Below are 72,089 nucleotides of genomic sequence, written 5' to 3' on the forward strand. Positions count from 1 at the left end.
TGTTGCTGCCATGCTGTGTTGTTGTCATTAGGTCTCTATTTATGTAGTGTTGTGTTGCTGCCATGCTGTGTTGTTGTCTTTAGGTCTCTCTTTATGTAGTGTTGTGTTGCTGCCATGCTGTGTTGTTGTCTTTAGGTCTCTCTTTATGTAGTGTTGTGTTGCTGCCATGCTGTGTTGTTGTCTTTAGGTCTCTCTTTATGTAGTGTTGTGTTGTCTCTCTTGTTGTGATGTGTGTTTTGTCTATATCTTTCCTCCCCGTTCCTGCAGGAGGCCTTTTGCCTTTAAAGGTTAAACTATATATACATGTGTATGTATATGTATATACTATATACAGTATATTATACTCTATTGGCAGATGTGCTTTGGAACTATCCAAATCAAGTGAAACACAAGTTGAGCTTCGTTGACAGTCTACAGACTATCGACCTCACATTCAACTATGTATCTTCTGATGAACACTTTAGTTTTCCCTCTGTAGATATGTTTTGGGACTGTTTATTGCAGATGGAGAAATGCACCAAGAGGGAAACAAACTGTCACTATATTTAAACTTGTCTTTCCTGTTGGGAAACAAACAGTCACTAACTTTAAACTTGTCTTTCCTGTTGGGAAACAAACTGTCACTAAATTTAAACTTGTCTTTCATGTTGGTGATGAAGAAACGCATCAGAGGCATAGTTTTAAAGTTAATATTTGAATGAACCCCTTAGAGTTGAACCCCTTAACATTGACCCAGTCCCCACACTCCTCCTCAGTCATCCTGGTAAAAAGGCTGGAGTGGGACCTCTAGAACATTGACCCAGTCCTCACACTCCTCATCAGTCATCTTGGTGTAGAGGCTGGAGTGGTACCTCTAGAACATTGACCCAGTCCTCACACTCCTCCTCAGTCATCCAGGTGTAGAGGCTGGAGTGGGACCTCTAGAACATTGACCCAGTCCTCACGCTCCTCCTCAGTCATCCAGGTGTAGAGGCTGGAGTGGGACCTCTAGAACATTGACCCAGTCCTCACACTCCTCCTCAGTCATCCAGGTGAAGAGGCTGGAATGGGACCTCTAGAACATTGACCCAGTCCTCACACTCCTCTTCAGTCATCCAGGTGAAGAGGCTGGAGTGGGACCCCTAGAACATTGACCCAGTCCTCACGATCCTCTTCAATCATCCAGGTGTAGAGGCTGGAGTGGGACCCCTAGAACATTGACTCAGTCCTCACACTCCTCCTCAGTCATCCAGGTGAAGAGGCTGGAGTGGGACCTCTAGAACATTGACTCAGTCCTCACGCTCCTCCTCAGTCATCCAGGTGAAGAGGCTGGAGTGGGACCTCTAGAACATTGACCCAGTCCTCCTCAGTCATCCAGGTGAAGAGAATGGAGTGGGACCTCTAGAACATTGACCCAGTCCTCACACTCCTCAGTCATCCAGGTGAAGAGGCTGGAGTGGGACCTCTAGAACATTGACCCAGTCCTCCTCAGTCATCCAGGTGAAGAGAATGGAGTGGGACCTCTAGAACATTGACCCAGTCCTCACACTCCTCAGTCATCCAGGTGTAGAGGCTGGAGTGGGACCTCTAGAACATTGACCCAGTCCTCACACTCCTCCTCAGTCATCCAGGTGAAGAGGCTGGAGTGGGACCTCTAGAACATTGACCCAGTCCTCCTCAGTCATCCAGGTGAAGAGAATGGAGTGGGACCTCTAGAACATTGATCCAGTCCTCACACTCCTCCTCAGTAATCCTGGTGAAGAGGCTGGAGTGGGATCTCTAGAACATTGACCCAGTCCTCACACTCCTCAGTCATCCAGGTGTAGAGGCTGGAGGGGGACCTCTAGAACATTGACTCAGTCCCCACGATCCTCTTCAGTCATCCAGGTGAAGAGGCTGCAGTTGGACCTCTAGAATATTGACTCAGTCCTCACGATCCTCTTCAGTCATCCAGGTGAAGAGGCAGGAGTTAGACCTCTAGAACATTGACCCAGTCCTCACGCTCCTCCTCAGTCATCCAGGTGAAGAGGCTGCAGTTGGACCTCTAGAACATTGACTCAGTCCTCACGATCCTCTTCAATCATCCAGGTGAAAAGGCTGAGTTGGACCTCTAGAACATTGACTCAGTCCTCACGATCCTCTTCAATCATCCAGGTGAAGAGGCTGCAGTTGGACCTCTAGAACATTGACCCAGTCCTCACACTCCTCCTCAGTCATCCAGGTGTAGAGGCTGGAGTGGGAACTCTAGAACATTGACTCAGTCCTCACGATCCTCTTCAATCATCCAGGTGAAGAGGCTGCAGTTGGACCTCTAGAACATTGACTCAGTCCTCACGATCCTCTTCAATCATCCAGGTGAAGAGGCTGCAGTTGGACCTCTAGAACATTGACTCAGTCCTCACGATCCTCTTCAATCATCCAGGTGTAGAGGCTGGAGTGGGACCTCTAGAACATTGACTCAGTCCTCACGATCCTCTTCAATCATCCAGGTGAAGAGGCTGGAGTGGGACCTCTAGAACATTGACCCAGTCCTCACACTCCTCCTCAGTCATCCAGGTGTAGAGGCTGGAGTGGGACCTCTAGAACATTGACCCAGTCCTCACGATCCTCTTCAATCATCCAGGTGAAGAGGCTGGAGTGGGACCTCTAGAACATTGACTCAGTCCTCACAATCCTCTTCAGTCATCCTGGTGAAGAGGCTGGAGTGGGACCTCTAGAACATTGACTCAGTCCTCACGATCCTCTTCAGTCATCCTGGTGAAGAGGCTGGAGTGGGACCTCTAGAACATTGACTCAGTCCTCACGATCCTCTTCAATCATCCAGGTGAAGAGAATGGAGTGGGACCTCTAGAACATTGACCCAGTCCTCACGCTCCGCCTCAGTCATCCAGGTGTAGAGCCTGGAGTGGGACCTCTAGAACATTGACTCAGTCCTCACGATCCTCCTCAGTCATCCAGGTGAAGAGGCTGCAGTTGGACCTCTAGAACATTGACCCAGTCCTCACGATCCTCTTCAATCATCCAGGTGGAGAGGCTGGAGTGGGACCTCTAGAACATTGACCCAGTCCTCACGATCCTCTTCAATCATCCAGGTGGAGAGGCTGGAGTTGGACCTCTAGAACATTGACCCAGTCCTCACGATCCTCTTCAATCATCCAGGTGGAGAGGCTGGAGTTGGACCTCTAGAACATTGACCCAGTCCTCACGATCCTCTTCAATCATCCAGGTGAAGAGGCTGCAGTTGGACCTCTAGAACATTGACCCAGTCCTCACGATCCTCTTCAATCATCCAGGTGAAGAGGCTGCAGTTGGACCTCTAGAACATTGACCCAGTCCTCACGATCCTCTTCAATCATCCAGGTGAAGAGGCTGCAGTTGGACCTCTAGAACATTGACCCAGTCCTCACGATCCTCTTCAATCATCCAGGTGAAGAGGCTGCAGTTGGACCTCTAGAACATTGACTCAGTCCTCACGATCCTCTTCAATCATCCAGGTGAAGAGGCTGCAGTTGGACCTCTAGAACATTGACCCAGTCCTCACACTCCTCCTCAGTCATCCAGGTGTAGAGGCTGGAGTGGGAACTCTAGAACATTGACTCAGTCCTCACGATCCTCTTCAATCATCCAGGTGTAGAGGCTGGAGTGGGACCTCTAGAACATTGACTCAGTCCTCACGATCCTCTTCAATCATCCAGGTGAAGAGAATGGAGTGGGACCTCTAGAACATTGACCCAGTCCTCACGCTCCTCCTCAGTCATCCAGGTGTAGAGGCTGCAGTTGGACCTCTAGAACATTGACTCAGTCCTCACACTCCTCCTCAGTCATCCAGGTGAAGAGGCTGCAGTTGGACCTCTAGAACATTGACTCAGTCCTCACACTCCTCCTCAGTCATCCAGGTGAAGAGGCTGCAGTTGGACCTCTAGAACATTGACCCAGTCCTCACGATCCTCTTCAGTCATCCAGGTGAAGAGGCTGCAGTTGGACCTCTAGAACATTGACTCAGTCCTCACGATCCTCTTCAATCATCCAGGTGGAGAGGCTGGAGTTGGACCTCTAGAACATTGACCCAGTCCTCACGATCCTCTTCAATCATCCAGGTGAAGAGGCTGCAGTTGGACCTCTAGAACATTGACCCAGTCCTCACGATCCACTTCAATCATCCAGGTGAAGAGGCTGCAGTTGGACCTCTAGAACATTGACCCAGTCCTCACGATCCTCTTCAATCATCCAGGTGAAGAGACTGCAGTTGGACCTCTAGAACATTGGCCCAGTCCTCACGATCCTCTTCAATCATCCAGGTGAAGAGGCTGCAGTTGGACCTCTAGAACATTGACCCAGTCCTCACGATCCTCTTCAATCATCCAGGTGAAGAGGCTGCAGTTGGACCTCTAGAACATTGACTCAGTCCTCACACTCCTCCTCAGTCATCCAGGTGAAGAGGCTGCAGTTGGACCTCTAGAACATTGACCCAGTCCTCACGATCCTCTTCAGTCATCCAGGTGAAGAGGCTGAAGTTGGACCTCAAGAACATTGACTCAGTCCTCATGATCCTCTTCAATCATCCAGGTGAAGAGGCTGCAGTTGGACCTCTAGAACATTGACTCAGTCCTCACGATCCTCCTCAGTCATCCTGTTGAAGAGGCTGCAGTTGGACCTCTAGAACATTGACCCAGTCCTCACGATCCTCTTCAATCATCCAGGTGGAGAGGCTGCAGTTGGACCTCTAGAACATTGACCCAGTCCTCACGATCCTCTTCAATCATCCAGGTGAAGAGGCTGCAGTTGGACCTCTAGAACATTGACCCAGTCCTCATGATCCTCTTCAATCATCCAGGTGAAGAGGCTGCAGTTGGACCTCTAGAACATTGACCCAGTCCTCACGATCCTCTTCAATCATCCAGGTGAAGAGGCTGCAGTTGGACCTCTAGAACATTGACCCAGTCCTCACGATCCTCTTCAATCATCCAGGTGAAGAGGCTGCAGTTGGACCTCTAGAACATTGACCCAGTCCTCACGATCCTCTTCAGTCATCCAGATGAAGAGGCTGCAGTTGGACTTCTAGAACATTGACCCAGTCCTCACGATCCTCTTCAATCATCCAGGTGAAGAGGCTGCAGTTGGACCTCTAGAACATTGACCCAGTCCTCACGATCCTCTTCAATCATCCAGGTGAAGAGGCTGCAGTTGGACCTCTAGAACATTGACTCCGTCCTCACGATCCTCTTCAATCATCCAGGTGAAGAGGATGCAGTTGGACCTCTAGAACATTGACTCAGTCCTCACACTCCTCCTCAGTCATCCAGGTGAAGAGGCTGGAGTGGGACCTCTAGAACATTGACCCAGTCCTCACACTCCTCCTCAGTCATCCAGGTGAAGAGGCTGCAGTTGGACATCTAGAACATTGACCCAGTCCTCACACTCCTCTTCAGTCATCCAGGTGAAGAGGCTGCAGTTGGACCTCTAGAACATTGACTCAGTCCTCACACTCCTCTGGAATGGAGAATGATCCAGGGACTATAGAGATCGAATGGTACAGGGACTATAGAGACATAATGGTCCAGGGACTATAGAGGCAGAATGGTCCAGGGACTATAGAGACAGAATGGTCCAGGAACTATAGAGACAGAATGGTCCAGGGACTATAGAGACAGAATGGTACAGGGACTATAGAGACAGAATGGTCCAGGGACTGTAGAGACCGAATGGTACAGGGACTATAGAGACAGAATGGGCCAGGGACTATAGAGACAGAATGGTACAGGGACTATAGAGACAGAATGGACCAGGGACTACAGAGAGAGAATGGACCAGGGACTATAGAGACAGAATGGTCCAGGGACTATAGAGAGAGAATGGTCCAGGGGCTATAGAGACAGAATGGTCCAGGGACTGTAGAGACCGAATGGTACAGGGACTGTAGAGGCAGAATGGTCCAGGGACTAAAGAGACAGAATGGACCAGGGACTATAGAGACAGAATGGACCAGGGACTATAGAGACAGAATGGTTCAGGTCCAGGGACTGTAGAGACAGAATGGACCAGGGACTACAGAGAGAGAATGGACCAGGGACTATAGAGACAGAATGGTCCAGGGACTATAGAGAGAGAATGGTCCAGGGGCTATAGAGACAGAATGGTCCAGGGACTGTAGAGACCGAATGGTACAGGGACTGTAGAGGCAGAATGGTCCAGGGACTAAAGAGACAGAATGGACCAGGGACTATAGAGACAGAATGGACCAGGGACTATAGAGACAGAATGGTTCAGGTCCAGGGACTGTAGAGACAGAATGGTACAGGGACTATAGAGACAGAATGGTCCAGGGACTATAGAGACAGAATGGTACAGGGACTATAGAGACAGAATGGTCCAGGGGCTATAGAGACAGAATGGACCAGGGACTATAGAGACAGAATGGTCCAGGGGCTATAGAGACAGAATGGTACAGGGACTATAGAGACAGAATGGTACAGGGACTATAGAGACAGAATGGTACAGGGACTATAGAGACAGAATGGTACAGGGACTACAGAGACAGAATGGTACAGGGGTTATAGAGACAGAATGGTCCAGGGACTATAGAGACAGAATGGTACAGGGACTATAGAGACAGAATGGTCCAGGGACTATAGAGACAGAACGGTACAGGGACTATAGAGACAGAATGGTCCAGGGGCTATAGGGACAGAATGGTCAAGTGGCTATAGAGACAGAATGGTCCAGGGGCTATAGAGACAGAATGGGCCAGGGGCTATAGAGACAGAATGGTCCAGGGGCTATAGAGACAGAATGGTCCAGGGGCTATAGAGACAGAATGGTCCAGGGGCTATAGAGACAGAATGGTCCAGGGGCTATAGAGACAGAATGGTCCAGGGGCTATAGAGACAGAATGGTCCAGGGACTATAGAGACAGAACGGTACAGGGACTATAGAGACAGAATGGTCCAGGGGCTATAGGGACAGAATGGTCAAGTGGCTATAGAGACAGAATGGTCCAGGGGCTATAGAGACAGAATGGGCCAGGGGCTATAGAGACAGAATGGTCCAGGGGCTATAGAGACAGAATGGTCCAGGGGCTATAGAGACAGAATGGTCCAGGGGCTATAGAGACAGAATGGTCCAGGGGCTATAGAGACAGAATGGTCCAGGGGCTATAGAGACAGAATGGTCCAGGGGCTATAGAGACAGAATGGTCCAGGGGCTATAGAGACAGAATGGGCCAGGGGCTATAGAGACAGAATGGTCCAGGGGCTATAGAGACAGAATGGTCCAGAGGCTATAGAGACAGAATGGTCCAGGGGCTATAGAGACAGAATGGTCCAGGGGCTATAGAGACAGAATGGTCCAGGGGCTACAGAGACAGAATGGTCCAGGGGCTATAGAGACAGAATGGTCCAGGGGCTATAGAGACAGAATGGTACAGGGACTATAGAGACAGAATGGGCCAGGGACTATAGAGACAGAATGGTACAGGGACTATAGAGACAGAATGGACCAGGGACTATAGAGACAGAATGGTACAGGGACTATAGAGACAGAATGGTCCAGGGGCTATAGAGACAGAATGGTCCAGGGACTATAGAGACTATCTTGGCCAGGTCGCAATTGTAAATGAGAACTTGTTCTCAGCTTGCCTACCTGGTTAAATTAAGGTGAAATAAAAATAAAATAAAAATTGGTGGAGTCCTCTCTCTCATTGTTGGAGAGGAGTTAGAAATAGAATGTTTCCTCTCTCATTGGTGGAGAGGAGTTAGAAACAGAATGTTTCCTCTCTCATTGGTGGAGAGGAGGTATAAACAGAATGTTTCCTCTCTCATTGGTGGAGAGGAGTTAGAACAGAATGTTCCCTCTCTCATTGGTGGAGAGGAGTTAGAAACAGAATGTTTCCTCTCTCATTGGTGGAGAGGAGGTAGAACAGAATGTTTCCTCTGTCATTGGTGGAGAGGAGGTAGAAACAGAATGTTTCCTCTCTCATTGGTGGAGAGGAGTTAGAACAGAATGTTTCCTCTCATTGGTGGAGAGGAGGTAGAAACAGAATGTTTCCTCTCTCATTGGTGGAGAGGAGGTAGAACAGAATGTTTCCTCTCTCATTGGTGGAGAGGAGGTATAAACCGAATGTTTCCTCTCTCATTGGTGGAGAGGAGGTAGAACAGAATGTTTCCTCTCTCATTGGTGGAGAGGAGGTAGAACATAATGTTTCCTCTCTCATTGGTGGAGAGGAGGTAGAAACAGAATGTTTCCTCTCTCATTGGTGGAGAGGAGGTAGAACAGAATGTTTCCTCTCTCATTGGTGGAGAGGAGTTAGAAACAGAATGTTTCCTCTCTCATTGGTGTAGAGGAGGTAGAACAGAATGTTTCCTCTCTCATTGGTGGAGAGGAGGTAGAACAGAATGTTTCCTCTCTCATTGGTGGAGAGGAGGTAGAACAGAATGTTTCCTCTCTCATTGGTGGAGAGGAGGTAGAACAGAATGTTTCCTCTCTCATTGGTGGAGAGGAGTTAGAAACAGAATGTTTCCTCTCTCATTGGTGTAGAGGAGGTAGAAACAGAATGTTTCCTCTCTCATTGGTGGAGAGGAGGTAGTCACAGAATGTTTCCTCATTGGTGGGTTACAGTATATATTAATAGCTTTTTTAATTTTTCATCTTTCCCTCCATATCCATTGACATATTCACATATTCCTTCACTTTCTCTCTTCCTCTCCCTCTTCTCTCCTCCTCCCTCCATCAATCTTCTTCTCTCCTTCTCTCCCTCTTCTCTTCTCCTCCCTCCATCAATCTTCTTCACTCCTCCTCTCTTCCTCTCCCTCTTCTCTCCTCCTCCCTCCATCAATCTTCTTCTCTCCTCCTCCCTCCATCAATCTTCTTCTCTCCTTCTCTCCTCCTCCCTCCATCAATCTTATTCTCTCCTTCTTGCTTCCACTCCCTCATCTCTCCTTCTCTCCTCCCTCCACCTTCTCTCCTCCCTCCCTCTTCATCTCTCCTCCTCCTCCCTCCATCTTCTTCTCTCCACCTTCTCTCCTCCTCCCTCCATCTTCTTCTCTCCACCTTCTCTCCTCCTCCCTCCATCTTCTTCTCTCCACCTTCTCTCCTCCTCCATCCACCTTCTCTCCTCCCTCTTCTTCTCTCCTCCTCCCTCCATCTTCTTCTCTCCACCTTCTCTCCTCCTCCATCCACCTTCTCTCCTCCCTCTTCTTCTCTCCTCCTCCTCTGTTTAAAGAGCAACACTGCCACCTACTGTGCATCAACTTTTTTCTCCTTCCTCCTCTTAATCTACATCCACATATGTTTACTTCTTCTACTTCCTCCTCTTCCCCTATATCCACACATGTTTACTTATTCTTCACCTTCCTCCTCTTCCTCTATATCCACACATGTTTACTTCTACTTCCTCCTCTTCCTCTACATCCACATATGTTTACTTCTCCTTCCTCCTCTTCCTCTACATCCACATATGTTTACTTCTCCTTCCTCCTCTTCCTCTACATCCACATATGTTTACTTCTCCTTCCTCCTCTTCCTCTACATCCACATATGTTTACTTCTCCTTCCTCCTCTCCCTACATCCACATATGTTTACTTCTTCTCCCTCATCTTCCTCTCCCTTCATCCATCCATCCTTCTCCTACCTCATTCCTCCCTCATCTTGTTCTCTTCTTACCATGTCCTCCAGTTCTTTCTCTCTCATTCTCTTCCTCCTCCACTACCTGTAGAGGTGGTGTCTACTCCCCCAGGAACGTACTAGTATTTCCTTCTCAACACACACACACACACACACACACACACACACACACACACACACACACACACCCACCTCTGGACCAGAAGGTTGATCCCATTGGTAGAGACAGAGGGTGGTGATGGGGGGTAACCCCATGACTCTGGACCAGAAGGTTGATACCAGTGGTAGAGACAGAGGGTGGTGATGGGGGGTAACCACATGACTCTGGACCAGTAGGTTGATCCCATTGGTAGAGACAGAGGGTGGTGCTGGGGGGTAACCCCGTGACTCTGGACCAGTAGGTTGATCCCATTGGTAGAGACAGAGGGTGGTGGTTGGGGGGTAACCTCATGACTCTGGACCAGTAGGTTGATCCCAGTGGTAGAGACAGAGGGTGGTGGTTGGGGGGTAACCCCGTGACTCTGGACCAGTAGGTTGATCCCAGTGGTAGAGACAGAGGGTGGTGGTTGGGGGGTAACCTCATGACTCTGGACCAGTAGGTTGATCCCATTGGTAGAGACAGAGGGTGGTGATGGGGGGTAACCCCATGACTCTGGACCAGAAGGTTGATACCAGTGGTAGAGACAGAGGGTGGTGATGGGGGGTAACCACATGACTCTGGACCAGTAGGTTGATCCCATTGGTAGAGACAGAGGGTGGTGATGGGGGGTAACCCCGTGACTCTGGACCAGAAGGTTGATCCCAGTGGTAGAGACAGAGGGTGGTGATGGGGGGTAACCCCATGACTCTGGACCAGTAGGTTGATCCCAGTGGTAGAGACAGAGGGTGGTGATGGGGGGTAACCCCATGACTCTGGACCAGAAGGTTGATCCCAGTGACTCTGTAATGTTATAACTCTATCCCAACCCTTAACCATTCATAATGAGGCCCTAATCTTAATGTTTAAACTCTATCCCAAACCTTAACCATTCATAATGAGGCCCTAAACTTATCGAAAGTCCTGTTAACTCTCTCACAAAAACACACATGTAAAAACGCTTGCACACACACACACACACACACACACACACACACACACACACACACACACACACACACACACACACACACACACACACACACACACACACACACACACCCCTCCAGCTCAATCTAGCCATCTCTGGTCACTGTCAGCATCTAGTTAATGAGAAGGGGACTAAAATCAATATACACCTTGGGAGGAATTCCTGATTACCTAGCCCTCCTGTCTGTCTGTCTGTCTGTCTGTCTGTCTGTCTGTCTGTCATTGTGTGTGTCTGTCTGTCTGTCTGTCTGTCTGTCTGTCTGTCTGTCTGTCTGTCTGCCTGTCTGCCTGTCTGTCTGCCTGTCTGCCTGTCTGTCTGTCTGTCTGTCTGTCTGTCTGTCTGTCTGCCATTGTGTGTGTCTGTCTGTCTGTCTGTCTGTCTGTCTGTCTGTCTGTCTGTCTGTCTGTCTGTCTGTCTGTCTGTCTGTCTGTCTGTCATTGTGTGTGTGTGTGTGTGTGTGTCCTTTATCTTCCTCAGTGGGGAAAGAGAGAAATGAAGAAGTACATTTAAAGACGAACGTCGTCCTGAATCATTTCTGCTGACTAATCTCTCCCTCCTCTCTCTCTCCTCTCCTCTCCCTCCACAGCAACAGTAATCTCTCAGAGTCACTGATGTCACCCAGCCCATCAGGGCTCAAAGGCCCCCGATTACCAAACATAAAGCAACTTCCACACATCCTCTATCTCTTTCCCTCTGTTCTGAGTCTCTCCACTCCCTCTCTCCCTCTGTTCTGACTCTCTCCCCTCCCTCTCTCTCTCTTTCCCTATGTTCTGACTCTCTACCCCCTCTCTCTCTTTCTCTCTGTTCTGACTCTCGACCCTCCCTCTCTCTCTTTCCCTCTGTTCTGACTCTCCCCTCCCTCTCTTGCTATTCCCTCTGTTCTGACTCTCTACCCTCCCTCTCTCTCTCTTTCCCTCTGCTCTGACTCTCTACCCTCCCTCTCTCTCTCTTTCCCTCTGCTCTGACTCTCGACCCTCCCTCTCTCTCTTTCCCTCTGTTCTGACTCTCCCCTCCCTCTCTCTCCACTCCCTCTCTTCTGACTCTCTACCCTCCCTCTCTCTCTCTTTCCCTCTGTTCTGACTCTCTACCCTCCCTCTCTCTCTCTTTCCCTCTGTTCTGACTCTCTACCCGCCCTCTCTCTCTCTTTCCCTCTGTTCTAACTATCTCCCCTCCCTCTCTCTCTCTCTCTTTCCCTCTGTTCTGACTCTCTCCCCTCCCTCTCTCTCTCTTTCCCTCTGTTCTGACTCTCTACCCTCCCTCTCTCTCTCTTTCCCTCTGTTCTGACTCTCTACCCTCCCTCTCTCTCTCTTTCCCTCTGTTCTGACTCTCTACCCTCCCTCTCTCTCTCTTTCCCTCTGTTCTGACTCTCTACCCTCCCTCTCTCTCTCTTTCCCTCTGTTCTGACTCTCTACCCTCCCTCTCTCTCTCTTTCCCTCTGTTCTGACTCTCTTCCCTCCTCTACCCTCCCTCTCTCTCTTTCCCTCTGTTCTGACTCTCTTCCCTCCTCTACCCTCCCTCTCTCTCTTTCCCTCTGTTCTGACTCTCTACCCTCCCTCTCTCTTGCCCTCTGTTCTGACTCTCTACCCTCCCTCTCTCTCTTTCCCTCTGTTCTGACTCTCTACCCTCCCTCTCTCTTTCCCTCTGTTCTGACTCTCTACCCTCCCTCTCTCTCTCTTGCCCTCTGTTCTGACTCTCTACTCTCCCTCTGTGATATCTACGTTGTTTTTTAAATAAAAATGTTCACACATAAAGTGAACTGTTTTTGCTTTGTAATTGTGGGTTATTGTGTGTAGATTGATGAGGGGAAAAACACGTTTAATCCATTTTAGAATAAGGCTGTAACGTGACAAAATGTGTAAAAAGTCAAGTGGTCTGAATACTTTCTTAATGTTGCTGCATATCAGTATATTAGAGAGAGAGAAGAGAGGGCAGAGAGCATTAGAGAGAGAGAGAGAGAGAGAGAGAGAGAGAGAGAGGAGAGAGAGCGGAGAGCAGGCTGAGAGAGCAGTGAGAACAGAGAGAAGAGAGAGAGCAGAGAACAGAGAGAAGAGAGCAGAGAAAGCAGAGGGAGAGAGAGAGCAGAGAGAACAGAGAGAAGAGAGAGAGCAGAGAACAGAGAGCAGAGAACAGAGAGAGAGCAGACAGAGCAGAGGGAGAGAGAGAGCAGAGGGAGAGAGAGCAGAGGGAGAGAGAGCAGAGGAAGAGAGAGCAGAGAGAAGAGAGAGCAGAGAGAAGAGAGAGCAGAGAGAAGAGAGAGACAGCAGATAATGAGAGCAGAAAGAGAGAGAGCAGAGAGAGAGAGCAGGGAAAAGCGAGAGAGCAAATAGAGAGGGCAGAGGGAGAGAGAAGAGAGCAGAGGGAGAGAGAAGAGACCAGATAGGGAGAGAGAAAAGAGAGAGAGCAGAGGGAGAGAGAGAGAGAGCAGAGAGCAGAGAGAGCAGAGTGAGCAGAGAGAGGAGAGAACAGAGAGCAGGCTGAGAGAGCAGCGAGAGAAGAGAGAGAGCAGAGACAGCAGAGAGAGAGAGCAGAGGGCAGAGAGAGGGCAGAGAAAGTGAGAGAGCAGAGAGAGCAGATAAAATAGAGAGCAGCAGAGCAGAGAGTCAAGAGAGCAGAGGGAGCAGAGGGAAGGAGAGAGAGCAGAGAACAGAGAGATAGCAGAGAGCAGAGAGAGCAAAGGGAGAAAGAGAGAGAGGGAGCAGAGAACAGAGAGAGAGCAGAGAGCAGAAGGAGTGATAGAGCAGAGAACAGGGAGAGCAGAGGGAGAGAGAGAGCAGAAAACAGAGAGACAAGAGAGCAGAGAGAGAGCAGGGGGCAGAGAGAGAGCAGCAGAGCAGAGAGAGCAGAGAGAGAGCAGAGAACAGAGAGAGAGCGCAGAGAGAGAGCGCAGAGAGAGAGCACAGAGAGCAGAGGGAGAAAGAGAGAGAGAGCATAGAGAGCAGAGGGAGAGAGCAGAGAGAAGAGAGAGAGAGCAGACAGAGCAGAGGGAGACAGCAGACAATGAGAGCAGAGAGAGCAGAGAAAAGCTAGAGATCAGAGAGAAAATAGAGAGGGCAGAGGGAGAGAAGAGAGCAGATAGGGAGAGAGAAAAGAGATAGAGCAGAGAGAGAGAGCAGAGAGAGAGCAGAGAGAGAAGAGTGAGAGGAGAGAACAGAGAGAGAGAGAGCAGAGGGAGAGAGATAGCAGAGAGAGAGCGAGCAGAGAGCAGGCTGAGAGAGCAGAGAGCGAGCAGAGAGAGTGAGAAGAGAGAGGGCAGAGAGGGCAGAGAGAGCAGAGAACAGAGAGAGCAGAGGCAGAGAGAGAGCAGAAAACAGAGAGACGAGAGAGCAGCAGAGCAGAGAGAGCAGAGAGAGCAGAGAACAGAGAGAGCACAGAGAGCAGAGGGAGAAAGAGAGAGAGCATATAGCAGAGAGAGCAGAGGGAGAGAGAGAGCAGAGAATAGATGGAAGAGAGAGCAGAGAGAGAGCAGAGAGCAAAGAGAGAGAGCAGAGAGGGCAGAGAGAAAGACCAGAGAGAGAGAGAGCAGAGAGAGCACAGAGAGCAGAAAGAGAGCAGAGAGCAAGCTGAGAGAGAACAGAGAGTGCAGAGAGTGAGCAGAAAGAGAGAGCAGAGAAAAGAGAGAGCAGAACAGAGAGAGCAGAGAGAGAGCAGAGAACAGAGAGAAAAGAGTGAGAGAACAGAGAGGGAGGGAGAGAGAGAGAGAGCAGAGAGAGAGAACAGAGAAGGCAGAGAGATAGGGCAGAGAGCTGAGAGCAGAGAGACAGATCGGGGAGAGCAGAGGGAGAGAGAGAAAGCATAGAGAGAGAGCAGAGAGATCAGAGTAAGTGAGAAGGCAGAGAGGGAGAGAGCAGAGAGGGCAGAGAGAGAGAACAGAGAGGGCAGAGAGAGAGAGGGCAGAGAGAGAGAACAGAGAGAGCTGAGAGCAGAGAGACAGATCAGGGAAAGCAGAGGGCAGAGAGAGCAGAGAGAGCAGAGAGATCAGAGGAAGTGAGAGAGCAGAGAACATAGAGAAGAGAGAGCAGAGAGAGAGGGAGCAGAGAGCAGGCTGAGAAAGCAAAGAGAGAGTGAGATAGCGGAGAGTGAGAGGACAGAGACAGAGCAGAGAAAAGAGAGCAGAGAGAGCAGAGGGAGAGAGAGCAGAGAAAAGAGAGAGCAGAGAACAGAGAGAAGAGAGAGCAGAGAGAGAGCGAGCAGAGAGAGAGAACAGAGAAAGAGCAGAGAGAGCAGAGAACAGAGAGAGAGAGCGAGCAGAGAGCAGGCTGAGAAAGCAAAGAGAGTGAGAGAGCAGAGAGAGAAAGAGCAGAGAGAGCAGAGAGCAAAGAGAGAGAACAGAGAGAGAAAGAGCAGAGAGAGCAGAGAACAGAGAGAACTCTGTTGCTATAGTGACCCTGCATCACAACACTGTTGCTATAGTGACCCTGCATCACAACACTGTTGCTATAGTGACCCTGCATCACAACACTATGTTGCTATAGTAACCATGCATCACAACACTCTGTTGTACTAATTGTACAATTTGTTTAATTATATTCCACATATTTAATTGTTTTGTATTTCATTTCATATTTGTTTCATGTTTCAACCAGTCGCAGGTTAAACATCAACCTGACAGAGGAAACGTAAAATCAATAAACAAACTGTTTTCACAAGTAACAAGCCTTTTCTTGTTTCAAGTGTGTTTTATTATGAAAAGTACAATATATCCTTGTATACTTGTACAACTATGGAGCGTATGTCCATATATAATTGTATATAATTGTACAATTTGTTATTCAACATAAAATACATGTTATTGTAAGAGGTCCTGGGTCAAGGTCACAATTTTAGGAAGAAGAGTGTGTGTGTTTGTCCAGTGTGTGTGTGTGTGTGTTTTTGTCCAGTATGTGTGTGTGTGTTTGTGAGTCCAGTGTGTGTGTTTGTCCAGCATGTGTGTGTTTGTCCAGTGTGTGTGTGTGTGTGTGTGTGTGTGTTCAGTGTGTGTGTGTGTGTGTGTGTGTCTAGTGTGTGTGTGTCTAGTGTGTGTGTGTGTGTGTGTGTGTCTAGCGTGTGTGTGTCTAGCGTGTGTGTGTGTGTTCAGTGTGTCTAGTGTGTGTGTGTCTAGTGTGTGTGTGTGTGTTCAGTGTGTCTAGTGTGTGTGTGTTCAGTGTGTCTAGTGTGTGTGTGTGTGTGTGTGTGTCTAGTGTGTGTGTGTGTGTGTGTGTGTGTCTAGTGTGTGTGTGTGTGTGTGTGTCTAGTGTGTGTGTGTGTGTGTGTGTCCAGTGTCTGTGTGTGTCTAGTGTGTGTGTGTGTTCAGTGTGTGTGTGTGTCTAGTGTGTGTGTGTGTGTGTGTGTTCAGTGTGTGTGTGTGTGTTCAGTGTGTGTGGGTGTGTGTGTCCAGTGTGTGTGTGTGTGTTCAGTGTGTGTGTGTTTGTGTAAAGTGTGTGTGTGTGTGTGTCTAGTGTGTGTGTGTGTTCAGTGTGTGTGTGTCTGTGTTTGTGTGCTTGTCCAGTGTGTGTGTGTGTGTCCAGTGTGTGTGTGTTTGTGTCCAGTGTGTGTGTGTGTGTGTGTGTGGGTCTGTGTTTGTGTGTTTGTCCAGTGTGTGTGTGTGTCCAATTGTGCGTGTGTGTGTCTTTGCCCAGTGTGTGTGTGTTCAGTGTGTGTGTGTTCAGTGTGTATGTGTTTGTCCAGTGTGTGTGTGTCTGTCCACTGTGTGTGTGTCTCTATCCAGTGTGTGTGTGCGTGTCTGTCCAGTGTGTGTGTGTGTGTGTCTGTCCAGTGTGTGCGTGTGTCTGTCCAGTGTGTCTGTCCAGTGTGTGTGTGTGTGTGTGTCTAGCGTGTGTGTGTTTGTTTGTGTCTAGTTTGTGTGATTGTCCAGTTGGTGTGTGTGTGTCTAGCTTGTGTGTGTTTGTTTGTGTCCAGTGTGTGTGTTTGTCCAGTGTGTGTGTGTGTGTGTGTGTTTTTGTCCAGTGTGTGTGTGTGTGTTTGTGAGTCCAGTGTGTGTGTTTGTCCAGCATGTGTGTGTTTGTCCAGGGTGTGTGTGTGTGTGTGTTCAGTGTGTGTGTGTGTTCAGTGTGTGTGTGTGTGTGTGTGTGTTCAGTGTGTGTGTGTGTTCAGTGTGTGTGTGTGTGTGTGTGTGTCCAGTGTGTGTGTTTGTCCAGTATGTGTGTGTGTGTTTGTGAGACCAGTGTGTGTGTTTGTCCAGCATGTGTGTGTTTGTCCAGCGTGTGTGTGTGTGTGTGTGTGTGTTCAGTGTGTGTGTGTGTGTCAAGTGTGTGTGTGTGTGTGTTCAGTGTGTGTGTGTGTGTCAAGTGTGTGTGTGTGTTCAGTGTGTGTGTGTGTTCAGTGTGTGTGTGTTCAGTGTGTGTGTGTGTGTGTGTGTGTGTCCAATTGTGTGTGTGTGTGTCTCTGCCCAGTGTGTGTGTGTGTGTGTGTTCAGTGTGTGTGTGTGTGTGTGTGTGTGTGTGTGTTCAGTGTCTGTGTGTGTCTAGTGTGTGTGTGTGTGTGTGTGTGTGTTCAGTGTGTGTGTGTGTTCAGTATGTGTGTGTGTGTGTTCAGTGTGTGTGTGTGTGTCCAGTGTGTGTGTGTGTGTGTGTCCAATTGTGTGTGTGTGTGTCTCTGCCCAGTGTGTGTGTGTTCAGTGTGTGTGTGTTTGTGTCCAGTGTGTGTGTGTGTGTGTGTTCAGTGTGTGTGTGTGTCTAGTGTGTGTGTGTGTGTGTTCAGTGTGTGTGTGTGTGTGTGTGTCTAGTGTGTGTGTGTGTGTTCAGTGTGTGTGTGTGTGTCTAGTGTGTGTGTGTGTTCAGTGTGTGTGTGTGTGTGTGTGTTCAGTGTGTGTGTGTGTGTTCAGTGTGTGTGTGTCTAGTGTGTGTGTGTGTGTGTTCAGTGTGTGTGTGTCTAGTGTGTGTGTGTGTGTGTTCAGTGTGTGTGTGTGTCTAGTGTGTGTGTGTGTTCAGTGTGTGTGTGTGTGTGTGTTCAGTGTGTGTGTGTGTGTGTGTGTGTGTGTGTCCAGTGTGTGTGTGTGTGTCCAATTGTGTGTGTGTGGTGCCCAGTGTGTGTGTGTGTGTGTGTTCAGTGTGTGTGTGTGTGTGTGTGTTCAGTGTCTGTGTGTGTCTAGTGTGTGTGTGTGTGTGTGTGTGTGTCCAGTGTGTGTGTGTGTGTCCAATTGTGTGTGTGTGTGTCTCTGCCCAGTGTGTGTGTGTGTGTGTGTCCAGTGTGTGTGTGTGTGTGTGTGTCTCTGCCAAGTGTGTGTGTGTTCAGTGTGTGTGTGTTTGTGTCCAGTGTGTGTGTGTGTGTGTCCAGTGTGTGTGTGTGTGTGTGTCCAGTGTGTGTGTGTGTGTGTGTGTTTGTGTCCAGTGTGTGTGTGTGTGTGTCTAGCGTGTGTGTGTTTTCAGTGTGTGTGTGTCTGTGTTTGTGTGCTTGTCCAGTGTGTGTGTGTGTGTGTGTGTCTAGCATGTGTGTCTTTGCCCAGTGTGTGTGTGTTCAGTGTGTGTGTTTGTGTCCAGTGTGTGTGTGTGTGTGTGTGTCTTTGCCCAGTGTGTGTGTGTGTTCAGTGTGTGTGTGTTCAGTGTGTGTTTGTCCAGTGTGTGTGTTTGTCCAGTGTGTGTGTGTGTCCAATTGTGTGTGTGTGTGTGTGTCTTTGCCCAGTGTGTGTGTGTTCAGTGTGTGTGTGTTCAGTGTGTGTTTGTCCAGTGTGTGTGTTTGTCCAGTGTGTGTGTGTTCAGTGTGTGTGTGTTCAGTGTGTGTTTGTCCAGTGTGTGTGTTTGTCCAGTGTGTGTGTGTGTCCAATTGTGTGTGTGTGTGTCCAATTGTGTGTGTGTGTGTGTGTGTGTCTTTGCCCAGTGTGTGTGTGTGTTCAGTGTGTGTGTGTTCAGTGTGTGTTTGTCCAGTGTGTGTGTTTGTCCAGTGTGTGTGTGTGTCCAATTGTGTGTGTGTGTGTGTGTGTGTGTGTGTGTGTGTGTGTGTCTGTCCAGTGTGTGTGTGTGTGTCTGTCCAGTGTGTGTGTGTGTGTGTCTGTCCAGTGTGTGTGTGTGTGTGTGTGTCTAGCGTGTGTGTGTTTGTTTGTGTCTAGTGTGTGTGTTTGTGTGTTTGTCCAGTGTGTGTGTGTGTGTGTGTGTGTGTGTGTGTGTTTGTCCAGTGTGTGTGTGTGTGTGTGTCTGTCCAGTGTGTGTTCAGTGTGTGTGTTCAGTGTGTGTGTGTTTGTCCAGTGTGTGTGTGTTTGTCCAGTGTGTGTGTGTGTTCAGGGTGTGTGTGTCGGTCCAGTGTGTGTGTGTGTGTGTGTGTGTGTGAGTGAGTCCAGTGTGTGTTCAGGGTGTGTGTGTGTGTGAGTGAGTCCAGTGTGTGTGTGTGAGTGCAGTGTGTGTGTGAGTCCAGTGTTTGTGTGTGTGTGTGTGTGTGTCTTTGTGAGTCCAGTGTGTGTGTGTGAGTCCAGTGTGTGTTCAGTGTGTGTGTCCAGTGTGTGTGTTCAGTGTGTGTGTTTGTCCAGCCTGTGTGTGTCCAATTGTGTGTGTGTGTGTGTGTGTGTTTGTCCAGTGTGTGTGTGTGTGTCTTTGCCCAGTGTGTGTGTGTCTTTGCCCAGTGTGTGTGTTTGTCCAGTGTGTGTGTGCAATGTGAGTGTGCGTCCAGTGTGTGTGTGTTTCCAGTGTGTGTTTATGTGTGTGTGTTCAGGGTGTGTGTGTCGGTCCAGTGTGTGTGTGTGTGTGTGAGTCCAGTGTGTGTTCAGGGTGTGTGTGAGTCCAGTGTGTGTGAGTGAGTGTGTGTGTGTGTGTGTGTGTGAGTCCAGTGTGAGTCCAGTGTGTGTGGGTGTGTGTGTGTGTGTGTGAGTCCAGTGTGTGTGGGCGTGTGTGAGTCCAGTGTGTGTGTGTGTGTGTGTGAGTCCAGTGTGTGTGTGTGTGTTTTTGTCCAGTATGTGTGTGTGTGTTCGTGAGTCCAGTGTGTGTTTTTGTCCAGTATGTGTGTGTGTGTTCGTGAGTCCAGTGTGTGTGTGTGTGTTTTTGTCCAGTATGTGTGTGTGTGTTCGTGAGTCGAGTGTGTGTGTGTGTTTTTGTCCAGTATGTGTGTGTGTGTGTGTGTGTTTTTGTCCAGTATGTGTGTGTGTGTTCGTGAGTCCAGTATGTGTGTGTGTGTTCGTGAGTCCAGTGTGTGTATGTGTGTGTCAGGTTATTATTTCAGGGACACTGAGGAGTCACCTTCACCCCAAACCCTAAACCCTGGATAGAGGGGCTCAGTGAATGTGGAGGTGAATGTGATCAGGTGGGTCAGTGTGTCAGAGGAGGCTCTATAGAAGGACAGAGTGCCGGCTGGCCTGTCCAGATACACTCCTACTCTGTGGGAGCTGGAGGGGCGGACGTCTATGGTAGAGGGATAATGATTGTGACAGGCAGAGTAACTGTGGTCAGAGCAGAACAGAGTCCAGGACTTGTCATTGTATCCAAGCCAACAGTCATTAACCCTTCCTCTCCTGTTGATTCCTTTATATGTCACTCCTATATCAGCCCCTCCCCCACTCCACTCTACCTCCCAGTAGCAGCGCCCAGTCAGACCCTCTCTACACAGCACCTGTCCACAGACCTCAAATCTCTCTGGGTGATCAGGATACGGCTGCTCCTCTGTCCTCCATGTCACCTTTCTGTTCTCCTCAGACAGAGAGAGGAGTCTGTTTACTGTGTTTGGGTCCAGTGTGAGATCACAGACATCTGATGGATGAAACCAGACACAATATTAGAAATCATCATCATTCACATTAGAATGTTAACTCACTTTTCACTAATTCATTTAATGTAGATGTTTCTAGGTATCAAAAGGAGAAGTTAAGGTAACTTGAGACTTGTTGAATGATCATATGTTATACTGTATGGTAATATAAAACACACTTATTCCCATTAATTACACACACACACACACACACACACTCAAAGCAACTCTTTGTAAACGTTGGTGTCTCTGATTTCTGCTTCTGTAGAACTACAGCTGATATTTAATATGACCAAGTCAGTAATGATGATGGTCTTTGACTTAACTTGAATTAAGACTTATTCTTAGTCATATTCTTCACAGCGGTCAACACTCACATTTTCTAAGTCCAGGTTTCATTCTGTTCTCTCCACCATGTTCCACACTGTAGCGGTAAGCAGAAGAACAGACAGTCATTGAGGGATACACCTGAACTCACACACACACACACACACACACACACACACACACACACACACACACACACACACACACACACACACACACAGTCAGTAACTTTGTCCAATAACGTTATATAACGTTGTCCAAGTGGTGGTCAGAATGTTTGTCTCAACTAGCCTGATAAGTCAAACATGTCTGATATGAACATTGACATAAACCCTCTACATACTTGAGTTTCTCCAGTCTGCAGTGTGGATCCTCCAGTCCAGCAGAGAGCAGTCTGACTCCTGAGTCTCCTGGGTGATTGTAGCTCAGGTCCAGCTCTCTCAGGTGTGAGGGGTTTGACCTCAGAGCTGAGACCAGAGAAGCACAGCCTTCCTCTGTGACTAGACAGCCTGACAGCCTGCAAAGAGTCAAGTCAAATTAAAATCACACTGATATTCACTTTTTCCATATTCATGTCAAACCCTGATCTGTTTCACCTGTCCAGGGATATATACACCATCATTATTATTATTATATCCCTGGTGTATATATCCCTGGTGTATATATCCCTGTGTATATATCCCTGGTGTATATATCCCTGGTGTATATATCCCTGTGTTTCCCTGGTGTATATATCCCTGGTGTATATATCCCTGGTGTATATATCCCTGGTGTATATATATCCCTGGTGTATATATATCCCTGGTGTATATATCCCTGGTGTATTTATCCCTGGTGTATATATCCCTGGTGTATATATCCCTAGTGTATATATCCCTGGTGTATATATCCCTGGTGTATATATCCCTGGTGTATATGTCACTGGTGTATATGTCCCTGGTGTATATATCCCTGTGTTTCCCTGGTGTATATATCCCTGGTGTATATATCCCTGGTGTATATATCCCTGGTGTATATATCCCTGTGTTTCCCTGATGTATATATCCCTGGTGTATATATCCCTGGTGAATATATCCCTGGTGAATATATCCCTGGTGTATATATCCCTGGTGTATATATCCCTGTGTTTCCCTGGTGTATATATCCCTGGTGTATTTATCCCTGTGTTTCCCTGGTGTATATATCCCTGGTGTATATATCCCTGGTGTACATATCCCTGGTGTATATATCCCTGGTGTATATATCCCTGGTGTATATATCCCTGGTGTATATATCCCTGGTGTACATATCCCTGGTGTATATATCCCTGGTGTATATATCCCTGGTGTATATATCCCTGTGTTTCCCTGGTGTATATATCCCTGGTGTATATATCCCTGGTGTATATATCCCTGTGTTTCCCTGGTTTATATATCCCTGGTGTATATATCCCTGGTGTATATATCCCTGTGTTCCCTGCTGTATATATCCCTGTGTTTCCCTGGTGTATTTATCCCTGTGTTTCCCTGGTGTATATATCCCTGTGTTTCCCTGGTGTATATATTCCTGGTGTACATATCCCTGGTGTATATATCCCTGTGTTTCCCTGGTGTATATATCCCTGGTGTATATATCCCTGTGTTTCCCTGGTGTATATATCCCTGGTGTATATATCCCTGGTGTATATATCCCTGTGTTTCACTGGTGTATATGTCCCTGGTGTATATATCCCTGTGTTTCCCTGATGTATATATCCCTGTGTTTCCCTGATGTATATATCCCTGTGTTTCCCTGATGTATATATCCCTGTGTTTCACGGGTGTATATATTCCTGGTGTATATATCCCTGGTGTATTTATCCCTGGTGTATATATCCCTGGTGTATATATCCCTGGTGTACATATCCCTGGTGTATATATCCCTGGTGTATATATCCCTGGTGTACATATCCCCGTGTTTCCCTGGTGTATATATCCCTGTGTTTCCCTGATGTATATATCCCTGGTGTATATATCCCTGTGTTTCCCTGATGTATATATCCCTGGTGTATATATCCCTGGTGTATATATCCATGTGTTTCCCTGGTGTATATATCCCTGGTGTATATATCCCTGGTGTATATATCTCTGTGTTTCCCTGATGTATATATCCCTGGTGTATATATCCCTGATGTATATATCCCTGTGTTTCCCTGATGTATATATCCCTGGTGTATATATCCCTGTGTTTCCCTGATGTATATATCCCTGGTGTATATATCCCTGTGTTCCCCTGGTGTATATATCCCTGTGTTTCCCTGGTGTATATATCCCTGTGTTTCCCTGGTGTATATATCCCTGTGTTTCCTTGGTGTATATATCCCTGGTGTATATATCACTGTGTTTCCCTGGTGTATATATCCCTGTGTTTCCCTGATGTATATATCCCTGGTGTATATATCCCTGTGTTTCCCTGATGTATATATCCCTGGTGTATATATCCCTGTGTTCCCCTGGTGTATATATCCCTGTGTTTCCCTGGTGTATATATCCCTGGTGTATATATCCCTGGTGTATATGTCCCTGGTGTATATATCCCTGGTGTATATATCCCTGGTGTATATATCCCTGGTGTATATATCCCTGTGTTTCCCTGGTGGATATATCCCTGGTGTATATATCCCTGGTGTATATATCCCTGTGTTTCCCTGGTGTATATATCCCTGGTGTATATATCCCTGGTGTATATATCCCTGGTGTATATATCCCTGGTGTATATATCCCTGTGTTTCCCTGGTGTATATATCCCTGGTGTATATATCCCTGTGTTTCCCTGGTGTATATATCCCTGGTGTATATATCCCTGGTGTATGTATTCCTGGTGTATACATCCCTGGTGTATATATCCCTGTGTTTCCCTGGTGTATATATCCCTGGTGTATATATCCCTGGTGTATATATCCCTGTGTTTCCCTGGTGTATATATCCCTGTGTTCCCCTGGTGTATATATCCCTGTGTTTCCCTGGTGTATATATCCCTGGTGTATATATCCCTGGTGTATATGTCCCTGGTGTATATATCCCTGGTGTATATATCCCTGGTGTATATATCCCTGTGTTTCCCTGGTGTATATATCCCTGGTGTATATATCCCTGGTGTATATATCCCTGGTGTATATATCCCTGTGTTTCCCTGGTGTATATATCCCTGGTGTATATATCCCTGGTGTATATATTCCTGGTGTATACATCCCTGGTGTATATATCCCTGTGTTTCCCTGGTGTATATATCCCTGGTGTATATATCCCTGGTGTATATATCCCTGGTGTACATATCCCTGGTGTATATATCCCTGGTGTATATATCCCTGGTGTATATATCCCTGTGTTTCCCTGGTGTATATATCCCTGGTGTATATATCCCTGTTTCCCTGGTGTATATATCCCTGGTGTATATATTCCTGGTGTATACATCCCTGGTGTATATATTCCTGGTGTATATATCCCTGGTGTATATATCCCTGTTTCCCTGGTGTATATATTCCTGGTGTATATATCCCTGGTGTATATATCCCTGTTTCCCTGGTGTATATATCCCTGGTGTATATATTCCTGGTGTATATATCCCTGGTGTATATATCCCTGGTGTATATATTCCTGGTGTATACATCCCTGGTGTATATATCCCTGTGTTTCCCTGGTGTATATATCCCTGGTGTATATATCCCTGGTGTATATATCCCTGGTGTACATATCCCTGGTGTACATATCCCTGGTGTATATATCCCTGGTGTATATATCCCTGTGTTCCCCTGGTGTATATATCCCTGTGTTTCCCTGGTGTATATATCCCTGGTGTATATATCCCTGGTGTATATATCCCTGGTGTACATTTCCCTGGTGTACATATCCCTGGTGTATATATCCCTGGTGTACATATCCCTGGTGTATATATCCCTGGTGTATATATCCCTGGTGTATTTATCCCTGTGTTTCCTGGAGTATATATCCCTGTGTTTCCCTGGTGTATATATCCCTGTGTTTCCCTGGTGTATATATCCCTGTGTTCCCCTGGTGTATATATCCCTGTGTTTCCCTGGTGTATTTATCCCTGTGTTTCCTGTTTCTCTGTACCAGTTTGTCTTGTATGTTTATCAAGTCAACCAGTGTTTTTCTCTACTCCTGCTTCTATTTGTTCCTCCCGGTTTTTGTTCCTTGCCTGTTTTCTGGACTGTACCCGCCTGCCTGACCTCTAGCCTGCCTGACCATTCTGCCTGTCCTGACCTCTCGTCTGCCTGACCTCTCGTCTGCTTGACCATTCTGCCTGTCCTGACCTCTCGTCTGCTTGACCATTCTGCCTGTCCTGACCTCTAGTCTGCCTGACCATTCTGCCTGTCCTGACCTCTCTTCTGCCTGACCATTCTGCCTGTCCTGACCTCTCGTCTGCCTGACCATTCTGCCTGTCCTGACCTCTCGTCTGCCTGACCATTCTGCCTGTCCTGACCTCTCGTCTGCCTGACCTCTCGTCTGCTTGACCATTCTGCCTGTCCTGACCTCTCGTCTGCTTGACCATTCTGCCTGTCCTGACCTCTAGTCTGCCTGACCATTCTGCCTGTCCTGACCTCTCTTCTGCCTGACCATTCTGCCTGTCCTGACCTCTCGTCTGCCTGACCATTCTGCCTGTCCTGACCTCTCGTCTGCCTGACCATTCTGCCTGTCCTGACCTCTCTTCTGCCTGACCATTCTGCCTGTCCTGACCTCTCGTCTGCTTGACCATTCTGCCTGCCTGACCTCTAGTCTGCTTGACCATTCTGCCTGTCCTGACCTCTCGTCTGCCTGACCATTCTGCCTGCCTGACCTCTAGTCTGCTTGACCATTCTGCCTGTCCTGACCTCTCGTCTGCCTGACCATTCTGCCTGTCCTGACCTCTCGTCTGCCTGACCATTCTGCCTGCCTGACCTCTAGTCTGCTTGACCATTCTGCCTGTCCTGACCTCTAGCCTGCCTGACCATTCTGCCTGTCCTGACCTCTTCTGCCTGTCCTGACCTCTAGTCTGCCTGACCATTCTGCCTGTCCTGACCTCTTCTGCCTGTCCTGACCTCTAGTCTGCCTGACCATTCTGCCTGTCCTGACCTCTCGTCTGCCTGACCATTCTGCCTGTCCTGACCTCTAGTCTGCCTTACCATTCTGCCTGTCCTGACCTCTAGCCTGCCTGACCACTCTGCCCGTCCTGACCTCTCTTCTGCCTGACCATTCTGCCTGTCCTGACCTCTCCTGCCTGTCCTGACCATTCTGCCTGTCCTGACCTCTAGTCTGCCTGACCATTCTGCCTGTCTTGACTTCTAGCCTGCCTGACCATTCTGCCTTTCCTGACCTCTAGCCTGTCTGACCAGTCTGCCTGTCCTGACCTCTAGTCTGCCTGACCAGTCTGCTTGTCCTGACCTCTAGCCTGCCTGACCATTCTGCCTGTCCTGACCTCTTCTGCCTGTCCTGACCTCTAGTCTGTCTGACCAGTCTGCCTGTCCTGACCCCTAGCCTGCCTGACCAGTCTGCCTGTCCTGACCAGTCTGCCTGTCCTGACCTCTAGTCTGCCTGACCAGTCTGTCTGTCCTAACCTCTCGTCTGTCCTGACCTCTAGTCTGCCTGACCAGTCTGCCTGTCCTGTCCAGTCTACCTGTCCTGACCAGTCTGCCTGTCTTGACCTCTAGTCTGCCTGTCCTGTCCAGTCTACCTGTCCTGACCTCTACTCTGTCTGACCAGTCTGCCTGTCCTGTCCAGTCTGTCTGTCCTGACCTCTAGTCTATCTGACCTCTAGTCTACCTGTCCTGTCCAGTCTACCTGTCCTGACCTCTAGTCTGCCTGACCAGTCTGCCTGTCCTGTCCAGTCTGTCTGTCCTGACCTCTAGTCTGTCTGCCACTCTGTGCCTCCTGGACTCTGATCTGGTTATGACCTTTGGCCTGTCCACATCTGCCTCCCGTGCCATCTTCTACAGGAATACTGACCTCAGAGTCTCCAGTTTACAGTGGGGATTCCCCAGTCCAGCAGAGAGCAGCTTCACTCCTGAATCCTTCAGGTCATTGTTACTCAGGTCCAGCTCTCTCAGGTGTGAAGGGTTTGACCTCAGAGCTGAGACCAGAGAAGCACAGCCTTCCTCTGTAACTAGACAGCCTGACAGCCTGCAAAGAGTCAAATCATATTAAAATCACAATGATATTCTTTGGTGGTGAAAATCGTGGCAGTATATTTTTTCAACATATTCACATATATCAGTGTCCTGAAACCTGCCATATCTATTCATAAATGAATGTATCATTATTATAAATGACGAATGATCAAAGTATTTCCTGCAGATGTCACGCCCTGACCTTAGTTAACTTTGTTTTCTTTATTATTTTAGTTAGGTCAGGGTGTGACGAGGGCTTGTTTAGTTTTTGTACATCTATGGGTTTGTCTTGTCTAGGTGTTTATATGTCTATGGTTGCCTGGATTGGTTCTCAATCAGAGGCAGCTGTTTATCGTTGTCTCTGATTGGGAACCATATTTCTTGGTTTATTTGTGGGTTGTTATTCTATGTTTAGTTGCCTGTTCTGCCATATCATTTGTGATAGAAACATTCTTAGGTGGTGAAAATCGTGGCAGTATATGTTTTTTACATTTTCAAATATAAAAAATATTCAGATATATCTGTGTCCTGAAACCTGCCATATCTATTTATAAATGAATGTTTAATTATTAGAAATAACAAATGATCAAAGTATAGCCTGCAGATAGAAAAATGTATCGTACAAATATTTGAGTAGACTGACCAGACCAGTTTAAAAAGCAGTATCAGTCAAAAAACAGACAGTGAGGAATCAGATTTAGATTGTATTGAGTATACAGTCCACACCATATCTATTTAGACAGTGAGGTATCAGATTTAGATTGTATTGAGTATACAGTCCACACCATATCTATTTAGACAGTGAGGTATCAGATTTAGATTGTATTGAGTATACAGTCCACACCATATCTATTTAGACAGTGAGGAATCAGATTTAGATTGTATTGAGTATACAGTCCACACCATATATATTTAGACAGTGAAGCTAACATTTTAAATGTGTCTCTATACTCCAATATTTTGGATTTCAGATCAAATGTTTCATATAAGGTGACAGTATATAATGTCACCTTTTATTTGAGGATATTTTAATACATATCTGTTTCAACGTTTAGAAAAATTAAAGCATTTTATGTATCTAGTCCCCCCATTTGAAGAAGTCATAAGTATTCTGACACTTAAAGTGTATTAAATTAGTCAAAAGTATATCTGGTCCCATATTCCTCGAACACAATGACAACATCAAGCCTGTGACGCCTAGACTGAGAAAGATCATGAATGAATCATAAATAATAATGAGTGAGAAAGTTACAGAGACTACAACAAAACATACTAACCTCTCAACATTACCAATAACAGAGGCTACAACAAAACATGCTAACCTCTCACCATTACCAATAACAGAGGATACAGCAAAACATGTTAACCTCTCACCATTACCAATAACAGAGACGACAACAAAACATGCTAACCTCTCACCATTACCAATAACAGAGGCTACAACAAAACATGATAACCTCTCACCATCACCAATAACAGAGGCTACAACAAAACATGATAACCTCTCACCATTACCAATAACAGAGGCTACAACAAAACATGTTAACCTCTCACCACATTACCAATAACAGAGGCTACAACAAAACATGCTAACCTCTCACCATTACCAATAACAGAGGCTACAACAAAACATGCTAACCTCTCACCATTACCAATAACAGAGGCTACAACAAAACATGATAACCTCTCACCATCACCAATAACAGAGGCTACAACAAAACATGCTAACCTCTCACCATTACCAATAACAGAGGCTACAACAAAACATGCTAACCTCTCACCATTACCAATAACAGAGGCTACAACAAAACATGATAACCTCTCACCATTACCAATAACAGAGGCTACAACAAAACATGATAACCTCTCACCATCACCAATAACAGAGGCTACAACAAAACATGCTAACCTCTCACCATTACCAATAACAGAGGCTACAACAAAACATGCTAACCTCTCACCATTACCAATAACAGAGGCTCCAACAAAACATGATAACCTCTCACCATCACCAATAACAGAGGCTACAACAAAACATGCTAACCTCTCACCATTACCAATAACAGAGGCTACAACAAAACATGATAACCTCTCACCATCACCAATAACAGAGGCTACAACAAAACATGATAACCTCTCACCATTACCAATAACAGAGGCTACAACAAAACATGCTAACCTCTCACCATTACCAATATCAGAGGATACAACAAAACATGCTAACCTCTCACTATTACCAATAACAGAGGCTACAACAAAACATGATAATCTCTCACCATTACCAATAACAGAGGCCACAACAAAACATGCTAACCCTCTCACCTTTAACCTCAACTGTCACCTAATTAAACATTGTATCTCAAATCCAAAATGCTGGAGAATAGCGCCAAAAATTAAAACTGTAAGCTTCACTGTCCAAACACATATGGTGTGGACTATGTGTGACTGGTAAACACGTGGATCTGGTGAACAGTTATCACTTGTTGACCAACTACAGGAATACTGACCTCAGAGTCTCCAGTTTACAGTGGGGATTCCCCAGTCCAGCAGAGAGCAGCTTCACTCCTGAATCCTTCAGGTCGTTGATACTCAGGTCCAGCTCTCTCAGGTGTGAGGGGTTTGACTCCAGAGCTGAGACCAGAGAAGCACAGCCTTCCTCTGTGACTCCACAGCCTGACAGCCTGACAAAGAGATCATCATGACTTCACAAACACACTGTTCATTTAACACCAGTAGTGTAGAAGGACAGTGGCAGATGCATTTGGTTAATTATCCAAAACAACATATAGATTCATTTTCCATCTCCTAGAATTGTGTGGTCATTTTGTTATAATAATGTGAAAATCAATGCATTTATTCAATATGTTTTTCAATATAAAATTATAATCAAATTATAATACATATTTTTCTCTAAACTGAATATTTCTTCCTGATGATGAGTTCTTAAATGTCATTTTATTTACTCACAGAGCAGCTCTGGAGGCTTTGACCACTGGCAGCAGCCTCAGAAGACCTTCCTCTGATCTGGAGTATTTCTTCAGGTCAAACACATCCAGCTCCTTTTCTGAAGTCAGCAACACAAAGACCAGAGCTGACCACTGTCCAGGTGACAGGTCGTCTTCTGAGAGACTTCCTGATCTCAGGTAGCTTTGGATCTCCTCCACTAGAGAATGGTCATTCAGTTCATTCAGACAGTGGAACAGATTGATGCTCCTCTCTGGAGAGAGATCCTCCCCGATCTTCTCCTTGATGTACTTCACTGTTTCTTCATGGCTCTGTGAGCTGCTTCTTGTCTTTGTCAGTAGACCTCGTAAGTGCTTCTGATTGGACTCCAGTGAGAGGCCCAGAAGGAAGCGAAGGAAAAGGTCCAGGTTTCCTGTCTCACTTTGTAAGGCTTTATCCACAGCACTCTTGTAGAAAGTAACTACAGACTTGTCTTTTGTTTGCAGTTTGTCCATTAGATTCTCATTGTTGTTGATGAATGAGAGGAACACATATACAGCAGCCAGAAACTCCTGAATGCTCAGATGAACAAAGCAGTACACCTTGTACTGGTACAGCCCACGTTCCTCTTTAAAGAGCTGTGTGCACAATCCTGAGTACACTGAGGCTTCATTGACATCAATGCCAGCCTCTATCAGGTCTTCTTCATAGAAAATCAGATTGCCATTCACAAGCTGTTGAAAAGCCAGTTTTCCCAGTGACAGAATGCTCTCTTTATTCCAGTGTGGATCTGTCTCTTCTTTCCCAAGATACTTTTCATTCTTCTGTTTGGTATGAAACACCACAAGGTGTGTGTACATCTCAGTCAGAGTCTTGGGCATCTCTTCTCTCTTCTCTGTACTTAACATGTGTTCAAGGACTGTTGCAGAAATCCAACAGAAGACTGGAATGTGGCACATGATGTGGAGGCTCCTTGATGTCTTTATGTGTGAGATGATTCTGCTGGCCAGGTCCTCATCACTGAATCTCTTCATGAAGTACTCCTCCTTCTGTGGGTCATTGAACCCTCGTACCTCTGTCACCTGGTCAACACACACTGAAGGGATCTTATTGGCTGCTGCAGGTCGGGTAGTTATCCAGAGGAGAGCAGAGGGAAGCAGATTTCCCTTGATGAGATTTGTCAGCAGAACATCCACTGAGGTTGACTCTGTGACGTCCCAACAGATCTTGTTCTTCTGGAAGTCTAGGGGCAGTCGGCACTCATCCAGACCATCAAAGATGAACAGAACTTTGTAGTTGTCGTAGTTGGAGATTCTTGATTGTTTGGTTTCCATTGAGAAGTGATTGAGAAGTTCAATGAAAGTGCATTTGTCCTCTTTCATCAAATTCAGCTCCCTGAAAGGTAATGAAAATACAAATTGGACATCCTGATTTGCTTTTCCTTCAGCCCAGTCCAGAATGAACTTCTGCACAGAGACTGTTTTTCCAATGCCAGCGACTCCCTTTGTCAGCACAGTTCTGATAGGTTTGTCTTGTCCAGTTAAGGGTTTGAAGATGTCGTTACATTTGATTGCAGTCTCTGGTCTTGCTTGTTTCCTGGTTGTTGTCTCAATCTGTCTCAGCTCATGTTCATTATTGACCTCTCCTGTTCCACCCTCTGTGATGTAGAGCTCTGTGTAGATCTTATTGAGAAGTGTTGGGTTTCCTTGTTTAGCGATCCCCTCAAATACACATTGAAACTTCTTCTTTAGATTAGATTTGAGTTCACGTTGGCAAATCACAGCAGGATCATCTGAATCTAGAAATAACACAGAGGATATTAATATTACATCTGAGTTAATGCCTACAGTATTGTAGGACTTTTATGAAGTTTAAATTATAATAGTTTATTCCCTAAACTGACTGTATAAATGTGTAAATGTTTTCATAATGCAGTACAGACTGGTGTGACTGATTATATAATTATTGGTATTATTGATGGTATTATTAATGTTCTCTCTTTCTCTAAATTAATCAGCACAACACATCCCTGCTGCTACTTGATGAGGTCACTAGGTGTTGTGTTAAGGCTGCTACAATATCATTGAGTTACACAGCTACTTTAGCTGTACTTTAGCTACAGCTTTTAAATGTTATAAAACAGCATCAACATGAGTCAGACAGATCTTACATTTCTCTAGTGTGTCAGCAAGCTCCTTCTGGTTCATTTTCCTCAGGATGTGCAGTGTGATCTTCAGAGCCCCCTCTCTGGCACTGCTCTCCTGCTGCTCATCTTCAGCATCCACCACTTCCTTATCCTGCTTCTGACTCTCAAAGCCTTCTGGGAGTTCTGGACTAAGAATCCTCTTGAACATCTTCAGCTCGTTCTTCACAAATGTCATGATTTTCTCTTCAAGCAACTGAAATAAATAAAGTAAATAAGTTAAGCAAGATAAGAAATGCTTTCTCATTAACACATGAATGAATGATTGACCGATCAACTTAACTTGAGGTAAACAAAAACAAATGTACATAACAGGACAACATACACTGAATATGGAGGCCAGGTCTGTTTGATGACTCTGGGAAGACTGACCACTGAGAATCTCTGACTCTGATCTCTCCTGTTGGTATCTGTGGACAAAACATGAGATTACATCTCCTCATCCAGGGAGTACACACACACACACACACACACACACACACACACACACACACACACACACACACACACACACACACACACACACACACACACACACACACACACACACACACACACACTCACACACAGGGAGGGAACATTGTGTTTGTTTAATATTGTTTTAGGACTATGAAAATGGACAAAATGATTAGCCTATGGATTCTGAAAACAACAAAAATAAATTACAAAATGGGAGAGGAGAAATGACTAGAGACAGTGTTGTTTAACTCACTGACCAGGACCCATGAGTTCTTCTTACCTTTGTTCAGTAGAAAAGTCTCCCTCTCTAAACTTTAGAGGAAGTTCCATAGACCGGTCACTCTTCATGGACACACAGCTGGGAACAGGGGAGGCTGGTCTCTCCTGATTGATTGGTCTTCAACACAACAGAGACAAACATTACATCTCTCATCTACTCTGAGCTCAGATGGGGAAACATAAGAAGAGTTTCATTCCAAAACGATATATATCACTTTTCAGAAATGTTAGTAAATTAGCTTTTATTGTTTAAAGCATTTCTGAAAGAGTTTGGTGTGTTTTTTCACTATCTAATCATGGTATGGGATTGATATGTACAGATATGTATTTGTTTAAAATCACTTGATGTCTTCATTTCAGAGAGACAAATAATCATGTTTTTTTTCCGCTAAATGCTATATATTTGCCTCACTCTCAAATGTTACCGACCGGAATAATGAGGCTATAAGGAGTACCAGTACTGAGTCAATGTGCAGGGTACCAGGTAGTTGAGGTAATAATGAGACTATAAGGAGAACCAGTACTGAGTACTGAGTCAATATGCAGGGTACCGAGTAGTTGAGGTAATAATGAGGATATGAGGAGTACCAGTACTGAGTACTGAGTCAATGTGCAGGGTACCAGGTAGTTGGGGTAATAATGAGGCTATAAGAGTACCAGTACTGAGTCAATGTGCAGGGTACCAGGTAGTTGAGGTAATAATGAGACTATAAGGAGAACCAGTACTGAGTCAATGTGCAGGGTACCAGGTAGTTGAGGTAATAATGAGACGATAAGGAGAACCAGTACTGAGTCAATGTGCAGGGTACCAGGTAGTTGAGGTAATAATGAGACTATAAGGAGAACCAGTACTGAGTCAATGTGCAGGGTACCAGGTAGTTGAGGTAATAATGAGACTATAAGGAGTACCAGTACTGAGTCAATGTGCAGGGTACCAGGTAGTTGAGGTAATAATGAGACTGTAAGGAGTACCAGTACTGAGTCAATGTGCAGGGTACCAGGTAGTTGAGGTAATATGTACATGTAGGTAAAGGTAAAAGTGACTAGAAAATCAGGATAGAGATTACCACTCCTCATCCAGGGAGTGCACACACACACACACACACACACACACACACACACACACACACCACACACACGGAAGGAATGTTGTGTTTGTTTAATATTGTTTTAGGACTATGAAAATGGACAAAATTATTAGCCTATGGATTATGAAAACAACAACAATAAATGTGAAAATGGGAGAGGAGAAATGACTAGAGACAGTGTTGTTTAACTCACTGACCAGGACCCATGAGTTCTTCTTACCTTTGTTCAGTAGAAAAGTCTCCCTCTCTAAAGTTTATAGGAGGATCCATAGACCAGTCACTCTTCATGGACACACAGCTGGGAACAGGGGAGGCTGGTCTCTCCTGCTGGATTGGTCTTCAACACAACAGAGACAAACATTACATCTCTCATCTACTCTGAGCTCAGATGGGGAAACATAAGAAGAGTTTCACAAATAGAACTGACTTCCAGACGTTAGTTAATGGCGCGAGCAGTGTGTCATTATTAATGACGACATTCATTTAGCGTCGCGAGCGTTGTAGTCAGTCTGTCAGCCCCGCTAAAAGGCCGGTGTCGTTACTCTGCCTTCTCCGGGGGATGTTGAGGTAAATTTACTAACCGGGAGGGTTGAATGATGTAATTAATTGGAGGGCTGGAAGACGCATTCTCGAGGTTGTTTACTCACAATATCAGATATTAAGATGTTTTTTATAATGAATGTATACTGAGGTTGAGGTTCTGACTAGTTATTATTTACCCGCTGTTCAATACCTGCTATTGAGGCGCCCTGAAAATAATATTCAAAAGTTCGGTCCTTGGACACAGAGGGGTTAAACACTAAAGTTACCGTCCATCTAGTGAAGAGAGGAGAACCGGACAGAGGTAGACAGCATCCGTCAACAAGAGAGGGAGAAGCCTCACCGGGATTTAACAGGTGGAAGAAACAACCGGGGAGCTCCATCGGTCCACAAGAAATGCAGACAGCCGGTGATGATGTAGTGGTAGCTATGGTAACTAGGATGCTGCTGGTAGAATAGCTAGCTAGCTTACCGAGCTGTACCGACTAGCTAGGATAACTAGGATGCTGCTGGTAGAGTAGCTAGCTAGCTTACCGAGCTGTACCGACTAGCTAGGATAACTAGGATGCTGCTGGTAGAGTAGCTAGCTAGCTTACCGAGCTGTACCGACTAGCTATGGTAACTAGGATGCTGCTGGTAGAGTAGCTAGCTAGATTACCGAGCTGTACCGACTAGCTTGGTTAGTTAGCAGGTCGTTCGTCTGTCCCTCGTCTCGATGATGAATCCGGTGAAACACAAAATGAAACAAGGATAGAGAGTGAAAGAGATCTGGCTACACTCACACTGTCCCTGACCGTAAAGAAAAAAGCAAATTGAACAGTAAACTTCGGTGTCTCAACACTGTAACAAACTCCCCAAGATCATCTCAGTCCACTCTGCGCGTAACCGGCTTGGCGCCACACCAACGTGGACGCGGACGGTTCTGTACGGGGACGAGGACAGTTCTGTACGGGGACGCGGACAGTTCTGTACGGGGACGCGGACAGTTCCAGAACGAGGACATGAGCAGTGGAACACAATCAACTAAACCCAGTCTTTACAGTGGGTTACATTAGTAATATTCATTTTGTATTATTATGTAAAACAAACATTCTATGTTTTTTTATAATAATATGTTGAGATCTGGGTCCACATCCACAAAGTGTCTCAGAGTAGAAAATTGGTCGTATAAGTGCTGAGAATAAAGACATTTTACACTTATGGGTATAAATTACCTAGTTACCTCCCCATTACCTAAATTACCTACCCACCGAGTCGGCAGATATTTAGGACACCTCGTGAGCTGTCCTAAGTAGTTAAGAGTTAACAGCAGGTGTCTTGATAATACTATAGAATAATGCAGTGAGTCAGTGTTTCCTGTGCCACATGTAATTGCATTGCAGTAGTTAAAAATATTGTTTTTATATTTCTATGTGATCAACCCATAAATAATATAGACCTACATGCAACAGTATGTCTTGTGATTTTGGCAATGAGTTATGTATAATAATTATGTATAACTGCATAGCATTTTGTCTTCATTTTGGCAGATTAACTCATGCTTATTTTTGAAGATTAACTCAGGTTGGAGTTGGAGCTGTGACCGAAAGGTGGCTGGTTCGAATCCCGGGCCGGGCGCTGGAAAAAACAGGTGGAATTGATCTGACCACTGGAGGGCTGCTGGGTTCACATCCTCAAAACATGAACCTTTTGTTGATCAGAACTCTAGAGGTTCTTCTTCACTGAACCCCAAAATATATATAACTTTTATTGATTTCATATTTTAAGGAAGTGATAGAAGCATTTTTGGCTCTATAAGGAACCTTGTTTTCTAAACACGTTTTTCTTTTGATGATTTAATTATCTACATCATGTTATTTGAGAGTGTATAATAATAAACACATCATGTTATTTCAAGTTCTCCCTTTGGAGCGCAACATCACATTGTTAAATAATAGTCCTAAATTGGGCATGGCTATAAATTGGGCATTTGAAGGCATCTAGGGTGTAATATGAGTTTGATGAAAATGAACATTGTTGCAACGTTGTCCACAGACCCCGGATTGAGAACCCCTGCAGTACCTCCACAGACCCCGGATTGAGAACCCCTGATTTAGCAGATGCTCTTATCCAGAGTGATTTACAGTAAGTGCATTCATCTTAAGATATCAAGGTGAGACAACCACATATCACAGTCAAATATACAGGATACCAACATTCCATTCCTGATTAACAATGGATATATAGTGTTTCATCTTAAGATAGCTATTTATTTTTTTAATGAACTCGATAAATTCTTTATAAATGGTCATCTTACCTCTTAGCTTTGGTGTCATGTCCCCCAGAGAGATGCATTTTAGAGGCAGGGCCCCCCTCCTCTCTCTCCCCAGAGAGACTCATTTAGAGCACTGACCCCTAAACAGAGATCCAACATGTTGGTTGTGGTTAATATGGTGACAACTAATTACTGAATGTCAATTGTTCACATTTATCCATTATCTCGTTTGAGAAATAAAACATTTACTAACAGACATATAGAAACAATCAGGTGATTTAATGCAATCACATGAATATGTAGTTGTGACATGTCATCTCCATGGCAACTGTCTGTAATAATAATAAGTCACTGTTTGTTAAGGTAGTTATAGACAGTACAGCAACAATAATAATAATAATAATAAGTCACTGTTTGTTAAGGTAGTTCTAGACAGTACAGCAACAATAATAATAATAATAATAAGTCACTGTTTGTTAAGGTAGTTATAGACAGTACAGCAACAATAACAATAATAATAATAAGTCACTGTTTGTTAAGGTAGTTATAGACAGTACAGCAACACAAGGTCATGTCTCACACTTCTTTTTATTCATGAAAAGTGGCTATTTATTGTCTTTCAATCTGTTATTTTCTAAATGTATCTGAGAATGTAGACAGAAGGGATAAAACGGACATGATTGATCTGAGGGGGAAATCACTGATCCATTCAGAAAGTTTATTTGCAACAAGTAAAGGATTTTATATTATGTAGAGTAAACTATATTATAATGTATAGCAGTGGGTTGTCAGTGATATGTAGATGTTATATTATGTAAAGTAGACTAGGTTATAATGTATAGTAGTGGGTTGTTAGTGATATGTAGATGTTATATTATGTAAAGTAGACGAGGTTATAATGTATAGTAGTGGGTTGTTAGTGATATGAAGATGTTATATTATGTAAAGTAGACTAGGTTATAATGTATAGTAGTGGGTTGTTAGTGATATGTTATATTATGTAAAGTAGGCTAGGTTATAATGTATAATAGCAGTTTGTTTGTGATATGCAGATCAAGGTCTATCCCTCGGCTATAGCCTACATATAATAGATGACCAACCTAAACCTGTTCAGATCAGTTCACATCATGTTATAGTCCTACCAGTAGCAGGACAGAGAATGTACTGTATATAACCTACATATCATAGAAGACCAGCCTAAACCTGTTCAGATCAGTTCACATAATGTTATAGTCCTTCCAGTAACTGGACAGAGCATCTACACTATATATACAGAAGTATGTGGACAACCCTTCAAATTAGTGGATTCGGCTATTTCAGCCACACCCGTTGCTGACCGGTGTATAAAATCAAGCACACTGCCATGCAATCTCCATAGACAAACAATGGTTGCAACAGTTTGGGGAATGGCATTTTCTGTTTCAGCTTGACAATGTCCCCGTGCACAAAGTGAGGTCAATACAGAAATGGCTTCTCGAGATTGGTGTGGAAGAACTTGACTGGCCTGCACAGTGCCCTGACCTCAACCCCATCAAACACCTTTGGGATGAATTGGAACGCCGACTGCGTGCCAGGCCTAATCACCCAACATCAGTGCCCGACCTCCCTAATGCTCTTGTGGCTGAATGGAAGCAAGTCCCCGCAGCAATGTCCACTCAGCTGTAGCACCGGGCCATTCAAAACAAACCTCCCACTGTCGCAGAGACACAGAGTTCTAATCCCAGACACGTTTCTTCAAGACATCTCTCTTACATTATTTTTGATAAACATATAATTTACTCGAAACCAAGTTTAGCTGTGTTGTTTCCCTCCAAAATATTACTGTAGGACTATAATAATAGTAAGCAGTCCTACAAACCAAAAAGGTTTTAATTTGAGAATGTTCAAATATTAAACTGTCTTAAAATATGTGATGATTAGTTGAATCAGGTGTGTAAGTGCTGGTAAGAACAAAAGGATGGAGAAACCCTGAGATAAACATAAAACCATATCATTGAAAAGCTCCTCCACCATCTATACCAGACGTTTTACTGATAACATGTCGGCCTTCTGATTAGTTTACACTTTGAAAACTGCTGTCTGTCAGCAACTCAGCTCAAGTAGCAGTTCTACTAACTAGTAATATCTCATTCCAGGTATCAATTATCTTATTCTGTCCATTAGAATAGATTATTGTTCAGAAATACTTACTTTATTTTTCAATAATCTCCATATAGTGTTTTCTGCTCTGTCGTCTCAAAATGGATCCTGAACAAAAGAACAACTTTACTTTCTGTTTCATTCAGCTCAGCCACCTCCCCACCCTGATAATAGTGTTATATTGGTATCTTCCACTAGATGGCAGTAAACACCTTGTATCTAGACTTTACAACTATGTGTTCTGTTTCATACAGGCAGTGTCCCAGAGTAGAAGTGCTGATCTAGGATCAGGTCCGTCCTCTCCATGTAATCTGATTAATTATGATCTAGAATCAGGTCCCCCCTCTCCATGTAATCTGATTCATTATGATCTAGGATCAGGTCTCCCACTACTGGATCAGACCGTCTGCTAAATGACTCACTACTGGATCAGAGCGTCTGCTAAATGACTCACTACTGCATCAGAGCGTCTGCTAAATGACTCACTACTGGATCAGAGCGTCTGCTAAATGACTCACTACTGGATCAGAGCGTCTGCTAAATGACTCACTACTGGATCAGAGCGTCTGCTAAATGACTCACTACTGCATCAGAGCGCCTGCTAAATGACTCACTACTGGATCAGAGCGCCTGCTAAATGACTCACTACTGGATCAGAGCGTCTGCTAAATGACTCACTACTGCATCAGAGCGCCTGCTAAATGACTCACTACTGGATCAGAGCGTCTGCTAAATGACTCACTACTGGATCAGAGCGCCTGCTAAATGACTCACTACTGGATCAGAGCGTCTGCTAAATGACTCACTACTGGATCAGAGCGTCTGCTAAATGACTCACTACTGCATCAGAGCGTCTGCTAAATGACTCACTACCGCATCAGAGCGTCTGCTAAATGACTCACTACTGCATCAGAGCGCCTGCTAAATGACTCACTACTGGATCAGAGCGCCTGCTAAATGACTCACTACTGGATCAGAGCGTCTGCTAAATGACTCACTACTGCATCAGAGCGTCTGCTAAATGACTCACTACTGGATCAGAGCGTCTGCTAAATGACTCACTACTGCATCAGAGCGCCTGCTAAATGACTCACTACTGGATCAGAGCGCCTGCTAAATGACTCACTACTGGATCAGAGCGTCTGCTAAATGACTCACTACTGGATCAGAGCGTCTGCTAAATGACTCACTACTGGATCAGAGCGTCTGCTAAATGACTCACTACTAGATTAGAGCGTCTGCTAAATGACTCACTACTAGATTAGAGCGTCTGCTAAATGACTCACTACTGCATCAGAGCGTCTGCTAAATGACTCACCAGTGGATCAGAGCGTCTGCTAAATGACTCACTACTGGATCAGACCGTCTGCTGAATGACTACAATGTAAATGTAAATGATGCAGCCACCACTATGCTTGAACATATGGAGAATGGCAGTCAGTTAGGGGTTGTATTGGATTTGCCCCAAACATAACACTTTGTATTCAGGACAAAAAGTGAACTGCTTTGCCACATGTTTTTGCAGTATTGATTTAGTGGCTTGTTACAAACAGGATGCATGTTTTAGAATGTTGTTATTCTGTTCAGGCTTCCTTCTTTTCACTCTGTCAATGAGGTTAGTATTGTGGAGTAACTATACTGTTGTTGATCCATCCTCAGTGTTCTCCTATCACAGCCATTAAACTCTGTAACTGTTTTAAAGTCACCATTGGCCTCATGCTGAAATCAATGAGTGGTTTCCTTCCTCTCCGGCAACTAAGTTAGGAAGACGACTGTATCTTTGTAGTGACTGGGTGTATTGATTCACCATCCAAAGTGTAATTAATAACAACTTCACCAGAGGCGCAAAGGCAAATTCAATGTCTGCTTTTGTTTTTCCCATCTACCAATAAGTGCCCTTCTTTGTGAGGCATGGAGATGGAGATGGGAATTTGGACTTGTGGTTTAACTTAATTCTCCGTACTGGCTAATGATTATAAAGCTGATTCTGAACTAATCATTAAGTCATACATGACCTGACCTGAGAGGATGGAAGTTCAATATGTAGCTAGATGTAGACGGCTAATGTTTAATAGTTAACTCGCTAACGTTGCAAACCAAGCTTTTTAGCCAAGTAGCCGAGGACATCAAATAAAGGTATGTACAGTATTTATTACCTCTCTCATCCTGCCTTATTTACACATGCTGTATATAGATCTACTGTATGTATTACCTCTCTCATCCTGCCTCATTTACACATGCTGTATATAGATCTACTGTATTTATTACCTCTCTCATCCTGCCTCATTTACACATGCTGTATATAGATCTACTGTATTTATTACCTCTCTCATCCTGCCTCATTTACACATGCTGTATATAGATCTACTGTATTTATTACCTCTCTCATCCTGCCTCATTTACACATGCTGTATATAGATCTACTGTATTTATTACCTCTCTCATCCTGACTCATTTACACATGCTGTATATAGATCTACTGTATTTATTACCTCTCTCATCCTGCCTCATTTACACATGCTGTATATAGATCTACTGTATTTATTACCTCTCTCATCCTGCCTCATTTACACATGCTGTATATAGATGTACTGTATGTATTACCTCTCTCATCCTGCCTCATTTACACATGCTGTATATAGATCTACTGTATTTATTACCTCTCTCATCCTGCCTCATTTACACATGCTGTATATAGATCTACTGTATTTATTACCTCTCTTATCCTGCCTCATTTACACATGCTGTATATAGATCTACTGTATTTATTACCTCTCTTATCCTGCCTCATTTACACATGCTGTATATAGATCTACTGTATTTATTACCTCTCTTATTCTGCCTCATTTACACATGCTGTATATAGATCTACTGTATTTATTACCTCTCTCATCCTGCCTCATTTACACATGCTGTATATAGATCTACTGTATTTATTACCTCTCTTATCCTGCCTCATTTACACATGCTGTATATAGATCTACAGTATTTATTACCTCTCTCATCCTGCCTCATTTACACATGCTGTATATAGATCTACTGTATTTATTACCTCTCTCATCCTGCCTCATTTACACATGCTGTATATAGATCTACTGTATTTATTACCTCTCTTATCCTGCCTCATTTAAACATGCTGTATATAGATCTACTGTATTTATTACCTCTCTCATCCTACCTCATTTACACATGCTGTATATAGATCTACTGTATTTATTACCTCTCTTATCCTGCCTCATTTACACATGCTGTATATAGATCTACTGTATTTATTACCTCTCTCATCCTACCTCATTTACACATGCTGTATATAGATCTACTGTATTTATTACCTCTCTCATCCTGCCTAATTTACACATGCTGTATATAGATCTACTGTATTATTGCTTGTATGTTGGTTCATTCCATGTCAAACTCTGTGTTGTTGTCTGTGTCGAACTGCTTTGCTTTATCTGGGCCAGGTCGCAGTTGTTACCTACCTGGTTAAATAAAGGTGTTCTCAACTAGCCTACCTGGTTAAATAAAGGTGTTCTCAACTAGCCTACCTGGTTAAATAAAGGTGTTCTCAACTAGCCTACCTGGTTAAATAAAGGTGTTCTCAACTAGCCTACCTGGTTCAATAAAGGTGTTCTCAACTAGCCTACCTGGTTAAATAAAGATGTTCTCAACTAGCCTACCTGGTTTAATAAAGGTGTTCTCAACTAGCCTACCTGGTTAAATAAAGATGTTCTCAACTAGCCTAACAGGTTAAATAAAGGTGTTCTCAACTAGCCTAACTGGTTCAATAAAGGTGTTCTCAACTAGCCTACCTGGTTAAATAAAGATGTTCTCAACTAGCCTAACAGGTTAAATAAAGGTGTTCTCAACTAGCCTATCTGGTTCAATAAAGGTGTTCTCAACAAGCCTACCTGGTTCAATAAAGGTGTTCTCAACTAGCCTACCTGGTTCAATAAAGGTGTTCTCAACTAGCCTACCTGGTTAAATAAAGGTGTTCTCAACTAGCCTACCTGGTTAAATAAAGGTGTTCTCAACTAGCCTACCTGGTTAAATAAAGGTGTTCTCAACTAGCCTACCTGGATAAATAAAGGTGTTCTCAACTAGCCTACCTGGTTAAATAAAGGTGTTCTCAACTAGCCTACCTGGATAAATAAAGGTGTTCTCAACTAGCCTACCTGGTTAAATAAAGGTGTTCTCAACTAGCCTACCTGGTTAAATAAAGGTGTTCTCAACTAGCCTACCTGGTTAAATAAAGATGTTCTCAACTAGCCTAACAGGTTAAATAAAGGTGTTCTCAACTAGCCTATCTGGTTCAATAAAGGTGTTCTCAACAAGCCTACCTGGTTAAATAAAGATGTTCTCAACTAGCCTAACAGGTTAAATAAAGGTGTTCTCAACTAGCCTACCTGGTTCAATAAAGGTGTTCTCAACTAGCCTACCTGGTTAAATAAAGATGTTCTCAACTAGCCTAACAGGTTAAATAAAGGTGTTCTCAACTAGCCTATCTGGTTCAATAAAGGTGTTCTCAACAAGCCTACCTGGTTCAATAAAGGTGTTCTCAACTAGCCTACCTGGTTCAATAAAGGTGTTCTCAACTAGCCTACCTGGTTAAATAAAGGTGTTCTCAACTAGCCTACCTGGTTAAATAAAGGTGTTCTCAACTAGCCTACCTGGTTAAATAAAGGTGTTCTCAACTAGCCTACCTGGATAAATAAAGGTGTTCTCAACTAGCCTACCTGGTTAAATAAAGGTGTTCTCAACTAGCCTACCTGGATAATAAAGGTGTTCTCAACTAGCCTACCTGGTTAAATAAAGTTGTTCTCAACTAGCCTACCTGGTTAAATAAAGGTGTTCTCAACTAGCCTACCTGGTTAAATAAAGGTGTTCTCAACTAGCCTACCTGGTTAAATAAAGGTGTTCTCACCTAGCCTACCTGGTTAAATAAAGGTGTTCTCAACTAGCCTACCTGGTTAAATAAAGGTAAAATAACAAATTAAACAGTATGACAGGGTGATAGACCGTTTTGTTCTTCTGGAATTTTGTTGCTGAAGAGAATCTCTTCTCTCACTCTGTTTTGGTTCATGCAGGTGACTGACAGGGTGCCATCTCTTCTCTCACTCTTGTTTTGGTTCATGCAGGTGACTGACAGGGTGCCATCTCTTCTCTCACTCTGTTTTGGTTCATGCAGGTGACTGTGACAGGGTGCCATCTCTTCTCTCACTCTGTTTTGGTTCATGCAGGTGACTGACAGGGTGCCATCTCTTCTCTCACTCTGTTTTGGTTCATGCAGGTGACTGTGACAGGGTGCCATCTCTTCTCTCACTCTGTTTTGGTTCATGCAGGTGACTGACAGGGTGCCATCTCTTCTCTCACTCTGTTTTGGTTCATGCAGGTGACTGTGACAGAGTGCCATCTCTTCTCTCACTCTGTTTTGGTTCATGCAGGTGACTGACAGGGTGCCATCTCTTCTCTCACTCTGTTTTGGTTCATGCAGGTGACTGACAGGGTGCCATCTCTTCTCTCACTCTGTTTTGGTTCATGCAGGTGACTGTGACAGGGTGCCATCTCTTCTCTCACTCTGTTTTGGTTCATGCAGGTGACTGTGACAGGGTGCCATCTCTTCTCTCACTCTGTTTTGGTTCATGCAGGTGACTGACAGGGTGCCATCTCTTCTCTCACTCTGTTTTGGTTCATGCAGGTGACTGTCACAGGGTGTTATCTCTTCTCTACTGTGGTGCATTGAGGTGGTTTAAACCTCTCCAGTTAACTAAATGATTCATTTAAGTTTGACTTCGAGTGTCCGTGTGTTGAATTTCAACATCAACAACAAGTAGAGAAATCTGCTGACACACACACACACACACACACACACACACACACACACACACACACACACACACACACACACACACACACACACACACACACACATGAATCAGAACCATGGACTGCCACATATTTAGCTTACGTTGATTAGACTAAATAGTTGTTGGTATCTTTTAGTTGTAACTGTCTGTTAAATGCAGTATGTGTTGTGGACTCCATGCTGTATATAGATCTACTGGACTCCACCGGACAGACTCTCTGATTCAGTGATGAAACAAAGGTGTGGTTGAATTTAATCTGCCACTGTGTCTTCTTATTGTCTGGGCCTTAGGCTTATATATCATGGTTCCAAAGCATATGATCTAGCAGGTTATAGAGCAAACAATGTGTTGTACCATGTCTTACCCAGTGATATTACCCACTATTATCACAACACATGTGTTGTAACATGTCTTCCCCAGTGATATTACCCACTATTATCACAACACATGTGTTGTACCATGTCTTCCCCAGTGATATTACCCACTATTATCACAACACATGTGTTGTACCATGTCTTCCCCAGTGATATTACCCAGGCACCACTGCAGCACCACTGCTGATTATTGTGTGACTTGTTAAGCTCATTTCTCCTCCTGAACCTTTTTAGACTTGGGGCCATAACAAAGGGGCTGAATACTTAATGATTCAAGACATTTCAGCTTTTCATTTTAAATACATTTTGTAAAGACTTCATAAAACATAATTCCACTTTGACATTATGGGGTGTTGTGTGTGTAGGACAGTGACCCCAAAACATCTGAATGAATCCATTTTAAATTCAGGCTTTGACACGACAAAATGTGGAACAATTCAAGGTGTGTGAATACTTTCTGAAGGCAAACCGAAAACCAAAATTGAGAGCTCTCCACTAAAGTTTTACAAACAATTAAACCCTTGAGGCGACGGAAAATAATATTCAAAAGTTTGGTCCATGGACACAGAGGGGTTAAACACTAAAGTTACCGACTAGCTTGCCTCGCTAGCAGGTCGTTCGTCTGAACAACAAACTTCGATATCTCAACACTGTAGCGAACTCCATCGTTATTCCCGAAGATTGCCTCAGCCCACTCTGTGCGATTACTGCAAAGCAAATATGGTAATATTATGGAACTGGACTCCATGGCAGATGCAATGAACTAGTTTTCATCAGAAAAAAACATTGTTAAAAATGTAAGGTGTCCAGCCTACTTGAAGAACCCCGAAAATAATATTCAAAAGTTTGGTCCTTGGATACAGAGAGGTTAAACACTAAAGTTACCATCCATCTAGTGAAGAGAGGAGAACCAGACAGTGGAAGCATAAAGATAGCTAACAAACATTTGTATATTGCACTGTTCTGTACAATTGACCTTATTTTAGTGCCCCAAAAACACAACACTTCCAGGTCAACTGTAATATGAATACCAATGTAAAGCACCATTTCTCCCCTTTGCAGCTAAATCAATGAGGAGACCTTCAGGCTGCCCGCCTCTGCATGAATGAAGGCAATGAGCAGCCAGAGGAAAATACTGAGCATAGGGGTTGGCAATGTTCTGTAGTCAGTCATGATTGGCTCAGTGTTCTGTCACTCATGGAGACACTACGTCACCTCAACATCTACAGTGAGATCTCTAAAATTCAAGCCTATTGGGTGCTGCCATAGAGTTACATTAGTAGTGTCCAACCAAAAGGCTCAAGGTCATTGGCCACAGATAAAATTAACATCACGTTATATCTACCGTGGTTTTGATTGGACCATATCAACATCATGTTATATCTACCGTGGCTTTGATTGGACTGATCATATCAACATCATGTTATATCTACCGTGGCTTTGATTGGACTGATCATATCAACATCATATTATATCTACAGTAGCTTTGATTGGACTGATCATATCAACATCATGTTATATCTACCGTGGCTTTGATTGGACTGATCATATCAACATCATGTTATATCTACAGTAGCTTTGATTGGACTGATCATATCAACATCATGTTATATCTACCGTGGCTTTGATTGGACTGATCATATCAGCATCATGTTATATCTACCGTGGCTTTGATTGGACTGATCATATCAACATCATGTTATATCTACAGTAGCTTTGATTGGACTGATCATATCAGCATCATGTTATATCTACCGTGGCTTTGATTGGACTGATCATATCAGCATCATGTTATATCTACCGTGGCTTTGATTGGACTGATCATATCAACATCATGTTATATCTACAGTAGCTTTGATTGGACTGATCATATCAGCATCATGTTATATCTACATTAGCTTTGATTGGACTGATCATATCAGCATCATGTTATATCTACAGTAGCTTTGATTGGACTGATCATATCAGCATCATGTTATATCTACCGTGGCTTTGATTGGACTGATCATATCAGCATCATGTTATATCTACCGTGGCTTTGATTGGATCATATCAACATCATGTTATATCTACCATGGCTTTGATTGGACTGATCATATCAGCATCATGTTATATCTACAGTAGCTTTGATTGGACTGATCATATCAGCATCATGTTATATCTACAGTAGCTTTGATTGGATCATATCAGCATTGTACTTTCAAAACCGTTGCAAAGCAAATCACTAGTCTGCTATTCAGTGAGAGGGGGTGTGGTCCAAGTCTTTCCAATCACTAGTCTGCTATTCAGTGAGAGGGGGTGTGGTCCAAGTCTTTTCCAATCACTAGTCTGCTATTCAGTGAGAGGGGGTCCAAGTCTTTTCCAATCACTAGTCTGCTATTCAGTGAGAGGGGGTCCAAGTCTTTTCCAATCACTAGTCTGCTATTCAGTGAGGGGGTGTGGTCCAAGTCTTTTCCAATCACTAGTCTGCTATTCAGTGAGAGGGGGTCCAAGTCTTTTCCCATCACTAGTCTGCTATTCAGTGAGAGGGGGTCCAAGTCTTTTCCAATCACTAGCCTGCTATTCAGTGAGAGGGGGTCCAAGTCTTGTCCAATCACTAGCCTGCTATTCAGTGAGAGGGGGTCCAAGTCTTTTCCAATCACTAGCCTGCTATTCAGTGAGAGGGGATCCAAGTCTTTTCCAATCACTAGCCTGCTATTCAGTGAGAGGGGGTGTGGTCCAAGTCTTTTCCAATCACTAGTCTGCTATTCAGTGAGAGGGGATCCAAGTCTTTTCCAATCACTAGTCTGCTATTCAGTGAGAGGGTGTGTGGTCCAAATCTTTTCCAATCACTAGCCTGCTATTCAGTGAGAGGGGGTCCAAGTCTTTTCAAATCACTAGTCTGCTATTCAGTGAGAGGGGGTGTGGTCCAAGTCTTTTCCAATCTCTAGTCTGCTATTCAGTGAGAGGGGGTCCAAGTCTTTTCCAAGCTTAAAATGATAAACATTCCCCTGCAACACCATGGACCAGAAAAGGTTGAATACATTGGCCATGCTGTGACTTCTGCTGAGTTCAAAACAACTGGAAACGTGGAAATCTCAGATTTCAGTGAGTTCAAGACAACTGAAAAAAAATAGCTCCAATTGAGAAAATAGGTCTTGAATCGTCATCCAACTATAAATTCTAAGTCGGGGACTCTGGCCTTTTCGAGAGCTCCGACCTGAAGATCAATTATGCTTTTTTCAGAGTTCCAAGTTGTCTTGAAAGCACCATAAATCCAGAGAAGGCCAGACTTTGATGACAAAGTTCAATGACAAAATTTGCCCACAAGAATCGCCGCGCCGCCCCACCCTACACAGCCCTTATTTGAAGTGTTTCTACAATTCCCTATGGGAAAAATGGATGGTGGAAAAACTATTGGAACCATTTCCCTGTTTGACCGCTAGGTGTTATGGTATTATGACACCTCCACTGTGGGGCTCTATAAAACTATTGGAACCATTTCCCTGTTTGACCGCTAGGTGTTATGGGTATTATAACACCTCCACTGTGGGGCTCTATAAAACTATTGGAACCATTTCCCTGTTTGACCGCTAGGTGTTATGGGTATTATGACACCTCCACTGTGGGGCTCTATAAAACTATTGGAACCATTTCCCTGTTTGACCGCTAGGTGTTATGGGTATTATGACACCTCCACTGTGGGGCTCTATAAAACTATTGGAACCATTTCCCTGTTTGACCGCTAGGTGTTATGGGTATTATGACACCTCCACTGTGGGGCTCTATAAAACTATTGGAACCATTTCCCTGTTTGACCGCTAGGTGTTATGGGTATTATGACACCTCCACTGTGGGGCTCTATAGATCAAATGAAACGGGAGAATCTAGAGAATGTAACAATATTAGTTTCATCTTGCTGTGATGTAACAATATTCACTGTGATGTAACAATATTCGCCTTGTAATGTAACAATATTCGCTGTGATGTAACAATATTCGCTGTGATGTAACAATATTCGCTGTGATGTAACAATGTTCACTGTGATGTAACAATATTCGCTGTGATGTTGATGAAAAAAGAAAACAAAATAATTTCATAGAATTGAACTCAGACCACTTTCTCTTGGTCACAGACGGACAACAACACTTAGTGTTTCCAGCTGAAGATGTAATGAGTCTGAACACATTTGAATGGTGTCTCTGTGCCGCTCAGTTGACGTTTAGGAGAAAATATCAGACACTAAAATCTATCTTAGAACAGTAATATTTTACACATGAAGGTACCCAGAAGACTTCATTTCTGATGAAAAAACACACGTGAAAAAATTATGGATATAAACTCTTCATAAATTCTTAAACAAAATTGTATTCTCACCTCTTAACGTTGGTGTCATGTTCCGCAGAGAGACTCATTTTAGAGGCAGGGCCCCCCTCCTCTCTCTCCCCAGAGAGACTAATTTTAGAGGCATGGCCGCCCTCCTCTCTCTCCCCAGAGAGACTAATTTTAGAGGCATGGCCGCCCTCCTCTCTCTCCCCAGAGAGACTAATTTTAGAGCAATGACCCCTAAAAAGAGATCCAACATGTCATTGAACTATAATACATGAATAAATATACAAATTGTAAAATATCCACAATATACGAATATATGAATATGTTTTTTCATTTTATTGCCTACGCCCAGTTAGCGCCATTTTGTATGATTGAACTGTCACGTAGCTTTCCCATGTGAAATGGACTGTTACATCTGAGTGTTTTACTGTCATTCACTAAACTAAAATTACACAATGCATTTAATTTCTCTTCACACTTTATAATAATCCCTGGGAAAAGTCTTACCTTGTAGCCTGAATTCACAACCAGAACATGTCAAGTCATTGAAATATTCTGCTGAGAGAGCACCTTGCTGATGACAAGTGGCTCTGTATCTTCAACTTTATACCAACTTTATACCAACATCCTACATGAATAACTCCTGGTAGGATCCTTACTATCCCAACTTCAACATTCTACCAACATCCTACATGAATAATTCCTGGTAGGATCCTTACTATCCCAACTTCAACATTCTACCAACATCCTACATGAATAACCCCTGGTAGGATCCTTACTATCCCAACTTCAACATTCTACCAACATCCTACATGAATAATTCCTGGTAGGATCCTTACTATCCCAACTTCAACATTCTACCAACATCCTACATGAATAATTCCTGGTAGGATCCTTACCTTGTAGCCTGAATTCAAAACCAGAACATGTCAAGTCAGTGAGAGTTTCCTTTGTGTTGAGAAAGAAACCAAGGGAACAGTTTATTCACCTCCCCAATGTCAAGAAACTTTGTGTAATTTTTGTTACTGATTAATTTAGGACTCCATCAGCTCTGTTAAAGTTTAGTGGCTCTGACCCCATGTCAGCATCATCAGAAACCCAGTTTAACCTGTTTACCAGAAAAGCCTTGGGTTTACAATAACATCACTGTGTAGCTACTGCTTTCCTACAGTCAACTCCATATCTGACATGGTACAGGTGTCTTCTTTCTTTAAGCCCAGAACCATGTGTTTGAGGTGATACCTTTGTTTCAGAGGAGATTTGTTTAAGACTTCCAACAAACACTGTGTGATCCTGATTCAGACCACTGCATTTCAAGGTTAATCATTAACAACACTGTATGAACAACTAGCAGTCTCCAGGACCAGTGATTCAAGTCTGAGTTTCTGTCCCAAAGTGTCACCCTATTCCCTATATAGTGCACTACTTTGACCAGGGCCCATAGGGCTGTGTGGTGCATTATGGGGAATAGTAGTGCACTACTTTGACCAGAGCTCTATAACACCCTATTCCCTACATAGTGCACTACTTTATACCAGAGCTCTATAACACCCTATTCCCTACATACTGTAGTACACTACTTTGACCAGAGCTCTATAACACCCTATTCCCTACATACTGTGGTACACTACTTTAGACCAGAGCTCTATAACACCCTATTCCCTACATAGTGTAGTGCACTACTTTGACCAGAGCTCTATAACACCCTATTCCCTACATAGTGTAGTGCACTACTTTGACCAGAGCTCTATAACACCCTATTCCCTACATAGTGTAGTGCACTACTTTGACCAGAGCTCTATTACACCCTATTCCCTACATAGTGCACTAGTTTGACCAGAGCTCTATAACACCCTATTGCCTACATAGTGCACTACTTTGACCAGAGTTCTATAAAAAAACAACCGTGAAGCTTACAGGGCAAAGAGCCACTAACAAAGTTAACTTCCCACACTGAAAGGAGGGAAATAAAGAAAAACATAGAAATAAAGAAACATAGAAAACAAAACATAGAATGCCCATGTCACGTCTGGTCAAGGTGGGTGGAATCAGGCGCAGAGAGCAGAAATGCGAATAATATAGTTTATTCTCCGGTGTACAAAACAACAGTAAAGAATAACCGGGAGAAAAACAAACAGCAAACACCGACAGACAAAACGAAATGACAAAATAACAATCCCGCACAAAACACAAGGGCGGGGCAACCTACATAAATACAGATACTAATTAACTAAACAACACACAGGTGAAACCAATTAGACAAAACCAACAGATACACGAAAAAAGGATCAGTAGTGGCTAATAGGACGGTGACGACGACCGCCGAATGGGCAGGAGAGCCAACTTCGGCGGAAGTCGTGACAGCCCACCCCAGTCACACCCTGACCAAACCAATCAGAGACAACGATAGACAGCTGTACCTGAACCACACCCAGCCAAAACATAGAAATAAAGGAACATAGAAAACAAAACATAGAATGCCCACCCCACGTCACACCCTGACCAAACCAATCAGAGACAATGATAGACAGCTGTCCCTGATTGAGAACCATACCCAGCCAAAACATAGAAATAAAGAAACACAGAAAACAAAACATAGAATGCCCACCCCAGTCACACCCTGACCAAACCAATCAGAGACAACGATAGACAGCTGTCCCTGAACCATACCCAGCCAAAACATAGAAATAAAGAAAGACAGAAAACAAAAAATAGAATGCCCACCCCACATCACACCCTGACCTAACCAATTAGAGACATAAAAAGGATGACTGAGGTGTTATCCAGTCTTCTCTCTCTATCTCTCTCTCTGCCACAATGATGGGATTGTTTTGTGACCATGAATGTAAGAATGACAAACTAACAAAACTGTTTATTTGTCTTCCTCTGGTGGTAGGTTGTGATAATGTCTGTAGTCTCTCCCTCTGTCTCTTCGCTCCTCTCTCCGCCTCCACACTCCCCTCTCTCTCACAAACATAGACTCTGACCTGCCCAATGAGCCAAACTGGTTAAAGGATCTATCGCTCACTCTCTCTCACTCCCTCTCTCTCTCTCCCCCCTCCCTCCCTCTCTCTCTCTCTCACTGTGTAGACCTGCCAGGCTGTTAGGTTAATGGACCATGGAAACCTACTGAGAATCTGCCATACGGAGAGAGATACAAATGAACATGATTAAAACTAAAAATACATTAAAACGTGTTGAACTCATTTCCATGTATGTTGTTCTGTTTCTGTTTACAGGACCAGAAATGGGATTCAACTGGGTCAATACAGTCAGAGAATTAACTATATATCCTAGACCTTATTCTATAGTCAATACAGTCAGAGAATTAACTATATATCCTAGACCTTATTCTATAGTCAATACAGTCAGAGAATTAACTATATATCCTAGACCTTATTCTATAGTCAATACAGTCAGAGAATTAACTATATATCCTAGACCTTATTCTATAGTCAATACAGTCAGATAATTAACTATATATCCTAGACCTTATTCTATAGTCAATACAGTCAGAGAATTAACTATATATCCTAGACCTTATTCTATAGTCAATACAGTCAGAGAATTAACTATATATCCTAGACCTTATTAACTATAGTCAATACAGTCAGAGAATTAACTATATATCCTAGACCTTATTCTATAGTCAATACAGTCAGAGAATTAACTATATATCCTAGACCTTATTCTATAGTCAATACAGTCAGAGAATTAACTATATATCCTAGACCTTATTCTATAGTCAATACAGTCAGAGAATTAACTATATATCCTAGACCTTATTCTATAGTCAATACAGTCAGAGAATTAACTATATATCCTAGACCTTATTCTATAGTCAATACAGTCAGAGAATTAACTATATATCCTAGACCTTATTCTATAGTCAATACAGTCAGAGAATTAACTATATATCCTAGACCTTATTCTATAGTCAATACAATACAGTCAGAGAATTAACTATATATCCTAGACCTTATTCTATAGTCAATACAGTCAGAGAATTAACTATATATCCTAGACCTTATTCTATAGTCAATACAGTCAGAGAATTAACTATATATCCTAGACCTTATTCTATAGTCAATACAGTCAGAGAATTAACTATATATCCTAGACCTTATTCTATAGTCAATACAGTCAGAGAATTAACTATATATCCTAGACCTTATTCTATAGTCCTAACTATATATCCTAGACCTTATTCTATAGTCAATACAGTCAGAGAATTAACTATATATCCTAGACCTTATTCTATAGTCAATAGACCTTATTCTATAGTCAATACAGTCAGAGAATTAACTATATATCCTCAAACTTATTCTATAGTCAATACAGTCAGAGAATTAACTATATATCCTAAACCTTATTCTATAGTCCATACAGTCAGAGAATTAACTATATATCCTAGACCTTATTCTATAGTCAATACAGTCAGAGAATTAACTATATATCCCAAACCTTATTCTATAGTCAATACAGTCAGAGAATTAACTATATATCCTAAACCTAATTCTATAGTCAATACAGTCAGAGAATTAACTATATATCCTAGACCTTATTCTATAGTCAATACAGTCAGAGAATTAACTATATATCCTAGACCTTATTCTATAGTCAATACAGTCAGAGAATTAACTATATATCCTAGACCTTATTCTATAGTCAATACAGTCAGAGAATTAACTATATATCCTCAACCTTATTCTATAGTCAATACAGTCAGAGAATTAACTATATATCCTCAACCTTATTCTATAGTCAATACAGTCAGAGAATTAACTATATATCCTCAACCTTATTCTATAGTCAATACAGTCAGAGAATTAACTATTTACATTTACATATAAGTCATTTAGCAGACGCTCTTATCCAGAGCGACTTACAAATTGGTGAATTCACCTTTTGACAACTATATATCCTCAACCTTATTCTATAGTCAATACAGTCAGAGAATTAACTATATATCCTCAACCTTATTCTATAGTCAATACAGTCAGAGAATTAACTATATATCCTAGACCTTATTCTCAAGTCCATCCACATGCTGGCTTCAACCCAACCCAACACTAACCTAACCCTAAACCAACCCAACACTAACCCTAACCCAATCCTAATCCAACCCAACACTAACCTAACCCTAAACCAACCCTAACCCAACACTAACCTAACCCTAACCCAACTACATCCTTAACCCTAACCCAACCCAACACTAACCTAACCCTAAACCAACCCAACCAAACACTAACCTAACCCTAACCCAACTACATCCTTAACCCTAACCCAACCAAACACTAACCTAACTGTAGACAAGGCCCACAGAGTTGGTGGAATAATCCTTTAATTCATTGCCATTTACTCAGCTGAGCCAGGGGCGCTTTAATTAGGTCAGGTGGAAATGTCCGACAGATCTCAACTCCATAAAAGGAGGAAATTGCCATCGTCTGATCTCGCTGCGTTCTCTTCCTTAACTCCATCTGAACCAGAAGTTCTGTGCGTCCATGAATCCACGTAAGTTCACCGACTCGTACCTTTCATCTGAATTATCTGTGGCGATCGGGAGAGTGGGCCATTCAGTTATTGTTTATAGTTATCGCGGCTTGGAGCACACGCTTCAAACATATTGTGTAATGTGAATTGTCAATGATTACGTCCCTACGGATCCTCATAGGTTTTGGTTGGTCAGGGTGTGATCTGAGGGAGCATTCTATGTTGGATGTCTTGTTTGTCTATTTCTATTTCTGTCCTGATATGGTTCTCAATCAGAGGCAGGTGTTAGTCATTGTCTCTGATTGGGAACCATATTTAGGTAGCCTGGGTTTCACTGTGTGTTTGTGGGTGATTGTTCCTGTCTGTGTGTTTTGCACCAGATAGGGCTGTTTTCGTACGTTTGTTATTTTGTTTAATCGTGTATAGTTTCCCTATTAAATAAAATGAATCACAACTAGGCTGCATTTTGGTCCGCTCCTCCTTCCCACAACGAAAGCCGTGACAATCACCCACCACAACAGGACCAAGCGGCGTGGTAACGGGAAACAGCAAAGGCAGCAGCAGGAGCAGTGAAAAAAGGACTTTTGGACTTGGGAGGAAATCCTCGACGGGAGAGGACCCTGGGCTAAACCAGGGGAGTGTCGCCGCCCCAAGGAGCAACTAAAGGAAGAATGGACATGGGAGGAGGAATTATTGTGGAAGGACCCTGGGGATCAGCATGGAGAATATCGCCGTCCCATAGAAGAACTGGAGGCGGCGAGAGCTGAGGCGCTGGTATGAGGAGGCAGCGCGGCGACGCGGATGGAAGCCTGAGAGTCAGCCCCAAAAATGTCTTGGGGGGGAGGCTCACAGGGAGTATGGCGACGCTAGGTAGGAGACCTGCGCTAACTTCCTGTGGTTACCGGGGGGCTAGAGAGACCGGGCAGGCACCGTGTTATGCTGTGGTGCACACGTTGTCTCCAGTGCGGGTGCATAGCCCGGTGCGTTCTATTCCAGCTCCACGTATCGGCCGGGCTAGATTGAGCGTCGAGCCTAATGCCATGAAGCCGGCTCTACGCATCTGGTCCCCAGTGCGTCTCCTTGGGCCGGCTTACATGGCACCAGCCTTACGCTCGGTGTCCCCGGTTCGCCTGCATAGCCCAGTGCGGGCTATTCCACCTTGCCGCACTGGCAGAGCGACCGGGAGTATTCAACCAGGTAAGGTTGGGCAGGCTCGGTGCTTAAGAGCTCCAGTGCGCGTGCACGGTCCGGTCTACCCAGTACCACCTCCACACCCCAGCCCTCCGGTGGCAGCTCCCCGCACCAGGCTTCCTGTGCGTGTCCTCGGCCCAGTACCACCAGTGCCAGCACCACGCATCAGGCCTACTGTGCGCCTCGCCTCTCCTGCGCTGTTGGAGTCTCCCGCCTGTTTAGCGCTGCCAGAGCCTACCGCCTCTACAGCGTTGCTGGAGTCTCCTGCCCGTTTAGTGCAGCCAGAGCTGCCAGTCTGCATGGAGCAGCCGGAGCTGCCAGTCTGCAAGGAGCTGCCAGTCTGCAAGGAGCTGCCAGTCTGCAAGGAGCTGCCAGTCTGCATGGAGCAGCCAGAGCTGCCAGTCTGCAAGAAGCCGCCAGAGCTTCCAATCTGCATGGAGCAGCCAGAGCCGTCAGTCTGCCAGGACCCGCCAGTCAACCAGACTCTTCCAGATCCGCCAGACTCTTCCAGATCCGCCAGACTCTTCCAGATCCGCCAGACTCTTCCAGATCCGCCAGTCAGCCAGACTCTTCCAGATCTGCCAGTCAGCCAGGATCTGCCAGAGCCTTCCTCCTCTCCGCTGCTGCCGGAGTCTCCCGCCTATCAGGCACTGCTGCCGGAGTCTCCCGCCTGTCAGGCGCTGCTGCCGGAGTCTGAGGAGCCCCTCTGTCCCGAGCTGCCCCTCTGTCCCGTGTTATTTAGTAGGGTTGCCATGTCTAGGAGGTCACGGAAGAGGACTTGGTGGGGGAGGACTACGGTGAAGTGGGGGCCACGTCCAGCACCGGAGCCGCCACCGCGGACAGATGCCCACCCAGACCCTCCCCGATAGGTTCAGGTTTTGCGGCCGGAGTCCGCACCTGGGGGGGGGGGGGCGTGCTGTCACACCCTGACCATAGTTTATTTTGTATGTTTCTATGTTTTTGTTGGTCAGGGTGTGATCAGAGTGGGCATTCTATGTTGGGTGTCTTGTTATTCTATTTCTATGTCTGTCCTGATAAGGTTTGGCTGCCTGAGGCGGTTCTCAATCAGAGGCAGGTGTTAGTCATTGTCTCTGATTGGGAACCATATTTAGGTAGCCTGGGTTTCAGTGTGTTTGTGGGTGATTGTTCCTGTCTCTGTGTTTTGCACCAGATAGGGCTGTTTTTGGTTTTCGTGCGTTTGTTATTTTGTTAGTTTAATCGTGTATAGTTTCCTTATTAAATAAAATGAATCACAACTACGCTGCATTTTGGTCCGCTCCTCCTTCCCACAACGAAAGCCGTGACATATATTTGTATTGTATTCACTGTTTGTATTTCATGATTTATGATAAATAGTTACGAGCCTAAATGACTCGCGCATGATTACTATTGACTTCTTAATGAACTGTACTGTTGAATCCCTAAATTATGTTAATAATGAATTGATATGATTTGATCTTTGATTATGAATTTGATTGGATACATGTTGTTTGTTTCCTTTGTGATGCAGCACAGACTACTCAGTAAATATACCACTTTATGGTTAAAGGAATTCCTGCCTCAGTCTCATCCATTCCTGTCACCTGACACCTGACCACCTGTTCACCTTCACTGTCAGTCATCCTACCTGTCCAGCTACCCACACAGATTCCACTAATCTTTCACACATGTACAGTTCCATTCACTTCATTCTAGCCCTTATTATTCATCCTCCCCTCACCAGCCTCCTCTGGTGGTCAGTGGGCACAGCATGGTTGGGGTCAATTCAATTTCAATCATTTCAGAAGGTTAACCTAATTAAGAAGCATTGAAGGGAATTGGAATGTTAGTGTACTTCCTGAATTGAATGGAGAACCTCTAGTGACTACAGGCTATAGACTACACTGCTCAGTCCGTCTGTTAAGTTAACTAGTGACTCCCCATCCCGCATGCGGGAGCGTAATCATCGCCTGACACTAATTAGCATAACGCAACGGACATAAATATTCCTAGAAAATATTCCTATTCATGAAAATCACAAATGAAATATATTGAGACACAGCTTAGCCTTTTGTTAATCACCCTGTCATCTCAGATTTTCAAAATATGCTTTACAGCCAAAGCTAGACAAGCATTTGTGTAAGTTTATCGATAGCCTAGCATAGCATTTTGTCCAGCTAGCATCAGGTAACTTGGTCACAAATCAGAAAAGCAATCAAATTAAATCGTTTACCTTTGAGCTTCGGATTTTTTCACTCACGAGACTCCCAGTTAGATAGCAAATGTTCCTTTTTTCCAAAAATATTATTTTGTAGGCGAAATAGCTCCATTTGTTCTTCACGTTTGGCTGAGAAGTCGACCGGAAATTGTGGTCACGACTATGCCGAAAAATATTCCAAATTAGCTCCATAATATCCACAGAAACATGGCAAACGTTGTTTATAATCAATCCTCAAGGTGATTTTCAAATATCTATTCGATAATATATCCACCGGGACAATTCGTTTTTCAGTAGGACCGATTGGAATAAGGGCTACCTCTGTATTTTACGCAAGAATCCCTCTGAGCCATCAGGTGACCACTTACACAATGTAGCCATATACATTAGAGAGGCATATATATCCTGATAGAATCACTCAGAGCATCAGGTGACCACTATATACAGTGCCTTGCGGAAGTATTCGGCCCCCTTGAACTTTGCGACCTTTTGCCACATTTCAGGCTTCAAACATAGATATAAAACTGTATTTTTTTGTGAAGAATCAACAAGTGGGACACAATCATGAAGTGGAACGACATTTATTGGATATTTCAAACTTTTTTAACAAATCAAAAACTGAAAAATTGGGCGTGCAAAATTATTCAGCCCCCTTAAGTTAATACTTTGTAGCGCCACCTTTTGCTGCGATTACAGCTGTAAGTCACTTGGGGTATGTCTCTATCAGTTTTGCACATCGAGAGACTGAAATTTTTTCCCATTCCTTCTTGCAAAACAGCTCGAGCTCAGTGAGGTTGGATGGAGAGCATTTGTGAACAGCAGTTTTCAGTTCTTTCCACAGATTCTCGATTGGATTCAGGTCTGGACTTTGACTTGGCCATTCTAACACCTGGATATGTTTATTTTTGAACCATTCCATTGTAGCTTTTTGTCATGAGAAATTTCAATCCCAATGATGATAACAATCACTATAGCTTTGACCAATTCCCCCAGGTTGTAAAGCTAGGGTTAATAAGAATTAGGCAAAGACAAAGATTCTGCAAAAGGTTCGTTTATTCATGAGAGCTCTAAAAATAATATAATGCTCATAGCCATTTCTATAACTCCTACAAGCACCTACAAGTCTACAAGCACATCTGTTCCTCCCTGGGTGGAGGAACTTTATCTCTTATTATTACTTTAAACATATACATTCACTTATCACTAACAGGCCAGATACAGTAGGTTATAAACACACCCTGTTATTTCACTATTTAACCAGAACTGACTAACAGACCAGATACAGTAGGTTATAAACACACCCTGTTATTTCACTATTTAACCAGAACTGACTAACAGGTCAGACTAACAGTAGGTTATAAACACACCCTGTTATTTCACTATTTAACCAGAACTGACTAACAGGTCAGACTAACAGTAGGTTATAAACACACAATAATACACCATGTTGTTGCACTATTTACCCAGTTATTTAACTGACTAACAGACCAGATACAGTAGGTTATAAACACATTATATTATTTAACTATTTAACCAGATATTCAACTGACTAACACACAATAACATCATGTTGTTTCACTATTTAACCAGATAGTCATCTGACTGTAACGTTCTGTGCTTCACGGAAACATGGCTCACTGGAGAGACGCTATCCGAAGCGATGCGGCCAACGGGTTTCTCCACGCATCGCGCCGACAGAAACAAACACCTTTCTGGTAAGAAGAGGGGTGGGGGTGTATGCCTTATGGCTAACGAAGCATGGTGCGATGAAAGAAACATACAGGAACTCAAATCCTTCTGTTCACCTGATTTAGAATTCCTCACAATCAAATGTAGACCGCATTATCTACCAAGAGAATTCTCTTCGATTATAATCACAGCCGTATATATCCCCCCCCCAAGCAGACACATCGATGGCTCTGAACAAACTTTATTTAACTCTTTGCAAACTGGAAACCATTTATCCGGAGGCTGCATTCATTGTTGCTGGAGATTTTAACAAGGCTAATCTGAAAACAAGACTCCCTAAATTATCAGCATATCGATTGCGCAACCAGGGGTGGAAAAACCTTGGATCACTGTTACTCTAACTTCCGCGACGCATATAAGGCACTGCCCTGCCCCCCTTTCGGAAAAGCTGACCACGACTCCATTTGGCTGATACCTGCCTACAGACAAAAACTAAAAACAAGATGCTCCCACGCTGAGGTCTGTCCAACGCTGGTCCGACCAAGCTGACTCCACACTCCAAGACTGCTTCCATCACGTGGACTGGGACATGTTTCGTATTGCGTCAGATAACAACATTGACGAATACGCTGATTCGGTGTGCGAGTTCATTAGAACGTGCGTTGAAGATGTCGTTCCCATAGCAACGATTAAAACATTCCCTAACCAGAAACCGTGGATTGATGGCAGCATTTGCGTGAAACTCAAAGCGCGAACCACTGCTTTCAATCAGGGCAAGGTGTCTGGTAACATGACTGAATACAAACAGTGCAGCTATTCCCTCCGTAAGGCTATCAAACAAGCTAAGCGTCAGTACAGAGACATAGTAGAATCTCAATTCAACGGCTCAGACACAAGAGGCATGTGGCAGGGTCTACAGTCAATCACGGACTACAGGAAGAAATCCAGCCCAGTCACGGACCAGGATGTATTGCTCCCAGGCAGACTAAATATCTTTTTTGCCCGCTTTGAGGACAATACAGTGCCACTGACACGGCCTGCAACGGAAACATGCGGTCTCTCCTTCACTGCAGCCGATGTGAGTAAAACATTTAAACGTGTTAACCCTCGCAAGGCTGCAGGCCCAGACGGCATCCCCAGCCGCGCCCTCAGAGCATGCGCAGACCAGCTGGCTGGTGTGTTTACGGACATATTCAATCAATCCCTATACCAGTCTGCTGTTCCCACATGCTTCAAGAGGGCCACCATTGTTCCTGTTCCCAAGAAAGCTAAGGTAACTGAGCTAAACGACTACCGCCCGTAGCACTCACTTCCGTCATCATGAAGTGCTTTGAGAGACTAGTCAAGGACCATATCACCTCCACCCTACCTGACACCCTAGACCCACTCCAATTTGCTTACCGCCCAAATAGGTCCACAGACGATGCAATCTCAACCACACTGCACACTGCCCTGCCCTAACCCATCTGGACAAGAGGAATACCTATGTGAGAATGCTGTTCATCGACTACAGCTCGGCATTCAACACCATAGTACCCTCCAAGCTCGTCATCAAGCTCGAGACCCTGGGTCTCGACCCCGCCCTGTGCAACTGGGTACTGGACTTCCTGACTGGCCGCCCCCAGGTGGTGAAGGTAGGTAACAACATCTCCTCCCCGCTGATCCTCAACACTGGGGCCCCACAAGGGTGCGTTCTGAGCCCTCTCCTGTACTCCCTGTTCACCCACGACTGCGTGGCCACGCACGCCTCCAACTCAATCATCAAGTTTGCGGACGACACAACAGTGGTAGGCTTGATTAGCAACAACAACGAGACGGCCTACAGGGAGGAGGTGAGGGCCCTCGGAGTGTGGTGTCAGGAAAATAACCTCACACTCAACGTCAACAAAACTAAGGAGATGATTGTGGACTTCAGGAAACAGCAGAGGGAACACCCCCCTATCCACATCGATGGAACAGTAGTGGAAAGGGCAATACGTTTTAAGTTCCTCGGCATACACATCACAGACAAACTGAATTGGTCCACTCACACAGACAGCATCGTGAAGAAGGCGCAGCAGCGCCTCTTCAACCTCAGGAGGCTGAAGAAATTCGGCTTGTCACCAAAAGCACTCACAAACTTCTACAGATGCACAATCGAGAGCATCCTGGCGGGCTGTATCACCGCCTGGTACGGCAACTGCTCCGCCTTCAACCGTAAGGCTCTCCAGAGGGTAGTGAGGTCTGCACAACGCATCATCGGGGGCAAACTACCTGCCCTCCAGGACATCTACACCACCCGATGTTACAGGAAGGCCATAAAGATCATCAAGGACATCAACCACCCGAGCCACTGCCTGTTCACCCCGCTATCATCCAGAAGGCGAGGTCAGTACAGGTGCATCAAAGCTGGGACCGAGAGACTGAAAAACAGCTTCTATCTCAAGGCCATCAGACTGTTAAACAGCCACCACTAACATTGAGTGGCTGCTGCCAACACACTGACACTGACTCAACTCCAGCCACTTTAATAATGGGAATTGATGGGAAATGATGTAAATATATCACTAGCCACTTTAAACAATGCTACCTTATATAATGTTACTTGCCCTACATTATTCATCTCATATGCATACGTATATACTGTACTCTATATCATCGACTGCATCCTTATGTAATACATGTATCACTAGCCACTTTATGCCACTTTGTTTACATACTCATCTCATATGTATATACTGTACTCGATACCATCTACTGTATCTTGCCTATGCTGCTCTGTACCATCACTCATTCATATATCCTTATGTACATATTCTTTATCCCCTTACACTGTGTATAAGACAGTAGTTTAGGAATTGTTAGTTAGATTACTTGTTGGTTATTACTGCATTGTCGGAACTAGAAGCACAAGCATTTCACTACACTCGCATTAACATCTGCTAACCATGTGTATGTGACAAATAAAATTTGATTTGATTTTTAGACTAGCCTACTTCAATACAGCTAACTAACTAACCAAAAACACCCCTAAACTCGACTAGCCTGCTTCAATACAGCTAACTAACTAACCAAAAACACCCCTAAACTAGACTAGCCTACTTCAATACAGCTAACTAACTAACCAAAAACACCCTTAAACTAGACTAGCCTACTACTATACAACTAACTAACTAAGCAAAAACACCCATAAACTAGCCTACTTCAATATAGCTAACTAACTAACCAAAAACATCCCTAGACTAGCCTACTACTATACAACTAACTAACTAACCAAAAATACAGGGGGTGGTCCGCCCAGTTCTAACTAGTGTATTGGGTAATGGAAACAGGAGGAGGTGTGTCTTCTGATTGATGACTGTTTGGTGACTGATTGGGGAGTGATGATTGTCACCTGTGAGGGGAGAAGGAGAGAAAAGAAATACACAGGATACACACAGAATACCTGTATCTGTAACAAAGGGTCAAGTATCACACAGTATACAATGTGTTGTTCTGACTCACTATTCAAACGTGTACCACACATGTGGCGTGTGGGATACCACATTCCCCATATGAATTTTTTTAATTTATTTTTTTAGCTTTATTTAACTAGGCAAGTCAGTTAAGAACAAATTCTTATTTTCAATGACAGCCGAGGAACAGTGGGTTAACTGCCTGTTCAGGGGCAGAACGACAGATTTGTTACTAGTCCAATGCTCTAACCACTAGGCTACCCTGCCGCCCCAAATGGTGTGATTGGTAAGATTTTTCCACATTTTAATGGGATGATTGGTGTCAAATTGGGTAAAAAATGCAGGTCCAAGCTCCAAAATGCAGGACCTAGCTCCAACATGCAGGTCCAAGCTCCAACATGCAGTTCCTAGATGTCTTAGCTCCAACATGCAGGTCTTAGCTCCAACATGCAGGTCTTAGCTCCAACATGCAGGTCCTAGCTCCAACATGCAGTTCCTAGCTGTCCTAGCTCCAACATGCAGTTCCTAGCTGTCCTAGCTCCAACATGCAGGTCTTAGCTCCAACATGCAGGTCTTAGCTCCAACATGCAGGTCTTAGCTCCAACATGCAGGTCTTAGCTCCAACATGCAGGTCCTAGCTCCAACATGCAGGTCCTAGCTCCAACATGCACGCCCTAGCTCCAACATGCACGCCCTAGCTCCAACATGCACGCCCTAGCTCCAACATGCACGCCCTAGCTCCAACATGCACGCCCTAGCTCCAACATGCACGCCCTAGCTCCAACATGCACGCCCTAGCTCCAACATGCACGCCCTAGCTCCAACATGCAGGTCTTAGCTCCAACATGCAGGTCCTAGCTCCAACATGCAGTTCCTAGCTGTCCTAGCTCCAACATGCAGTTCCTAGCTGTCCTAGCGCCAACATGCAGGTCTTAGCTCCAACATGCAGGTCTTAGCTCCAACATGCAGGTCCTAGCTCCAACATGCAGGTCCTAGCTCCAACATGCAGGTCCTAGCTCCAACATGCAGGTCCTAGCTCCAACATGCAGGCCCTAGCTCCAACATGCAGGCCATAGCTCCAACATGCAGGCCCTAGCTCCAACATGCAGGCCCTAGCTCCAACATGCACGCCCTAGCTCCAACATGCAGGTCCGAGCTCCAACATGCAGGTCCGAGCTCCAACATGCAGGCCCTAGCTCCAACATGCAGGCCCTAGCTCCAACATGCAGGCCCTAGCTCCAACATGCAGGCCCTAGCTCCAACATGCAGGCCCTAGCTCCAACATGCAGGCCCTAGCTCCAACATGCAGGCCCCAGCTCCAACATGCAGGTCTTAGCTCCAACATGCAGGTCCTAGCTGTCCTAGCTCCAACATGCAGGTCCTAGCTCCAACCTGCAGGCCCTTGTCACGCCTTGGTCATTGTATTTTGTGTTTTCGTTATATATTTGGTTAGACCAGGGTGTGACATGGGTTTATTGTATTGTATTTTCGTATTGGGGTTTGTAGTGTTTGGGATTGTAGCTGATTAGGGGTGTGTGTGTTAAATAGGTTGGCTGCCTGAGGCGGTTCTCAATCAGAGTCAGGTGATTCTCGTTGTCTCTGATTGGGAACCATATTTAGGTAGCCTGGTTTTCGCTTTGCATTTTGTGGGTGATTGTTCCTGTCTCTGTTAGTTTCACCAGTCAGGCTGTAATAGGTTTCACGTTCCGTTTGTTGTTTTGTATTTATTAAGTTATTTCATGTATAGTTCGTTTGTTTGTTTTCACATTAAACATGAGTAACCTACACGCTGCATTTCGGTCCGACTTTCTTTCAACAAAAGAGGAACGCCGTTACTGAATCACCCACCACACTCGGACCGAGCAGCGTGTTAACAGGCAACGACAGCTGGAGAAGCAAAGGGAGGAGGAATTATTCGGAGAATGGACATGGGAAGACGTGCTGGACGGTAAAGGTTGCTACACTTGGGAGGAGATATTGGCCGGAAGAGATCGCCTCCCATGGCAACAGGTGGAGGCACTAAGGAGAGCAGAGGCAGCCGGAGATAGGAGCCGACGATACGAGGGAACACGGTTGGCAAGGAAGCCCGAAAAGCAGCCCCAAAAATTGCTTGGGGGGGGCTATCAGGGAGTATGGCTGCGTCAGGTAGGAGACCTGCGCAATCTCGGGGGGCTAGAGAGACCGGGCAGGCACTGTGTTATGCAGTGGTGCGCACGGTGTCCCCAGTGCGGGTGCATAGCCCAGTGCGGGTGCATAGCCCGGTGCGGTATATTTCAGCTCCGCGTATCGGCCGGGCTAGATTGAGCGTCGAGCCAAATGCCATGAAGCCGGCTCTACGCATCCGGTCTCCAGTGCGTCTCTTTGGGCCGGCTTACATGGCACCAGCCTTGCGCTCGGTGTCTCCGGTTCGCCTACATAGCCCAGTGCGGGCTATTTCTCCTCACAGCACTGGCAGGGCAACCAAGAGTATTGAACCAGGTAAGGTTGGGCAGGCTCGGTGCTCAAGAGCTCCAGTGCGCCTGCACGGTCCGGTCTATCCAGAACCACCTCCACACCCCAGCCCTCCAGTAGCAGCTCCCCGCACTAGGCTTCCTGTGCGTGTCCTCGGCCCAATACCACCAGTGCCAGCACCACGCATCAGGCCTTCAGTGCGCCTCGCCTGTTCAGCGCAGCCAGCGCTTTCTCCCTCTCCTGCGCTGTCTGAGTCTCCCGCCTGTTCAGCGGTTCTAGAGCCTTCCTCCTCTACCGCGCTGACGGAGCCTCCTGCCTGTATAGAGCAGCCTGTGCTGCCAGTCTACATGGAGCAGCCAGAGCTGTCAGTCTGCATGGAGCAGCTAGTCTGCATGGAGCTGCCAGTCTGCATGAAGCAGCCAGAGCTGCCAGTCTGCATGGAGCTGCCAGTCTGCATGGAGCTGCCAGTCTGCATGGAGCTGCCAGTCTGCATGGAGCTGCCAGTCTGCATGGAGCTGCCAGTCTGCAAGGAGCTGCCAGTCTGCATGGAGCCGCCAGAGCTGTCAGTCAGTATGGAGCAGCCAGAGCCGCCAGTCTGCCAGACTCTTCCAGATCCGCCAGACAGCCAGACTCTTCCAGATCCGCCAGACAGCCAGACTCTTCCAGATCCGCCAGACAGCCAGACTCTTCCAGATCCGCCAGACAGCCAGACTCTTCCAGATCCGCCAGACTCTTCCAGATCCGTCAGACAGCCAGACTCTTCCAGATCAGCCAGACTCTTCCAGATCCGCCAGTCGGCCAGACTCTTCCAGATCAGCCAGTCGGCCAAACTCTTCCAGATCCGCCAGTCGGCCAGGATCCGCCATTCGGCCAGGATCTGCCGGATTCAACTGCCTGGCTGGGCTTCTTCTCAGTACTGGGCTTCTTCTCAGTCCCGGGCTTCTTCTCAGTCCCGGGCTTCTTCTCAGTCCCGAGCTGCCCCTCAGTCCCGAGCTGCCCCTCAGTCCCGAGCTGCTCCTCTGTTATGTAGGGTTCTGGGTGAGGACTATTCGGCCATGGTCGGCGGCGAGGGTGGATTATCCCAGGACGCGAAGGGGAGGAACAATGACATTTATGAAGTGGGGTCCACGTCCGGAGCCGGAACCGCCACCATGGACAGACGCCCACCCGGACCCTCCCTATGGTTTTGAGGTTACGTTCGGGAGTCCGCACCTTAGGGGGGGGGGTTCTGTCACGCCTTAGTCTTAGTATTTTGTGTTTTAGTTTATTAGTTAGTCAGGCCAGGGTGTGACATGGGTTTATTGTTTGTTGTATTCTTTGTGGGGTTCTTTAGTTATAGTGATTGTAGTTGATTAGGGGTGTGTGTTGATTAGGTTTGGCTGCCTGAGGCGGTTCTCAATCAGTCAGGTGATTCTCGTTGTCTCTGATTGGGAACCGTATTTAGGTAGCCTGGGGTTCGCTTTGTATTTCGTGGGTGATTGTTCCTGTCTCTGTGTTAGTTTCACCAGTCAGGTAATAGGTTTCACGTTCCGTTTGTTGTTTTGTATTTATTAGTTTCATGCATAGTTCGTTTGTTTCACCAATTAAACATGAGTAACCAACACGCTGCATTTCGGTCCGACTCTCGACAAAAGAAGAACGTCGTTACACTACAGGTTATACACTGAATGGACTAGATATTACTCTAACTGAGCAGTGTAGTCTACATGTTATACACTGAGTGGACTAGAAATGAAGGACACCCTCCTAACATTAAGTTCCACAGGGATGATGACCCATGTTGACTCCAATGCTTCCCACAGTTGTCAAGTTAGCTGGATGTCCTTTGGGTGGTGGAACATGAGCGTGAAAACCCAGCAGTGTTGCAGTTCTTGACACAAACCAGTGCGCCTGGCACCTACTACCATACCCCGTTCAAAGGCACTTAAAACTTTTGTCTTGCTCATTCACCCTCTGAATGACACACATACACAATCCATGTCTCAATTGTCTCCAGGCTTAAAAATCCTTCTTTAAAACTTCTCTAGGATCGGTGGCAGCATTTTCACTTTGGATGAATAGCGTGCCCAGAGTGAACTACCTGCTACTCTGTCCCAGATGCTAATATATGCATATTATTATTACTATTGGATATAAAACACTCTGACGTTTCTAAAACTGTTTGAATGATGTCTGTGAGTATAACAGAACTCATATGGCAGGCAAACACCTGAGAAAAAATCCAAACAGGAAGTGAGAATTCTGAGGCTGGTTGATTTTCAACTGATCGCCTATTCAAATCCCAGTAAGATATGGATCTGTTTGCACTGCCTACGCCTTCCACTAGATGTCAACAGTCTGTAGAACATTGAACGAAGCCTCTACTGTGATGTGGGGCTGGATGGGAGGTGTTTGAGTCAGTGGTCTGGCAGAGAGCCAGTTCCTGGTCATGCGAATTCCACATGATATCGCCTTGCGTTCCATTACATCTGTAGACACAAAGGAATTCTCAGGTTGGAACGTTATTGAATATTTATGATAACAACATCTTGAAGATTGATTCTCTACATAGTTTGACAAGTTTATTCGACCTGTAATATAACTTTTTGACGTTTTCGTCCGACGTTCGCCTGGACCTGCGCGAGTAGCTACTTTTTTTAAATTAATGGACATTATCAAACAAAATAAAAATGTATTGTGGAAGTAACATTCTTGGGAGCGCATTCTGATGAAGATCATCAAAGGTAAGGGAATATTTATGATGTAATTTCGTATTTCTGGAGGAGAAATGTTTATCTCAGATTATTGCATGGTTTGCTTTTTCCGTAAAGTTATTTTTAAATCTGACACAGCCGTTGCACTAAGAACAAGTGTATCTTTAATTCTATGTAAAACATGTATCATCATTCATCAAAGTTTATGATGAGTATTTCTGTTATTTGACGTGGCTCTCTGCAATTTCTCCGGATATTTTGGAGGCATTTCTGAACATGGCGCCAATGTAAACTGAGATTTGTGGATATAAATATATATAAATATCCACATTATCGAACTAAACATACATGTATTGTGGAACATGAAGTCCTATGAATGTCATCTGATGAAGAGCATCAAAGGTTATGGATCTATATTTCTGCTTTTTTGCGACTCCTATCTTTGTCTGGGAAAATGGCTGTGTTTTTCTGTGGCTGTGTACTGACCTAACATAATCATTTGGTGGCGTTCGCCATAAATCCTTTTTGAAATCATGAGAGTTATGAGAGAACCCCCACATCACTAGCTTCTCTTTATTCAACCTGCCATCTAAAACAGTATAAAACAAGATGATAAACAGAGGATCCACCTAAAACAAGATGATCAACAGAGGATCCATCTAAAACAGTATAAAACAAGATGATAAACAGAGGATCCATCCAAAACAGTATAAAACAAGATGATAAACAGAGGATCCATCTAAAACAGTATAAAACAAGTGCAGTATGTTCTGAGATCACATTGGTATTTTAACGGTCCTGGGTCAAGGTCCTCACAATTATAGGAAGAAGCGCATGTGTGTGTGTCCTGTGTGTGTGTGTTTGTCCAGTGTGTGTGTGTTTGTCCAGTGTGTGTGTGTTTATCCAGTGTGTTTGTGTGTGTCCACTGTGTTTGTGTGTGTCCACTGTGTTTGTGTGTGTATCCAGCGTGTGTGTGTGTGTGTGTTTGTCCAGTGTATGCCAATGTGTGTGTTTGAGTAGTGTGTGTGTGTGTATCACTGACAGAGGGACACTGAGTCGCCAACACTAAACCCTGGATAGAGGGGTTCAGTGAATGTGGAGGTGAATGTGTACAGGTGGGTCAGTGTGTCAGAGGAGGCTCTATAGAAGGACAGAGTGCCGGCTGGCCAGTCCAGATACACTCCTACTCTGTGGGAGCTGGAAGAGGGGACGTCTATGATAGTGTGATTATTATTGTGCCTAGCAATGTGACTGTTGTCAGAGCAGAACAGACACCATGACTTGTCATTGTATCCAAGACAACAGTCATCACCCCATCCTCTCCTGTTGATTCCTTTATATGTCACTCCTATAACAGCCCCTCTCCCACTCCACTCTACGTCCCAGTAACAGCGCCCAGTCAGACCCTCTCTACACAGCACCTGTCCACAGCCCTCAAATCTCTCTGGGTGATCAGGATACAGCTGCTCCTCTCTCTTACATGTCACCTTTCTGTTCTCCTCAGACAGAGAGAGGAGTCTGTTTACTGTGTTTGGGTCCAGTGTGAGATCACAGACATCTGATGGATGAAACCAGACACAATATTAGAAATCATCATCATTCACATTAGAATGTTAACTCACTTTTCACTAATTCATTTAATGTAGATGTTTCTAAGTATCAAAAGGAGAAGTTAAGGTAACTTGAGACTTGTTGAATGATCATATGTTATACTGTATGGTAATATAAAACACACTAATTCACATTAATTACACATACACACACAGTCAAATCAACTCTTTGTAAACGTTGGTGTCCCTGATTTCTGCTTCTGTAGAACTACAGCTGATATTTAATATGACCAAGTCAGTAATGATGATGGTCTTTGACTTAACTTGAATTTAGACTTATTCTTAGTCATATTCTTCACAGCAGTCAACACTCACATTTTCTAAGCCCAGGTTTCATTGTGTACTCTCCACCATGTTCCACACTGTAGCGGTAAGCAGAAGAACAGACAGTCATTGAGGGATACACCTGAACTCTCTCACACACACACACGACACACGCGGATATACAGCATATAACTTCAAGCAAATGTTTGTCTGTGTGTGTGTGGGTGTCCTGTGGTATAATTCTGTCCAAGTGGTGGTCAGAATGTTTGTCTTAACCAGCCTGATAAGTCCAACATGTCTGATATGAACATTGACATAAACCCTCTACATACTTGAGTTTCTCCAGTCTGCAGTGTGGATCCTCCAGTCCAGCAGAGAGCAGTCTGACTCCTGAGTCTCCTGGGTGATTGAAGCTCAGGTCCAGCTCTCTCAGGTGTGAGGGGTTTGATCTCAGAGCTGAGACCAGAGAAGCACAGCCTTCCTCTGTGACTAGACAGCCTGACAGCCTGCAAAGAGTCAAATCATATTAAAATCACACTGATATTATTTGGTGGTGAAAATAGTGGCAGTATATTTTTTATCAAATGACAAATCATCAAAGTATTGCTTGTAGAGAGAAAAATGTATAGTACAAATATTGTTGACCAACTACAGGAATACTGACCTCAGAGTCTCCAGTTTACAGTGGGGATTCCCCAGTCCATCAGAGAGCAGCTTCACTCCTGAATCCTTCAGGTCATTGTTACTCAGGTCCAGCTCTCTCAGGTGTGAGGGGTTTGACTCCAGAGCTGAGACCAGAGAAGCACAGCCTTCCTCTGTGACTCCACAGTCTGACAGCCTGACAAAGAGATCATCATGACTTCACAAACACACTGTTAATTTAACACCAGTAGTGTAGAAGGACAATGGCAGATGTATTTGGTTTCATCTCTAAAACAACATATATATTAATCTTCCGTTTCCTAGAATTGTATGGTCATATTGTTATACTAATGTGAAAATAGTGGCAGTATATTTTTCTCCATATTCATGTCAAACCCTCATCTGTTTCACCTGCCTCCAGGTGTCGCTTATATCCCTGGTGTATATATCCCTGGTGTATATATCCCTGGTGTATATATCCCTGGTGTATATATCCCTGGTGTATATATCCCTGTGTTTCCCTGGTGTATATATCCCTGGTGTAAATATCCCTGTGTTTCCCTGTTGTATATATCCCTGGTGTATATATCCCTGGTGTATATATCCCTGGTGTATATATCCCTGGTGTATATATCCCTGGTGTATATATCCCTGTGTTTCCCTGGTGTATATATCCCTGGTGTAAATATCCCTGTGTATCCCTGTTGTATATATCCCTGGTGTATATATCCCCGGTGTATATATCCCTGGTATATATATATATATATATCCCTGTGTTTCCCTGGTGTATATATCCCTGGTGTATATATCCCTGGCGTATATATCCCTGATGTATATATCCCTGTGTTTCCCTGGTGTATATATCCCTGGTATATATATCCATGGTGTATATATCCCTGTGTGTCCCTGGTGTATATATCCCTGGTGTATATATCCCTGGTGTATATATCCCTGTGTTTCGCCTGGTGTATATATCCCTGGTGTATATATCCCTGGTGTATATATCCCTGTGTTTCCCTGGTGTATATATCCCTGTGTGTCCCTGGTGTATATATCCCTGGTGTATATATCCCTGTGTTTCCCTGGTGTATATACCCCTGGCGTATATATCCCTGTGTTTCCATGGTGTATATAT

General features: G+C 44.6%; 2 protein-coding genes across 5 annotated transcripts in view; both read right to left on the minus strand.

Annotated features, from left to right (window-relative positions):
* Window positions 1-15,381: 15,381 nt before the first annotated feature.
* Window positions 15,382-50,258, minus strand: LOC135537552 (NLR family CARD domain-containing protein 3-like). Its single transcript, XM_064963687.1, has 13 exons — window positions 50,190-50,258; window positions 49,336-49,524; window positions 36,645-36,742; window positions 34,029-34,145; window positions 32,722-32,838; window positions 32,308-32,392; window positions 31,950-32,178; window positions 29,804-31,577; window positions 29,344-29,517; window positions 26,676-26,849; window positions 21,059-21,232; window positions 20,766-20,812; window positions 15,382-20,390 (listed from the first exon to the last, which is right to left on the minus strand). Exons 3-13 carry the CDS (start codon window positions 36,725-36,727, stop codon window positions 19,858-19,860), a joined length of 3,507 nt encoding a protein of 1,168 aa, XP_064819759.1. The 5' UTR covers window positions 36,728-36,742; window positions 49,336-49,524; window positions 50,190-50,258; the 3' UTR covers window positions 15,382-19,857.
* An 18,733-nt stretch (window positions 50,259-68,991) lies between these two features.
* LOC135537550 (NACHT, LRR and PYD domains-containing protein 12-like) overlaps window positions 68,992-72,089 on the minus strand; it is a 186,376-nt gene continuing 183,278 nt past the window's right edge. For all 4 annotated transcript variants that reach the window (XM_064963681.1, XM_064963685.1, XM_064963684.1 and 1 more), the window contains 4 exons: window positions 70,977-71,150; window positions 70,645-70,818; window positions 70,364-70,410; window positions 68,992-69,996 (listed from right to left, as the gene is read on the minus strand). In XM_064963681.1, coding sequence (XP_064819753.1) covers window positions 69,473-69,996; window positions 70,364-70,410; window positions 70,645-70,818; window positions 70,977-71,150 — 919 coding nt within the window. In that variant the 3' untranslated portion in view covers window positions 68,992-69,472. The remainder of the gene's footprint in view (window positions 69,997-70,363; window positions 70,411-70,644; window positions 70,819-70,976; window positions 71,151-72,089) is intronic.

Source organism: Oncorhynchus masou, unplaced genomic scaffold (genome assembly GCF_036934945.1).
Source record: "Oncorhynchus masou masou isolate Uvic2021 unplaced genomic scaffold, UVic_Omas_1.1 unplaced_scaffold_814, whole genome shotgun sequence".
Classification (NCBI taxonomy): domain Eukaryota; kingdom Metazoa; phylum Chordata; class Actinopteri; order Salmoniformes; family Salmonidae; genus Oncorhynchus; species Oncorhynchus masou.

Excerpts from the sequence above, each read along its gene's own strand:
- LOC135537552 (XM_064963687.1), bottom strand. The coding sequence starts at position 36,727 with ATGAGTCTCTCTGGGGAGAGAGAGGAGGGGGGCCCTGCCTCTAAAATG. Across the intron at positions 32,393-32,721 it reads GACTTTTCTACTGAACAAAG|ATACCAACAGGAGAGATCAG; the intron begins GTAAGAAGAACT and ends TTTTGTCCACAG. Across the intron at positions 31,578-31,949 it reads TGCTGACACACTAGAGAAAT|ATTCAGATGATCCTGCTGTG; the intron begins GTAAGATCTGTC and ends TGTTATTTCTAG.